This window comes from Mastigoproctus giganteus, chromosome 13 (assembly GCF_048544385.1).
Source record: "Mastigoproctus giganteus isolate SK-2022 chromosome 13, ASM4854438v1, whole genome shotgun sequence".
NCBI lineage: Eukaryota > Metazoa > Arthropoda > Arachnida > Uropygi > Thelyphonidae > Mastigoproctus > Mastigoproctus giganteus.
Window position 1 is genome coordinate 27,737,120 of NC_143587.1, and position 72,089 is coordinate 27,809,208.

Below are 72,089 nucleotides of genomic sequence, written 5' to 3' on the forward strand. Positions count from 1 at the left end.
AATTTCATCTTTTTATTAACTCTATAGTATTTAGTTTGACTAGTGCGCCTGCGCAAACAATGTTATTACGCCTGAGTTGATATTGTTATTTTCGTAAGACGGCTCCAAAAAATAGTACTGTATTCTTGATTGCAGCCTATCGTGAAATAGTTTTTTTAACATCGTGTATTTTATACAAAGAGCTGCCTCTCGTGAAATATAAAGAAAACTAAAACCGTATTTTTCAGACGTAGCACATCCTAGCTGTATGCATAGCCATTAGCTGAATGAAGCAGTGTATGCAGTGCCATCTACCGTTCAGCTACTGATTCTCGATTATAATGCAAATCAAATCCAAACTCCAGTTGTTATTAATGCAATGTTAAGAGAAATTATTTCTATAAAAATTAATAATAGCATTTATATTAATGCTATATTAAGAGAAATTATTTCTCTTAAATCGCGATATAAGAAACGAATGTGTTTAGACTAAGGCAGTAGTAGTGCAACATCATGGCAACTCGTTGTGAAGTAGTGCAACATCATGGCAACTCGTTGTGAAGGTATTCACAATATGAGATATAACCTAAAACGATGCCACCTTAAAAATTTTCTGTTTATTCAGAAATGGCTGTGTATGGATGCTAAGCACTTTATATACATAGTCGAAACGAATGTGTTTATATTCTGATTAAGGAAAAAACCACTCAGAACGAGCTTCCTCCCTACATCCCTTTTCATAAAGAGATGGAACGGTCTTCCATCTCTTTATGAAACGGTCTTCCATCTCTTCCATGACAAGTTTCACCACCAAAGAGTGGCAAACTAAGTCATTGTCACGCTCAGGATGAAACTCCACCACTCTTCGTCGTGGTTGAGTTCGCTACGAGTATACAAAACAGAAGTACAAACTTTACCTTCACAACAAGTTGCCCTGGTATTGCACTTCTTTCAAACAAATGGATCGCCAAAAGAATAAATTATTATTATTATTATTATTATTATTATTATTATTATTATTATTATTAGACATGTCGTGCAAGGAAGCCTGAGGCTTATGCTGCACCAGCCAAAAAAAAAAATTCCTCGATTACCCTGAGAGAGAGAGAGAGAGAGAGAGAGAGAGAGAGAGAGAGAGAGAGAGAGAGAGAGAAAGTAGAAAGGAACCACCAAGAAAGAGAAGAATGATGATATCCAGCTCAGGACCCTGGGTTTGCCAAGCCCATACTCGCCAGCTGTGAGCCCCTGGGGAAAGAATTAATCTTTATCTTTTGGAATAAGTTTGTTTAAAAAAAGGAAATTTAAAATGTTAAAAATTATAAATTAACCGACACAATAAAATTTGTCTTCACAGCGAGCTGCCTTGGTATTGCACTACTTTAAAACAAATCAATATTTATCTTTTGGATTAGTTTGTTTTAAAAAAGGGAATTTAAAATTCAAATTTATAAATTAACTGATGCTATTTGATTTTTTTGAAATTATATAAAGCTAGAAGAATCATCTTGTTCCTTCGTATGTTTTTGTGGGTAGCAGAATTGAAACTAATGCAATGGTCTTATTCCTCCCAGAAGAACAAACTTTGCCTTCACAAATTCCATTGGTAACTATTATCAGACAAAATGGATTTACAAAAGATTAATCTTAAATTTATTTTAAAGATGAGACTATTATGATAGCCTGTTTCAGGACTTTCTGGTATTATGATAGCCTGTTTCAGGACTTTCTCGTCCTTCATTAGCTATCAGGTGAACATTAGGGATAATAATTAGACAAAATACAAGGAACGTTTGCAATAACACTTAAAAATGCTTGTGTTAACATCCGCAATAAAGCTGTCCGAAGTCTCTCAGTAACAAAAATTTTTGGAGTGTGCTTTTCTGTATGTTATATATTTTTATTTTTATATTTCACGGAATTTTTAGAAATAACTATTTTCGACACATTTTTCCAAAATTTATAAATACATGTAATTAAAGGTTATGTAATCTGCACTGAGGTTTTCACAGGTGGCGTTTCAGCATTCTTACAGAATCCTATCTTCAAACTAAATGTAGTTCAGGCTCAGGGGCTCACATCTGGGAGTATAGGCTTGGCAAACCCAGGGTCCTTTGCTGGATATCATCATTCTTCTCTTTCTTGGTGATTCCCTTCTACTTGTGACTCTCTCTCTCTCAAGATAACTCGAGAATTTTTTTTGGCTGGTGCAGCATAAGCCTCAGGTTTCCTTGCACCATATGAATAAAGTGTAGAGTGCAGAGTGTGTTTAGTGTCGAACGGCACCAGAGGATTCCCCCATCTCCGCGTAGTATACATTGTGGGTGTGAAACAGAACACTGTCAAAGCCAGAGGTTTAAAGTGCATGGAATTTGTATATGTGTAGTGTCGTGTACCGTTGTTCCTCTGGTCATTTAGCCGCTGGCCCCTAAAGGGTTCCAACGTTGTCCACACTCTGCCCCGTGGAGGCAGACCAGGTACACTAGTATTGTAGTTATTTACTCTGGCAGGTATTGCCACCTAATTTCCTGAGATTTCAGTGGCTAGGACCTAAAAAAAAAAACGCTACAGATAGGGGTGAGCCAAAAAGGATTACTGATTATGCAACTGATGTTGTTATTAAGTTTTTGGGTGTAGGGCTCAGGCAATTTAGAGATGGTTTGTTTGTTGTTTGGTTTTTAGGAGCATTAGCAACTAAGGCTATATTGCTCCGGGAATATGCGGTGGTCATTCCCTAACCTTTCCGCATCCTCCGTATTTGGTGGTGACGGGCTCGAACCCCGGTATAATCAAGAAGCATTTGCTACGCACTGTTGCTCCTTCCCACCTGGCTACGGAGGCGCCTTTTTCAAACGGTTCAGACGCTGGTTATAAGTTAGAGAAGGGGGAGGAAGACTGAAGGCTGGGGGAAAGACAGAGATAAGGAGTCCATAGAGAAGATGAGACCCCCAAATCAGGGAGCAGGCCCATGCCCCACCATAGGGAAAAGAGGGATGGCAAGGGGGGTAGGCGACCAGGGGTAACCTGCCTGGGTGGTAGAGGAAGAGAACCACGCAAGGGAGCGTGGTAAGGAAAGCTTAATGGCAGCAGCTTCAGGGCTTCTGTCCATTTGGTCACTGCATAATATAATAGTTTGTGAAGAGTCTAAATCAAGAAGATCCAAAGCAGTGTTGTCATCCTTGGGACAGAGGTCTCATCTCTTTAGTGATGGTAGTCGTTGACAGTCCAGCTTGAATTTGGGCAAGACGAGTTGATCAGGTGTATATTCATTCCAGCTGTAGGGATCTTCTTCTTGTGAAGAGCTCCTGGCAATATTGCGAGAAGGCCTTGTACTCTCTGTCGCTGTCCAACAAGTAATGCTCCTGGAATTTTGGATTGAAGTTAATTCTAGTAATCAGAATGTAGCGAAGGTCCTCATACAAAGGGCAGTCATACATTAGGTGAATCCAACTCTCCAGCTCTCCACAGTGGCAGAGGGGATCATCAATAATTCCAAGACTTGAGAGTTTGGCTCTGATGGATCCGTGACCTGTTAGCAAGAAAGTTGCGTATAGGCCGGGGGAGCATCATGAAGGAGAATTGGGATATACCTTGTTGATATGTGGAATAAATTTCCTTGTGATATCTCCTTTTGTAGAATTAGCCCATCTCTCTTGCCATGTCTGTTGTAAATGGAGGTTAAGGCGCTTCTTTTCAACATTCAAGTTGTTAGTGGGATCAATGGTGTAGTCCATGAACGTCACCGTTGTGCCTTTTGATAGTTGGTAGAGAAGCCCGCAACGTATCACCTCCAGGTCCAAAGGAAGGGCGCCTGCCTGCACCTGAAAGGCATGGGTGCTGACAGTACAGCAGGCCCTGGTAATGGTAAGGAGGATAAATCTTTGAATAGTTTCAAGCGTCCTTCTGTTTATTATTTTTGCTCTCGGATACCATATCCCTGCAGCGTATGTAATCGCCGTTAGAAATATTGCTTTGTAGAACAGCGAGAGAGTGCGGCGGTTGAGGCCCCAATCCCGTCGCGAAACTCTGGCGACCATGGCAGTGTAGTTCCCTAATTTTGTCTGAAAGTGTTTCAAATGTGGGAGGATTGTAAGTCCTGAGTCCAGGATTATTCCTAGATATTTCAATTCCTTAGTGAAACGTATTGTGGTCTCGTTTATCTTAATTTGTGGACGTCTTCTGAGGGACCCTTTCAGTAAGATGGAATTAGTCTTCATTAAAGAGATTTTAAGATTATGATCCCTTGGCCAGTTTTGTAATATCAAGACAGCCTGGTTCGCAGAATTTTCTAGCTGCGCTCTGCTGTCTGCAGACACGGCCAGGACCAGATCATCTGCATAGGCCTGAGAGATAACTTCATTAAGGTTAGTGTTGAGGAAGTCAAGTACAACATTCTAAAGGAGCGGCCCCAGTACCGAGCCTTGGGGACACCCCCCTGTAAACTTGGCGTTTGATTCTGCAATATGGTGCATTGACATTTATTTCTCTGGCTGTGAGGTAGCTTCTTATGGTGTTATAAAGGTTTCCGGGAAGACAGGCACGTCTTAGTCGGCTGAGGACGCTCGGCCACCAGAGTGAGTCGAACGCTCCAGCAAAGTCTATGACAATAATCAGGAAATATTTTCTATTGGAGTTTGTGGCAGTTGCAAGGATATTCTGGAGTGCATCAACTGTTGAGCATCCTTGTTTCAAACAATACTGGCTTGTAGAGGATAAATTTGCTGCATTATAATGTACTGTGATACTACTGTGTAATAGGTAGTCAAAAAGCTTGCTTAGCACACATAACAGGGAAATCGGTCTATAAGAGGATGGGATTTCTGGAGGCTTCGTTGGGGTTTTCAGAATCAGGCGCATGTTAGCTATCTTCCAATCAGAATGGAAGATTTCTGGAGGCTTCGTTGGGGTTTTCAGAATCAGGCGCATGTTAGCTATCTTCCAATCAGAATGGAAGATTCCTGTATGCAGGCAGTGATTGAACAGGTCGAGGATGAGGTATGGAGAAAGCTCCACAGTCTTCCTTATAATCTCTGGTTCGAGTAGGTCTGGTCCTGGACATTTATTATTGCGGAGTCTATGAGTTGCAGTGTGCAGCTCCTCAGTAGTGAAGGGCGGCACTTGAAGTTCTGGACTGTATATACTGTTGTCCTGGCAGAGTTGTTGATTTGTAGCAGGATCCATTGCTGGTTGGATAATTGTATCTAATATGTTATCGATGGATCTGTCCCATGAGGTAGTTATGTTACCTTGAGGGGTTATTGTTGCTGTCATTACCTCCCTTCTTGAGAGTTTGTTGGTTGTGATTTTATAGACTATACCCCAGGGATCGGTGTTTCCAGTTGTGGAAAAAAATTGTTCCCATGATGTTTGCTTTCGTTTCCTGATAGTAGCCGTGTATATATCTCTCTGTATTGCTGGCGGAGAGCCTCTACTTCTGCAGCTGGCCAGGACCGTCGCGTTCGTTGGAAGGCTCTTCTTCTGAAGTTAACCTGCCGCCGGAGTTCTGGGCACCACCCAGGAATGGGTTTCTTCCTAGGAATGGCGCAGTTGCTAGCTTCTTTAATTATATTTGTGACTTTTCTCTGGTAGGCATCAGGATCAGTGGGATGGTAATTATTAACTTGCAGCTGCTGGGCTAAGGAGCGTAGTTTCTCCGCGAAAATGTTCTATTTTGCTCTGGAGATGGCATACCTTTGAAGGGTACATCATGAGTTGGGATTCATTTGAAGAATCTCGTTATCTTGGTTGTTATGGCCCTGGGGTCTGAGGCGGTCCAGGAATCCTGGACAGGCCAACCCACGATGACGTTTGATATATTTCTCGTAGCCAGAGTGATATCAAGGTTGTTCGGCCTGTTTAGAACAGTAAGCTGTGAATTTGCCAGAAGATCTTCAAGTTTTTGGCTGTTCCTACAGTAATGCCTATCAGCAGTAGTGCTGAAGCAGACAGGCGACCTGCAGTTGACGTCAGCACCGATAATAATCTTCTCATTTGGGAGAGTTGTGAGGACGATCTCCAGATACCTCGTGAATGGAAGAATATCAACCCCCCGGCCTGCAATATAATGAGACTATAAAAAAATTTCCCAGGGAGCTAATGATGTGGGCACATGCCGCCCAGGCTGTGCATAAATGGTGGATTTTGGTGACAGTTATGTCAGGATTCCTAGTTGCTATTGCAGCCCAGAAATTTTATAGGTGAGGGGGGTACCCCTGACCTTATTTACATAGGAGTATGGTTCCTGTAAGATCAGAATATCGAAGTTGTCTTCATATGCTTTTATTCTTAGTTGTTCAGCTACTGCTCTGCCCGTTGTGCATTTATTTGGAGTATCTTCAGGACGCTGGTGTTGTATGGGTTAAGACGTTGGACCATAATCAGTCTTTGATTGGTGTAACTCTTCGCCTTTAAATATATCGGACATTAGTTGTCACGGATAGAGTGTTCGTGAGGCATCTTCTGTCCCTTGCAATTTGCAGAGACGGGCAGTTTTTCTTTATTAGGGCACGTATTATTCTCGTGGCCCTTTTGAGCACAATGGCCACAGGTAGCAGCAGCCTGGGTGCAGGTGTGATTGGTGTGCCCAAATCTGCAGCATTTAAACCATTTGGGTACAGCCACCCGCTCCCTGAAGCGCGTGGCTGCCCCACTTTATGAAAACTCTGTCTTGATGAATGATTGTTTACCAAGCAATAGGGGCAATTTCAAAAATCTAGTTTACACTGTTTACATTTCTAGAATTTGTTTGATACTTTGGGGTAATAATTTCCTCCTGGTTGACGTCTGGGAGTGTTCTCCGAATATTTCTTCCGGATAGCTCGTCCCGCACCTGGGTAGGGGTGAGATCTTTGTCAACATCAAAGACAATAATGGAGGATTCTCTTTTCTTTGGTGGCGCAGCTATGAGTCCAAGCATTGGTATCTTCGTGTTGTTCATAATATCAGCAGCTTCTTGGCCAGATTCAGTTTCTCTGATTACCCCCACATTTCGAGTCTTTCTAATTGACTTGATCCTAGTGTTTTGGAAGACTGTGGTCAATTCTGTAATTACTGTCTGTTTTAGTTCCTCACTAGTTTTTTGTAGATTCTGGGTTTGGGCCTGAGAACAACCAAGTGTGGTTCCTTTATGAGAATCTTCTTTCTTGTCATTGGTGCCTTATTTAAGTTATTTGAACTGGGTTTTAAATTCTTCAGCGCATCAGCATAAGAGCAGGAGCGCTGCTGGTTTTTAGATTTCCGCTGTACTTGGTAAGCCTCTAATTTGGCCTGAGCCTTCTCGTTTTCAATGTGGGAATTTAGTAAAATGATTTCCAGATTTGAATTATTTCTCCTCTGAGAGAAGTGGTAATTTGATTATCCGATTTGGCCTTGAAGTTCTGGACTGTATATACTGTTGTCCTGGCAGAGTTGTTGATTTGTAGCAGGATCCATTGCTGGTTGGATAATTGTATCTAATATGTTATCGATGGATCTGTCCCATGAGGTAGTTATGTTACCTTGAGGGGTTATTGTTGCTGTCATTACCTCCCTTCTTGAGAGTTTGTTGGTTGTGATTTTATAGACTATACCCCAGGGATCGGTGTTTCCAGTTGTGGAAAAAAATTGTTCCCATGATGTTTGCTTTCGTTTCCTGATAGTAGCCGTGTATATATCTCTCTGTATTGCTGGCGGAGAGCCTCTATTTCTGCAGCTGGCCAGGACCGTCGCGTTCGTTGGAAGGCTCTTCTTCTGAAGTTAACCTGCCGCCGGAGTTCTGGGCACCACCCAGGAATGGGTTTCTTCCTAGGAATGGCGCAGTTGCTAGCTTCTTTAATTATATTTGTGACTTTTCTCTGGTAGGCATCAGGATCAGTGGGATGGTAATTATTAACTTGCAGCTGCTGGGCTAAGGAGCGTAGTTTCTCCGCGAAAATGTTCTATTTTGCTCTGGAGATGGCATACCTTTGAAGGGTACATCATGAGTTGGGATTCATTTGAAGAATCTCGTTATCTTGGTTGTTATGGCCCTGGGGTCTGAGGCGGTCCAGGAATCCTGGACAGGCCAACCCACGATGACGTTTGATATATTTCTCGTAGCCAGAGTGATATCAAGGTTGTTCGGCCTGTTTAGAACAGTAAGCTGTGAATTTGCCAGAAGATCTTCAAGTTTTTGGCTGTTCCTACAGTAATGCCTATCAGCAGTAGTGCTGAAGCAGACAGGCGACCTGCAGTTGACGTCAGCACCGATAATAATCTTCTCATTTGGGAGAGTTGTGAGGACGATCTCCAGATACCTCGTGAATGGAAGAATATCAACCCCCCGGCCTGCAATATAATGAGACTATAAAAAAATTTCCCAGGGAGCTAATGATGTGGGCACATGCCGCCCAGGCTGTGCATAAATGGGGGATTTTGGTGACAGTTATGTCAGGATTCCTAGTTGCTATTGCAGCCCAGAAATTTTATAGGTGAGGGGGGTACCCCTGACCTTATTTACATAGGAGTATGGTTCCTGTAAGATCAGAATATCGAAGTTGTCTTCATATGCTTTTATTCTTAGTTGTTCAGCTACTGCTTTTGCCCGTTGTGCATTTATTTGGAGTATCTTCAGGACGCTGGTGTTGTATGGGTTAAGACGTTGGACCATAATCAGTCTTTGATTGGTGTAACTCTTCGCCTTTAAATATATCGGACATTAGTTGTCACGGATAGAGTGTTCGTGAGGCATCTTCTGTCCCTTGCAATTTGCAGAGACGGGCAGTTTTTCTTTATTAGGGCACGTATTATTCTCGTGGCCCTTTTGAGCACAATGGCCACAGGTAGCAGCAGCCTGGGTGCAGGTGTGATTGGTGTGCCCAAATCTGCAGCATTTAAACCATTTGGGTACAGCCACCCGCTCCCTGAAGCGCGTGGCTGCCCCACTTTATGAAAACTCTGTCTTGATGAATGATTGTTTACCAAGCAATAGGGGCAATTTCAAAAATCTAGTTTACACTGTTTACATTTCTAGAATTTGTTTGATACTTTGGGGTAATAATTTCCTCCTGGTTGACGTCTGGGAGTGTTCTCCGAATATTTCTTCCGGATAGCTCGTCCCGCACCTGGGTAGGGGTGAGATCTTTGTCAACATCAAAGACAATAATGGAGGATTCTCTTTTCTTTGGTGGCGCAGCTATGAGTCCAAGCATTGGTATCTTCGTGTTGTTCATAATATCAGCAGCTTCTTGGCCAGATTCAGTTTCTCTGATTACCCCCACATTTCGAGTCTTTCTAATTGACTTGATCCTAGTGTTTTGGAAGACTGTGGTCAATTCTGTAATTACTGTCTGTTTTAGTTCCTCACTAGTTTTTTGTAGATTCTGGGTTTGGGCCTGAGAACAACCAAGTGTGGTTCCTTTATGAGAATCTTCTTTCTTGTCATTGGTGCCTTATTTAAGTTATTTGAACTGGGTTTTAAATTCTTCAGCGCATCAGCATAAGAGCAGGAGCGCTGCTGGTTTTTAGATTTCCGCTGTACTTGGTAAGCCTCTAATTTGGCCTGAGCCTTCTCGTTTTCAATGTGGGAATTTAGTAAAATGATTTCCAGATTTGAATTATTTCTCCTCTGAGAGAAGTGGTAATTTGATTATCCGATTTGGCCATTAGTGTTTCTATCTCTGACCTGAGGGCCAAAATTTGATCCATAATGGATCAATCGGGGAGGGTGGACATATCAGGTAAATTGGCCTCTATTGATTGGGTTGTCTCTGGTTGTGGTGGTTCATTATAGCCCTTAGTATCATTCTTAAGGACATTAGAATATGTAGCGTCTGTATCAATGCGCGCTCGAAAGGTAGGTTTGCAGGGCTGATTAGTCTCTTCTACTTGTTGGATAGAGTCATTCTCGTGCTGTTCGAGTATTTTTTCCTTGGATATTTGAAGAACAGGTCTGTTCTGTTTTTTCCTTGCCATAGTATATTTAATGTGTGTTTGGGGGAAAAGCAGTGATTCCCTTTTTTTAAGTTCTTCATCCGAAGGTCCCAGTTCAGCGGCCTTCAACAGCACGACTACGGGGTTCCACAGTTTGTTCTTCTCCTCAGACATATTGCCTATCTGTTTCAATATGTCCAACGAAAAAAAAAAAAAATTTAAGCAGCAAAGTCCGCTGTGTATCCTCCAATCAATCTGATTTGCTCTAGCAGCAGCACTCAATTTATTTCCGAACACGAGTCACCGCAGTAATAACACTAACCGATGCAATATGGCGGCCATAAGTGTCTTTGTTCTTTCATATTTCCATTACTCGAGTTCATTCGCGGAAGTAAGCAAAGTATCTTATAGTACAGGTACAATGCAAATCACACAAGGAGGATCCCCTCCCCATAAGGTATGTTCGTGTCAGACGGCACCTGGGATTTCTCCCATCTCCGCGTGTTTCACTGTATCGAGGACAGTTCACTGTCAAGCCAGAGATTGGAAAGTGTGTGGGCCGTGTCTGTGCAGTGTGATTTGTTGTGCCCATTGTTTATCCGGCTTACTGGCCGCCAGGCCCCTACGTTGCCCATACCCTGCCACGTGGAGGCTAGCCGGGTGTATCCAGTATCACAACAAATTGCTCTGGCAGGTCCAGCCACCTAGTTTCCTGGGATTTCAGTGGCTAGGTCCTATTTAAAAAAAAAAAAAAAAAAAAATTGCGTTTGGCTTTAATGCTTAATGGGGTTGCTATTAGGTAATCGCTTAATGGGGTTGCTGTTAGGTAATCGCTGGTTGGGGTTGACCCCATCACAGGGGAGTAAACATAACAAATAATAAACATAAGTTGCAGCACATTTAAAATCCGACAATCGAAGGACGCACCATATGAATAATAATAATAATAATATGGAGTCGCAGACTACATGAATTCTCAGAATCATCTTAAAAAAAAAAAGAATAGGGCCGTATGCTACCCCTCTTTGAAGACTGGCGCCATCTTGTGGATAATTTAAAAATTAATAATTAATTACGAAATATAGTACTGTATCTATATTATTAATTAACAATTATTAATTTTAAATATATATATATTAATAAATATTTGTATAATAATTCACTCCCCCCCCCCTAAAAGTTTCATAAAAAGACTGTCACACATGAACTGTTCTGATAGCAAACACAATTGATAAGTTAAATAAATTTAAGGAGGAACTGGACAGGCGGGAATTGTGTGATTTTTTTTTTTTTTTTTGGCTGATGCTGCATAAGATCATAGACTTGCGTCACATGTTACTACTACACTGACACACTCTTCTCTCCATCTCCTCCTTTTTTATATCACTTGTTTCAAATCGGACCGGGTGGGTAAAGTGCCTACCTAGCAACCCAAAGTTCGCAGGTTCGAATCCCTCCTCGGTTTGAAGTACTACAAAAACTTTGGGAGGTGCATTATGGCCACAGAATCCCTTCGGCAAATAACTACAGCGGAAAAAAATTTTTTTAGAAATTTTCCATTTAGTAGGACCTGGATAGATTAATTGAATTTTTAAACCATTAATATTAGCAATTTTTACTGGATAGTTTAATGTATTAAACTTATTCCGATCAAATAATAGTGTATTTTATGCCGCTAGATTATTTTATAAGCCTTAGACGATTTGAAGATTCTCTAATACACTTAAATTATTATTAAGTTTTCCATAAATGCTATATAAGATTTGAGCGATTTCATCATATCTTCTAAGTTATTAAGGTTATTATAATCATATATAGTTTTTACCAAACTACAAGACAAGTTACCGGTGTGTTTTCTCGATATTATTCGGGTTATTTCGAGCACGAAATTATGCAGCTTGAGATAATATAGGATGTTATGAAATTTCGACGTTATATTCCAAAAATATTTCCTACGTTAAAATTCAAATTTCATATTTTTATTAACCTACTTAGTTGAGTAGCGTGCCTGCCCAAACAATGTGATTACCCCTGAGTTGATATTGTTATTTGCGTGGGACGGCTCCAAAAAATAGTACTGTATTCTTAATTGTACGCTATCATGAAATAGTTTTTTTTAACATCGTGTATTTTATGCAAAGAGCTTCCTCTCGTGACCTGTAAAGAAAAGTAAAACAGTATTTTTCAGTCGCAGGACGTCTTAGCTGTATGTATAGCCATTACCTGATATGAAGCAGTGTAGGCAGTCCCATAATGAGGATTTCCAAACTCCAGTTCTTATTAATGCATTGTTAGGAGAAATTATTTCTCTAAAAATTAATAACAGTATTGATATTAATGCTATATTAAGAGAAATTATTTCTCTTAAATCGCGATATAAGAAACGAATGTGCTTATATTCTGAATAAGTAAAAACCCACTCAAAACGAGCTTCCTCCCTACATAATAAATAAATAAATTTTCTGTTTATACTCCGGGACGACCAAACGGTCAGAGCAGTTCAAAAGATAGACAGATTATAAGAAACAGCACCGTATTCAGCAGTCACGGGCTTGAACCTCGGTCAGTCAAGGCACGTGTACTTATGCACCCGCGCGCCTGACCACTAGGCTACATCCCTTTTCATAAAGAGATGGAACGGTCTTCCATCTCTTCCATGACAAGTTTCACCACCAAAAAGTGGCAAACTAAGTCATTGTCACACTCAGGATGAAACTCCACCACTCTTCGTCGTGGTTGAGTTCGCTGCGAGTTTACAAAACAGAAATAAAAACTTTACCTTCACAACGAGTTGCCCTGGTATTGCACTACATGTAAACAAATCAATGGCCAAAAGAATAAATTATTATTATTATTATTATTATTATTATTATTATTGTGCAAGGAAGCCTGAGGCTTATGCTTCACCAGCCAAAAAAAAAAAAAAAAAAAAAAAAAATCTTCTATTACCCTGAGCGAGAGAGAAAGACAGAAAGTAAAAAGGAATCACCAAGAAATCACCTTTTAAGGGCACAAAAGGTGATACACGTTGGCACTAATGATATCAAGAGTAGGAGACCGGCAGAATTGCTTAACAAGTACAGGTCACTGTTGAAAAAAAGCCGAGAATTAGGGTTGAATTTGAAAGTGTCTGCAATTCTGCCCAGACACAATAGGAGGGAGTATATGATGAGAGCCTTGTCGATCAATTCGGCCCTGGAAAGATTGTGCAAGGCTCAAGGGGTAGAATTTTTTTCAGCTTGGACTGTACTTGTTAACAGGAGAGACTGCTTCTACAGGATGGGATACACTTAAATAGAAAGGGTGCAAGAATATTTGCTGATGCTATCGAGGCAGTGTTAGGTGGGTCGGAAAACTGCTAGATTGGGGGGGATACAAGGACTAATAGATTAACATTAGCCACTGGCAGAGGTGAAAGTGATTCTTCCACTGCTTCTATTGGAATGAACAGAAGCCTGAAAAACAAGATGCAGGATATTTCAGAGACTGCTGGGAGTCATTGCGGTACAAGTAAACACATGGGTTGTGTTAGGGTAGCTAAGAATAGAAACAGGTGCAGGTATACTTGCGTGTACACCAAAGCTAGGAGTTTGGTAAATAAATTTGATGAATTTGAGGTATTGCTCAAAACATCAAAGGTAGATATTGTTGGAATATCAGAGACGTGGTGTCACACAGATATAAGGGATGCAGAACTGGAATTTGGGGAGTACGACGTCTACAGAAAGGATAGATTGGATAAGAAGGGAGGAGGGGTTATGCTATTAGTTAAGAAATACATAAAATCTAAGGAAGTGAATCCAGTCGACACATCGCTGGACAGTGCAGTGTCGAGTCAGTTTGGTGTGACATAAGCATTGGGAGATCAAAATTGAGAGTAGGAGTGTGCTATAGGCCTAATGACTCTGATGAGTATAATAAGAAACTGTACAGGGAAATAGAGTGGGCCAGTAAATCAGAGAGTCTTATAATGGGAGATTTTAATTTCCCAGATATTGACTGAAATTTGGGGGCTGGTCACTCATACACTAGGAAGGCTTTTGTGGATTTATTGGATAATTGTTTTCTACATCAGCATGTTCGGGAGGCAACTGGAGGGAGGAATACTCTTAATTTGATTATCAGCAGTGATTCTTCATGCATTAAGAATCTGCAGATAAATGAACCACTAGGTGGCAGTGATCACAGTGTGCTGAAGTGGGATTTACTCAAAGAGGTAACTACCATTAGGGGTAAAGGGAAGGGTTATTGCTTCCGTAAAGGCGACTACGATGGACTGAGACAGTATTTAAATTCTATACAGTGGGACCAACTGATGATGTTACCAACAGCAAATTCAAAATGGGAAGCATTCAAAGAACTTATCTTGGAAGCTACTAGGCTTTATATACCAACTAAGAAATATTGTTCAAGGTTTAGGCCACAATGGATGTCAGATGAACTAATGAGGCATATGGCAGAGAAGAAAAATGCATGGGATACTTACAAATTAACACGTGACACAGAAGCCTATGATAGATACAAGTTGATATGCAACCAAGTTACAAAGGAGGTTAGGCAGGCGAAGGCAGATTACGGGAAATCTTTGGCAAGGGATGCAAAGAAAAACAGCAAAGAGTTCTTTACTTATGTAAACTCTAGAAGGAAGGGGATGAATCAGATTGGTCCACTTGAGATCGATGGGTCAACTGTTGATGATCCTGCTCAGGTAGCTAACAAACTAAATGAATATTTTGCATCGACATTCACACATGAGGAGTTATTCAGCGAGGGGAATGCCAGAGGTGTATTCAACTCTAGCAGTAAGCTACAGAATCTTGAAATGACTGGGAGTAAAGTGGAGGAGAAACTGTTGAAGATAAACACAAAAAGGCACCCGGGGTGGATGGGATCTATCCAGTTATATTAAAGGAGGCAGCAGAGGAATTAAGCAAACCTTTAGCCATAATTATGAGAGCTTCCTTGGACTCAGGGGAAGTACCCACAGACTGGAGATGTGCAAATGTGACCCCAATTCACAAAGGAGGATCAAAGGCTGACACAAGTAATTATAGACCTGTGAGCTTAACTTCTGTTCCAGGAAAATTAATGGAGTCACTGGTTAAAGAAGCACTGCAGGATCATTTATACAAGACATCAGTTATAGCTCGGAGACAGCATGGTTTTGTTAAGGGGAAGTCTTGCCTGACCAATTTGATTGGATACTATGATGCAGTCACAAAAGAACTGGATGCAGGGAATAACTTTGATATTATATACTTGGATCTTAGAAAGGCTTTTGATACTGTTGCACATGGAAGACTGCTGCACAAATTAGAGCAGTGTGACATTGGAGGCAAATTGCTGCCTTTGGATAAAGGGGTGGCTGAGGGGGAGAAGACAGAGAGTGGTAATCAATGGACGCTGCTCGTCGTGGACTAATGTTATTAGTGGAGTCCCTCAGGGCTCAGTGTTGGGTCTATTATTGTTTTCTGTATTTATAAATGATATTGATGATGGTATATCAAGCTTAATGTCGAAGTTTGCAGACGATACAAAGGTAGGCAGTGTTGTCAAGGACACTACTGACACTATGCTGCTGCAACAGGATCTGGAAAGGTTGAGCAGATGGGCTGAGAGGTTGCAAATGAAATTTAACATTGACAAATGTGAAGTACTACACATGGGAAACAGTAACCCCAGAGCAACGTATCAACTCTGTATTACTACACTGACAGTGGTAGAGAATGAAAGGGACCTGGGGGTGGTTGTGCAGGCAGATATGAAGTTCTCTGAGCAGTGCAGACGGGCTGCAAGAGTAGCTCATGGTGTATTGTCAAATATATATAGGAATTTTTCTAGGAGGGATAATCAGGTGATTATTCCCTTGTATAAGGCAATGGTCAGGGCACACGTAGAGTACTGTATACAGGTCTGGAGGCATCATTTCAAGAAGGATGTAGAGCTGCTGGAACGAGTACAGAGAAGGGCAACAAGATTAGTGAATTGAACAAAGTGGTGCTCTTACGAAGAAAGGCTTAAGTTTTGCAAATTACAGTGTCTGGAGACTAGGCACCAGCGGGTGATCTGATAGAGGTGATCTGATAAAGCCTTGAATGGTTTGAGCATGCTCAATGCTGATGGGATTCTTCCTCTAGCTCAGAATAATCACCTGAGAGGGCATAAATTCAAATTGAGGAAAGACAGATGTAGGATATACGTGAGGAAATTTACCTTTAGCCAGCGGGTGGTTGGTTGGTGGAACAGACTTCCATCCCTTGTTGTGGAAGTTGATAGCCTAAATAAGTTTCAGGCTCAGCTGGACAGGTATTTCGAACGAACAGAGGGGTGAAGTGGAAGTGTTTTTTTTTTTTTTTTTGGCTGATGGTGCATAAGCTTGCTTTCTTGCATCAAATGCCTCTACTAATGCTAATGCTAATGCCAAAGAGAAGAATGATATTCCTGTGTTTGCCAAGCCCATACTCACCAGCTGTGAGCCCCTGGGGGAAGAATTAATCTTTATCTTTTGGAATAAGTTTGTTTAAAAAAAGGAAATTTAAAATGTTAAAAATTATAAATTAACCGACACAATAAAATTTGTCTTCACAGCGAGCTGCCTTGGTATTGCACTACTTAAAAACAAATCAATATTTATCTTTTGGATTAGCTTGTTTTAAAAAAGGGATTTTAAAATTCAAATTAATGAATTAACTGATGCTATTTGATTTTCTTGAAATTATATAAAGCTAGAAGAGTCATCTTGCTCCTTCGTATTTTTTGTGGGTAGCAGAATTGAAACTAATGCAATGGGCTTAGTCCTCCCAGAAGAACAAACTTTGCCTTCACAAATTCCATTGGTAACTATTATCAGACAAAATGGATTTACAAAAGATTAATCCTAAATTTATTTTAAAGATGAGACTATTATGATAGACTGTTTCAGGATTTTCTGGTATTATTATAGCCTGTTTCAGGACTTTCTGGTCCTTCATTAGATATCAGGTGAACATTAGGCATAATAATTAGACAAAATACAAGGAATGTTTGCAATAACACTTAAAAAATGCTTGTGTTAACATCGGCAATAAAGCTGTCCGAAGTCTCTCAGTAACAAAAATTTTTGGAGTGTGCTTTTCTGTGTTATATATTTTTATTTTTATATTTCACGTAATTTTCGGCACCTTTTTCCAAAATTTATAAATACATGTAATTAAAGGTTATGTAATCTGTACTAAGGTTTATCACAGGTGACGTTTCAGCATTCTTACAAAATCCTATCTTCAAACTAAATGTAGTTCAGGCTCAGGGGCTCATATCTGGGAGTATGGGCATGGCAAAACCACGATCCTTTGCTGGATATCATCATTCTTCTCTTTCTTGGTGATTCCCTTCTACTTGTGACTCTCTCTCTCAAGATAACTCGAGAATTTTTTTTTTTTTTTTTTTTTGGCTGGTGCAGCATAAGCCTCAGGCTTCCTTGCACCATATGAATAAAGTGTGGAGTGTGTTTAGTGTCAAACGGCACCAGGGGTTTCCCCCATCTCCGCGTAGTATACATTGTGGGTGTGAAACAGAACACTGTCAAAGCCAGAGGTTTAAAGTGCATGGATTTTGTATATGTGTAGTGTCGTGTACCGTTGTTCCTCTGGTCATTTAGCCGCTGGGCCCCTAAAGGGCTCCAACGTTGTCCACACTCTGCCCCGTGGAGGCAGAGCAGGTACACTAGTATTGTAGTTATTTACTCTGGCAGGTCCTGCCACCTAATTTCCTGAGATTTCAGTGGCTAGGACCTAAAAAAAAAAAAAAAAAAAAAGAAAAAACGCTATAGACAGGGGTCAGTCAAAAAGGATTACTGATTATGCAACTGATGTTATTATTAAGTTTTTGGGTGTAGGGCTCAGGCAATTTAGAGATGGTTCAGACGCTGGTTATAAGTTAGAGAAGGGGGAGGGAGACTGAAGGCTGGGGGAAAAGACAGAGATAAGGGGTCCATAGAGAAAATGACCCACAAATCAGTGAGCAGGCCCATGCCCAACCAGAGGGAAAAGAGGGATGGCAAGGGGGCAGGCGACCAGGGGTTACCTCCCCCCTGCCTGGGTGGTGGAGGAAAAGAACCACACAAGGGAGCGTGGCAACGAAAGCTTAATGGCAGCAGCTTGAGCGCTTCTGTCCATTTGGACACTGCATAATACAGTATCATAGTAACAGTTTGTGAAGAGTCCAAATCAAGAAGATCCAAAGCTGATTGACTTCTGTGGCCATATTGCACCTCCCAAGGTTTTTGCAGTACTCTGATCCAAGCCCGAGGCGGGAATCGAACCCGCGACCTTTGGGTTGCCGGGCAGGTACCTTAGCTACTCGGCTAGCCCGGTCGGCAGATCCAAAGCAGTGTTGTCATCCATGGGACAGAGGTCACATGCCATTAGTGATGGTAGTCGTTGACAGTCCAGCTTGAATTTGGGCAAGACGAGTTGATCAGGTATATATTCCAGCTGTAGGGATCTTCTTGTGAAGAACTCCTGGCAATATTGCGAGAAGGCATTGTACTCTCTATCGCTGTCCAACAAGTCACGCTCCTGGAATTTTGGATGGAAGTTAATTCTAGTAATCAGAATGCAGCGAAGGTCCTCATACAAAGGGCAGTCATGCATTAGGTGAGACCAACTCTCCAGCTCTCCGCAGTGGCAGAGGGGATCATCACTAATTCCAAGACTTGAGAGTTTGGCTGTGATGGATCCGTGACCAGTTAGCAAGAAAGTTGCGTATAGGTCGGGGGAGAAACATGAAGTAGACTTGGGATATACCTTGTTGATATGTGGAATAAATGTCCTAGTGATATCTCGTTTAGTAGAATTAGCCCATCTATCTTGCCATGTCTGTTGTAAGTGGAGGCTAAGGCGCTTCTTTTTAGCATTCAAGTTGTTAGTGGATCAATGGTGTAGTCCAAGAACGTCACCGTGGTACCTTTTGATAGTTGGTAGAGAAGCCCGCAACGTATCACCTCAGGTCCAAAGGAAGGGCGCCTGCCAACACATGAAGGGCATGGGTACTGACGGTACGGCAGGCCCTGCTAATGGTAAGGAGGATAAATCTTTGAATAGTTTCAAGCTTCCTTCTGTTTATTACGATTTTTGCTCTCGGATACAAGATCACTGCAGCGTATGTAATCGCCGGTAGAAATATTGCTTTGTAGAACAGCGAGAGAGTGCGGCGGTTGACGCTCCAATCCCGTCGCGAAACTCTGGCGACCATGGCAGTGTAGTTCCTTAATTTTGTCTGCAAGTGTTTCAAATGTGGGAGGAATGTAAGTCCTGAGTACAGGATTATTCCTAGATATTTCAATTCCTTAGTGAAACGTATTGTGGTCTCGTTTATCTTAATTTGTGGACGTCTTTTGAGGGTCCCTTTCAGTAAGATGGAATTAATCTTCATTAAAGAGATTTGAAGATTATGATCCCTTGCCCAGTTTTGTAATATCAAGAGAGACTGGTTCGCAGAATTTTCTAGCTGCGTTCTGCTGTCTGCAGACACGGCCAGGACCAGATCATCTGCATAGGCCTGAGGGATAAGTTCATTAAGGTTAGTGTTGAGGAAGTCATCAAATACAACATTCCAAAGGAGAGGCCCCGGTACCGAGCCTTGGGGACACGCCCCTCCCCCTGTAAACCAGGCGTTTGACTCTGCAATATGGTGCATTGACATTTATTTCTCTGGCTGTGAGGTAGCTTCTTATGGTGTTATAAAGGTTTCCGGGAAGACAGGCACGTCTTAGTCGGCTGAGGACGCTCGGCCACCAGAGTGAGTCGAACGCTCCAGCAAAGTCTATGACAATAATCAGGAAATATTTTCTATTGGAGTTTGTGGCAGTTGTAAGGATATTCTGGAGTGCATCAACTGTTGAGCATCCTTGTTTGAAACCATACTGGCTTGTAGAGGATAAATTTGCTGCATTATAATGTACTCTTATTCTACTGTGTAGTAGGTAGTCAAAAAGCTTGCTTAGCACACATAACAGGGCAATCGGTCTATAAGGGGATGGGATTTCTGGAGGATTGGTTGGGTTTTTCAGAATCAGGCGCATGTTAGCTATCTTCCAATCAGATGGGAAGATTCCTGTATGCAGGCAGTGATTGAACAGATCGAGGATGACGTATGGAGAAAGCTCCACAGTCTTCCTTATAATCTCTGGTTCGAGTAGGTCTAGTCCTGGACATATATTATTGCGGACTCTATGAGTTGCAGTGTGCAGCTCCTCAATAGTGAAGGGCGGCTCTTGAAGTTCTGGAATGTATATACTGTTGTCCTGGCAGAGTTGTTGACTTGTACAAGGATCCATTGCTGGTTGGATAATTGTATCTAATATGTTATCGATGGATCTGTCCCATGAGGTTGTTATGTTACCTTGAGGGGTTAATGTTGCTGTCATTACCTTTCCTCTCGGGAGTTTATTGTTTGTGATTTTATAGACTACACCCCAGGGATCGGTGTTTCCAGTTCTGGAAACAAGTTGTTCCCATGATGTTTGCTTTCGTTTCCTGATAGTAGCCGTGTATATATATTTCTGATCTCTCTGTATTTCTGGCGGAGAGCCTCTACTTCTGCAGCTGGCCAGGACCGTCGCGCTCGTTGGATGGCGTCTTCTTCTGAAGTTACCTCCCGGCGGAGGCGCTGGCGTTCTGGGCACCACCACAGGACAGCTCCAGGAATGGGTTTCTTCCAAGGAATGGCGCAGTTGCTAGCTTGTTTAATTATATTTGTGACTTTTCTTTGGTAGGCATCAGGATCAGTGGGATGGTAATTATTAGCTTGCAGCTGCTGTGCTAAAGAGCGTAGCTACTTCGCGAAAATGTCCCATTTTGCTCTGGAGTTGGCATACCTTTGAAGGGTACAAAATGGAGTTGGGATTCATTTCAAGGATCTCGTTAACTGGTATGTTATGGCCCTGGGGTCTGAGGTGGTCCACGAGTTCTGGACAGGCCAACCCACGATGAAGTTTGATATATTTCTCGTAGCCAGTGTGACATCAATTGTGGATTCCCACAGGGTATTACAAAAGATGGGACGGTTGTTTGGCCTGTTTAGAACAGTAAGCTGTGAATTTGCCAGAAGATCTTCAAGTTTTTGGCTGTTCCTACAGTAATGCCTATCAGCAGTAGTGCTGAACCAGACAGGCGACCTGCAGTTGACGTCAGCACCGATAATAATCTTCTCATTTGGGAGAGTTGTGAGGACGATCTCCAGATACCTCGTGAAGGGAAGTATATCAACCCGCGGCCTGCAATATAATGAGACCATATAAAAATTTCCCAGGGAGCTAATGATGTGGGCACATGCCACCCAGGCTGTGGATAAATGTGGGATTTTAGTGACAGTTAAGTCAGGATTCCTAGTTGCTATTGCAGCCCAGGGAGCCTCTTCATCAAATTGAGTAATTTTATAGGTGTGGGGGGTACCCCCGACCTTATTTGCATAGGAGTATGGTTCCTGTAAGATCAGAATATCAAAGTTGTCTTCATCTGCTTTTATTCTTAGTTGTTCAGCTACTGCTTTTGCCCGTTGTGCAATTATTTGGAGTAACTTCAGGACGCTGGTGTTGTATGGTTTAAGACTTTGGACCCTAATCAGTCTTTGATTGGTGTAAACTCTTCGCCTTTAAATATATCGGACATTTGTTGTAACGGATAGAGTGTTCGTGAGGCATCTTCTGTAACTTGCAATTTGCACAGACGGGCAGTTGTTCTTTATTACGGCACGTATTATACTCGTGGCCCTTTTCAGCACGATGGTCAAAAGTAGGAGCAGCCTGGGTGCAGGTGTGAATGGTGTGGCCAAATCTGCAGCATTTAAAGCATTTTAGTACAACCACGCACTTCCTGAAGCGCGTGGCTGCCCCAGTTTATGAAAATTCTGTCTTGGTGAATGATTGTTTGCCAAGCAATAGGAGCAATTTCAAAAATCCAGTTTACACTGTTTACATTTCTAGACTTTGTTTGATACTTTGGGGTAATAATTTCCTCCGGGTTGACGTCTGGGAGTGTTCTCCGAATATTTCTTCCGTATAGCTCGTCCCGCACCTGGGTAGGGGTGAGATCTTTGTCAACATCAAAGACACAAATGGAGGGTCCTCTTTTCTTTGGTGGCGCAGCTATGAGTCCAAGCATTGCTATCTTCGGCTTGTCAATAATATCCGCAGCTTCTTGGCCAGATTCAGTTTCTATGATTACCCCCACATTTCGAGTTTTTCTAATCGACTTGATCCTGGTGTTTTGGAAGTCTGTGGTCAATTCTGTAATTACTGTCTGTTTTAGTTCCTCACTAGTTTTTGTAGATTCTGGGTGTGTGGGCCTGAGAACAACCAAGTGTGGTTCCTTTATGAGAATCTTCTTTCTTGTCATTGGTGCCTTATTTAAGTTATTTGAACTGGGTTTTCAATTCTTCAGCGCATCAGCATAACAGCAGGAGCGCTGCTGGTTTTTAGATTTCCGCTGTACTTGGTAAGCCTCTAATTTGGCCTGAGCCTTCTCGTTTTCAATGTGGGAATTTAGTAAAATGATTTCCAGATTTGAATTATTTCTCCTCTGAGAGAAGTGGTAATTTGATTATCCGACTTGGCCATTAGTGTTTCTATCACTGACCTGAGGGCGAAAACTTGATCCATAATGGATCCCTCGGGGAGGGTGGACATATCAAAGATGATGCCAGGTAAATTGGCGTCTATTGATTGGGTTGTCTCTGGTTGTGGTGGTTCATTATAGCCCTTAGTATCATTCTTAAGGACATTAGAATATGTAGCGTCTGTATCAATGCGCGCTCGAAAGGTAGGTTTGCAGGGCTGGTTAGTGTCTTCTACTTGTTGGATAGAGTCATTCTCGTGCTGTTCCAGTATTTTTTCTTGCATATTTGAAGAACAGGTCTGTTCTGTTTTTTCCTTTCCATAGTATTTGTAATGTGCGTTTTGGGGGAAAGCAGTCATTCCCTTTTTGTAAGTTCTTCATCCGAAGGTCCCAGTTCAGCGGCCTTCAACAGCACGACTACGGGGTTGCACAATTTGTTCTTCTCCTCAGACATATTGCCTATCTGTTTCAATATGTCCAACGAAAAAAAAAAAAAAAATTAAGCAACAAAGTCCGCTGTGTATCCTCCAATCAATCTGATTTGCTCTAGTAGCAGCACTCAGCTCGTAATGGCACTCAGTTTATTTCCGAACACGAGTCACTGCAGTAATAACACTAACCGATGCAATATGGCGGCTATAAGTGTCTTTGTACTTTCATATTTCCATTACTCGAGTTCATTCGCGGAAGTAAGCAAAGTATGTTATGGTACAGTTACAATGCAAATTACACAGGGAGGATCCCCTCCCCATAAGGTATGTTCGTGTCAGACGGCACCTGGGATTTCTCCCATCTCCGCGTGTTTCACTGTATCGAGGACAGTACACTGTCAAGCCAGAGATTGGAAAGTGTGTGGGCCGTGTCTGTGCAGTGTGATTTGTTGTGCCCATTGTTTATCCGGCTTACTGGCCGCCAGGCCCCTACGTTGCCCATACCCTGCCACGTGGAGGCTAGCTGGGTGTATCCAGTATCACAACAAATTGCTCTGGCAAATCCAGCCACCTAGTTTCCTGAGATTTTAGTGGCTAGGACCTATTTAAAAAAAAAAAAAAAAAATTGCGTTTGACTTTAATGCTTAATGGGATTGCTGTTAGGCAATCGCTGGTTGGGGTTGACCCATTCCCAGGGTTAAAAACATAACAAATAATAAACATAAGTTGCAGCACATTTAAAATCCGACAATCTAAAGACGCACCATATGAATAATAATAATAATAATATAATAATATGGAGTCGCAGACTACATGAATTCTCAGAATCATCTTTAAAAAAAAAAACAATAGGGCCGTATGCTACTCCTCTTTGAAGACTGGCGCAATCTTGTGGATAATTTAAAAATTAACAATTAATTACGAAATACAGTATTTATATTATTAATTAACATTTATTAATTTTAAATATATATATATATATTCATAAATATTTGTATAATAATTCACCCCCCCCCCTAAAAGTTTCATAAAAAGACTGTCACACATTAACTGTTCTGATAGCAAACACAATTGATAAGTTAAATAAATTTAAGAAGGAACTGGACACGCATTTGGAGGGAATGGTTTGATTTTTTTTTTTTTTGGCTGGTGCATTATGGCCACAGAATCCGTTTGGCCAATAACTAGATGGCACATCTTGGATGGCTTCGAACAAAGACAGGAATTGTCAGAGGAATTGTCCGTTACATAGGACCGGGTTATATTAATGGAATTTTTAAACCATCTAACATAAATAATTTTTGCTGGATACTTTAATGTATTAACCTTATTCAGATGAAATAAAGGTGTATTTTAATCAACTAGTTTATTTTATACAACTTAGACCGTTTGAAAATTCTCTAATAAATTTGAATTATTATTAGGTTTTCCAATAAATGCTATATAAGATTTGAGCCATTTCCTCATATTTTATAAGTTATTAAGGTTATTATAATCATATATAGTTTTTACCAAACCACAAGCCAAGTTTCCTGTGTGTTTTCTCGATATTATTCGGGTTACTTCGAGCACGAAATTATGCAGCTCGAGATAATATAAGATGTTATGAAATTTCGACGCTATATTCCAAAAATATTTCCTACGTTAAAATTCAAATTTCATATTTTTATTAACCCTACTTAGTTGAGTAGCGTGCCTGCGCAAACAATGTGATTACCCCTGAGTTGATATTGTTATTTGCGTGGGACGGCTCCAAAAAATAGTACTGTATTCTTAATTGTAGGCTATCATGAAATAGTTTTTTTAACATCGTGTATTTTATGCAAAGAGCTTCCTCTCGTGACCTGTAAAGAAAACTAAAACAGTATTTTTCAGTCTCAGGACGTCTTAGCTGTATGTATAGCCATTAGCTGATATGAAGCAGTGTAGGCAGTGCCATCTACCGGTCAGATACTGATTCTCGATTATAATGAGGATTTCCAAACTCCAGTTCTTATTAATGCATTGTTAAGAGAAATTATTTCTCTAAAAATTAATAACAGTATTGATATTAATGCTATATTAAGAGAAATTATTTCTCTTAAATCGCGATATAAGAAACAAATGTGCGTATATTCTGAATAAGTAAAAACACACTCAGAACGAGCTTCCTCCCTACATAATAAATTTTCTATAAATTTTCTGTTTATACTCCGGGACGACCAAACGGTCAGAGGAGTTCACAAGACAGACAGATTATAAGAAACAGCACCGTATTCAGCAGTCACGGGCTTGAACCCCAGTCATTCAAGGCACGTGTACTTATGCACCCGCGCGCCTGACCACTAGGCTACATCCCTTTTCATAAAGAGATGGAACGGTCTTCCATCTCTTCCATGACAAGTTTCACCACCAAAAATTGGCAAACTAAGTCATTGTCACGCTCAGGATGAAACTCCACCACTCTTCGTCGTGGTTGAGTTCGCTGCGAGTTTACAAAACAGAAGTAAAAACTTTACTTTCACAACGAGTTGCCCTGGTATTGCACTACATGTAAACAAATCAATGGCCAAAAGAATAAATTATTATTATTATTATTATTATTATTATTATTATTGTGCAAGGAAGCCTGAGGGTTATGTTGCACCAGCCAAAAAAAAAAAAAAAATTCTTCGATTACCCTGAGCGAGAGAAAGAGAGACAGAAAGTAAAAAGGAATCACCAAGAAATCACCTTTTAAGGGCACAAAAGGTGATACACGTTGGCACTAATGATATCAAGAGTAGGAGACCGGCAGAATTGCTTAACAAGTACAGGTCACTGTTGAAAAAAAGCCGAGAAATAGGGTCGAATTTGAAAGTGTCTGCAATTCTGCCCAGACACAATAGGAGGGAGTATATGATGAGAGCCTTGTCGATCAATTCGGCCCTGGAAAGATTGTGCAAGGCTCAAGGGGTAGAATTTTTTTCAGCCTGGACTGTACTTGTTAATAGGAGAGATTGCTTCTACAGGGATGGGATACACTTAAATAGAAGGGGTGCAAGAATATTTGCTGATGCTATCGAGGCAGTGTTAGGTGGGTCGGAAAACTGCTAGCTTGGGGGGAGACAAAGAAGAATAGATTAACAGTAGCTACTGGCAGAGGTGAAAGAGATTCTTGCACTGCTTCTATTGGAATGAGCAGACGCCTGAAAAACAAGATGCAGGATATTTCAGACACTGCTGGGAGTCATTGCGGTACAAGTAAACACATGGGTTGTGTTAGGGTAGCTAAGAATAGAAACAGGTGCATGTATACTTGCGTGTACACCAATGCTAGGAATTTGGCAAATAAATTTGATGAATTTGAGGTATTGCTCAAAACATCAAAGGTAGATATTGTTGGAATATCAGAGACGTGGTGTCACACAGATATAAGGGGTGCAGAACTGCAATTTGGGGAGTACGACGTCTACAGAAAGGATAGACAGGATAGGAAGGGGGGAGGGGTTATGCTATTAGTTAAGAAATACATAAAATCCAAGGAAGCGAAGCCAGTCGACACATCGCTGGACAGTGCAGTGTCGAGTCAGTTTGGTGTGACATAAGCATTGAGAGATCAAAATTGAGAATAGGAGTGTGCTATAGGCCTAATGACTGTGATGAGTATAATAAGAAACTGTACGGGGAAATAGAGTGGGCCAGTAAATCACACACTAGCAGGGCTTTTGTGGATTTATTGGATGATTATTTTCTACATCAGCATGTTCGGGAGGCAACTAGAGGGAGGAATACTCTTGATTTCATTATCAGCAGTGATTCTTCATGCATTAAGAATCTGCAGATAAATGAAATGTAGAACAGCGAGAGAGTGCGGCGGTTGACGCTCCAATCCCGTCGCGAAACTCTGGCGACCATGGCAGTGTAGTTCCTTAATTTTGTCTGCATGTGTTTCAAATGTGGGAGGAATGTAAGTCCTGAGTACAGGATTATTCCTAGATATTTCAATTCCTTAGTGAAACGTATTGTGGTCTCGTTTATCTTAATTTGTGGACGTCTTCTGAGGGACCCTTTCAGTAAGATGGAATTAGTCTTCATTAAAGAGATTTGAAGATTATGATCCCTTGCCCAGTTTTGTTATATCAAGAGAGCCTGGTTTGCAGAATTTTCTAGCTGCGCTCTGCTGTCTGGCCTGAGAGATAACTTCATTAAGGTTAGTGTTGAGGAAGTCATCAAGTACAACATTCCAAAGCAGAGGCCCCAGTACCGAGCCTTGGGGGACACCCACTGTAAACCTGGCGTTTGACTCTGCAATATAGTGCATTGACATTTATTTCTCTGGCTGTGAGGTAGCTTCATATGGTGTTATAAAGGTTTCCGGGAAGACAGGCACGTCTTAGTCGGCTGAGGATGCTCGGCCACCAGAGTGAGCCGAACGCTCCAGCAAAGTCAATGACAATAATCAGGAAATATTTTCTATTGGAGTGTGTGGCAGTTGCAAGGATATTCTGGAGTGCATCAACTGTTGAGCATCCTTGTTTGAAACCATACTGGCTTGTAGAGGATAAATTTGCTGCATTATAATGTACTCTGATTCTACTGTGTAGTAGGTAATCAAAAAGCTTGCTTAGCACAGATAACAGGGCAATCGGTCTATAAAAGGATGGGATTTCTGGAGGCTTGGTTGGGTTTTTCAGAATCAGGCGCATGTTAGCTATCTTCCAATCAGATGGGAAGATTCCTGTATGCAGGCAGTGATTGAACAGGTCGAGGATGAGGTATGGAGAAAGCTCGACAGTCTTCCTTATAATCTCTGATTCGAGTAGGTCTGGTCCTGGACATTTATTATTGCGGACTCTATGAGTTTCAGTGTGCAGCTCCTCAGTAGTGTGCAGCTCCTCAGTAATATTGTTGTCCTGGCAGAGTTGTTGACTTGTACAAGGATCCATCACTGGTTGGATAATTGTATCTAATATGTTATCGATGGATCTGTCCCATGAGGTTGTTATGTTACCTTGAGTGGTTATTGTTGCTGTCATTACCTCCCCTCTTGGGGGTTTTTTGGTTGTGATTTTATAGACTACACTCCAGGGATCGGTGTTTCCAGTTGCGGAAACAAGTTGTTCCCATGATGTTTGCTTTCGTTTCCTGATAGTAGCCGTGTATATATTTCTGATCTCTCTGTATTGCTGGCGGAGAGCCTCTACTTCTGCAGCTGGCCAGGACCGTCGCGCTCGTTGGAAGGCTCTTCTTCTGAAGTTAACCTCCCGCCGGAGTTGTGGGCACCACAACGGGACAGCACCAGGAATGGGTTTCTTTTTAGGAATGGCGCAGTTGCTAGCTTCTTTAATTATATTTGTGACTTTTCTCTGGTAGGCATCAGGATCAGTGAGATGGTAATTATTAACTTGCAGCTGCTGGGCTAAGGATCGTAGCTACTGCGCAAAAATGTCCCATTTTGCTCTGGAGGCGGCATACCTTTGAAGGGTACATCATGGAGTTGGGATTCTTTCCAAGGATCTCGTTATCTTGTGTGTTATGGCCCTGTGGTCTGAGGTGGTCCAGGAGTCCTGGACAGCCCAACCCACGATGAAGTTTGATATATTTCTCGTAGCCGATCAATTGTGGATTCCCACAGGGTATTACAAAAGGTGGAAAGGTAGTTCGGCCTGTTTAGAACAGTAAGCTGTGAATTTGCCAGAAGATCTTCAGGTTTTTGGCTGTTTCTACAGTAATGCCTATCAGCAGTAGTGCCGAAGCATACAGGCGACCTGCAGTTGATGTCAGCACCGATAATAATCTTTTGGGAGAGTTGTGAGAACGATCTACAGATACCTCGTGAATGGAAGTATATCAACCCCCGGCCTGCAATGTAATGAGACTATATAAAAATTTCCCAGGGAGCTAAGGATGTGGGCACATGCCACCCAGGCTGTGCATAAATGGCGGATTTTGGTGACAGTTATGTCAGGATTACTAGTTGCTATTGCAGCCCAGGGAGCCTCTTCATCAAATTGAGTAATTTTATAGGTGAGGGGGTACCCCTTGACCTTATTTGCATAGGAGTATGGTTCCTGTAAGGTCAGAATCTCAAAGTTGTCTTCATCTGCTTTTATTCTTAGTTGTTCAGCTACTGCTTTTGCCCGTTGTGCATTTATTTGGAGTATCTTCAGGACGCTGGTGTTGTATGGTTTAAGACGTTGGACCATAATCAGTCTTTGATTGGTGTAAACTCTTCGCCTTTAAATATATCGGACATTTGTTGTAACGGATAGAGTGTTCGTGAGGCATCTTCTGTCCCTTGCAATTTGCACGACGGGCAGTTTTTCTTTATTAGGGCACGTATTATACTCGTGGCCGTTTTCAGCACAATGGCCACAAGTAGCAGCAGCCTGGGTGCAGGTGTGAGTTGTGTGCCCAAATCTGCAGCATTTAAAGCATTTGGGTACAGCCACGCGCTCCCTGAAGCGCGTGGCTGCCCCAGTTTATGAAAACTCTGTCTTGGTGAATGATTGTTTGCCAAGCAATAGGGGAAATTTCGAAAATCCAGTTTACACTGTTTACATTTCTAGACTTTGTTTGATACTTTGGGGTAATAATTTCCTCCGGGTTCACGTCTGGGAGTGTTCTCCGAGTATTTCTTCCGTATAGTTCGTCCCGCACCTTTGTAGGGGTGAGATCTTTGTCAAAATCAAAGACAATAATGGAGGGCCCTCTTTTCTTTGGTGGCGCAGCTATGAGTCCAAGCATTGGTATCTTCGGGTTGTTCATAATATCAGCAGTTTCTTGGCCAGATTCAGTTTCTATGATTACCAGCACATTTCGAATCTTTCTAATCGAATTGATCCTAGTGTTTTGGAAGTCTGTGGTCAATTCTGTAATTACTATCTGTTTTAGTTCCTCACTAGTTTTTGTAGATTCTGGGTGTGTGGGCTTGAGAACAACAAAGTGTGGTTCCTTTATGAGAATCTTCTTTCTTGTCATTGGTGCCTTATTTAAGTTATTTGAACTGGGTTTTAAATTCTTCAGCGCATCAGCATAAGAGCAGGAGCGCTGCTGGTTTTTAGATTTCCGCTGTACTTGGTAAGCCTCTAATTTGGCCTGAGCCTTCTCGTTTTAAATGTGGGAATTTAGTAAAATGATTTCCAGATTTGAATTATTTCTCCTCTGAGAGAAGTGGTAATTTAACTATCCGATTTGGCCATTAGTGTTTCTATCTCTGACCTGAGGGCGAAAACGTGATCCATAATGGATCTCTCGGGGAGGGTGGACATATTAAAGATGATGCCAGGTAAATTGGCCTCTATTGATTGGGTTGTCTCTGGTTGTGGTGGTTCATTATAGCCCTTAGTATCATTCTTAAGGACATTAGAATATGTAGCGTCTGTATCAATGCGCGCTCGAAAGGTAGGTTTGCAGGGCTGATTAGTCTCTTCTACTTGTTGGATAGAGTCATTCTCGTGCTGTTCGAGTATTTTTTCCTTGGATATTTGAAGAACAGGTCTGTTCTGTTTTTTCCTTGCCATAGTATATTTAATGTGTGTTTGGGGGAAAAGCAGTGATTCCCTTTTTTTAAGTTCTTCATCCGAAGGTCCCAGTTCAGCGGCCTTCAACAGCACGACAACGGGGTTCCACAGTTTGTTCTTCTCCTCAGACGTATTGCCTATCTGTTTCAATATGTCCAACGAAAAAAAAAAAAAATTTAAGCAGCAAAGTCCGCTGTGTATCCTCCAATCAATCTGATTTCCTCTCGTAGCAGCACTCAGCTCGTAATGGCACTCAGTTTATTTCCGAACACGAGTCACTGCAGTAATAACACTAACCGATGCAATATGGCGGCCATAAGTGTCTTTGTTCTTTCATATTTCCATTACTCGAGTTCATTCGCGGAAGTAAGCAAAGTATCTTATAGTACAGGTACAATGCAAATTACACAGGGAGGATTCCCTCCCCAGTAAAAACTCAGCTGTAGCTGTGGCAAGTTAATTAAAAGACAGCCGCCTCCCCTAAATTATCGCTACGGCGACCGCATGGTCAGAGTCGTAGCCGACAACGTAGAGTACAAGAACGGACACAATTAAGTTAACCCCATAAGAAAATTAAAATTAATTTACTCCATTTGTAGCATATTTATGGCTGATTCTATTGATTATCAGGTATTATGAGATTATATCCAGAAAACATACCAAATAATAAACATAAGCTGCAGCACATTTAAAATCCGACAATCTAAGGACGCACCATATGAATAATAATAATAATAATAATAATAATAATAATAATAATAATATGGAGTCGCAGACTACATGAATTCTCAGAATCATCTTTAAAAAAAAAACAATAGGGCCATATGCCCTATTGTTTTTTGTCTCTTTGAAGTCCTCAAGTCCTCTTTGAAGACTGGTGCCATCTTGTGGATAATTTAAAAATTAATAATCATATATTAATAATTAATTACGAAGTACACTATTTATATTATTAATTTTAAATATATATATTAATATAATAATTCACCCTCCTAAAAGTTTCATAAAAAGACTGTCACACATTAACTGTTCTGATAGCAAACACAATTGATAAGTTAAATAAATTTAAGCAGGAACTGGACAGGTATTTGGAGGGAATGGTGTGATTTTTTTTTTTTTTTTTTTTTGGCTGATGCTGCATAAGATCATACACTTGCGCCACATGTTAGTACTACTAACACAGACACACTCTTCCCTCCATCTCCTCTTTTTTTAAATATCCTCCTCACTTGTTTCACGTCGGACCGTGTGGGTAAAGTGCCTACCTAGCAACCCAAAGTCCGCGGGTTCGAATCCCACCTCGGATCAAAGTACTGCAAAAACTTTGGGATGCGCATTATGACCACAGAATCCAATGCGCCAACAACTACTAGAATGGAGAGAGAAAAAAAAATTGTTAGATTTCGACCAAAGCCATAACGTTTCCACGTCGTGATCCCAGCTAATCGGATTAAACTAGCCAACTGAAAGCAGTTTTGCTGTTTGGTTTAATCTATTACACTTATTGCGATTAAATAATGGTCTATTTTAAGCCACTAGATTATTTAATAAGTCTTTTAGATAATTTTGTAATATATTTAAATAATTATTAAGTTTTCCACAAAATGCTATATATAATTTGAACTCTTTCATCATATTTTATACGTTATTAAGATTATTATCATACATAGTTTTTATCAAACCACAAACCAAGTTACCTGTGTGTTTTCTCGATATTATTCGGGTTACTTCGAGCACGAAATTATGCAGCTCGAGATAATATAAGATGTTATGAAATTTCGACGCTATATTCCAAAAATATTTCCTACGTTAAAATTCAAATTTCATCTTTTTATTAACCCTACTTTGTTGACTAGCGTGCCTGCGCAAACAATGTGATAACCCCTAAGTTGATATTGCTATTTGCGTGGGACGGTTCCAAAAAATAGTACTGTATTCTTAATTTTTGGCTATCATGAAATAGTTTTTTTTAACATCGTGTATTTTATGCAAAGAGCTTCCTCTCGTGACCTGTAAAGAAAACTATAACAGTATTTTTCGGTCGCAGGACATCTTAGCTGTATGTATAGCCATTAGCTGATATGAAGCAGTGTATGCAGTGCCATCTACCGGTCAGATACTGATTCTCGATTATAATGAGCATTTCCAAACTCCAGTTGTTATTAATGCTATATTAAGAGAAATTATTTCTCTTAAATCGTGGTATAAGAAACGAATGTGCTTATATTTTGATTAAATAAAAAACCGCTCACAACGAGCTTCCTCCCTATACCCCTTTTCATAAAGAGATGGAACGGTCATCCATGACAAGTTTCACCACCAAAAAGTGGCAAACTAAGTCACTGTCACGCTCAGGATGAAACTCCACCACTCTTCGTCGTGGTTGAGTTTGCAAAACAGAAGTAGAAACTTTACCTTCACAACGAGTTGCCGTGGTATTGCACTACTTGTAAACAAATCGATCGCCAAAAGAATAAATTATTATTATTATTATTATTATTATTATGAGCCATATGGTGCAAGGAAGCCTGAGGCTTATGCTGCACCAGCCAAAAAAAAAAAAAATTCTTCGATTACCTTGAGTGAGAGAGAGAGACAGAAAGTAGAAAGGAATCACCAAGAAAGAGAAGAATGATGATATCCAGCTCAGGACCCTGGCTTAGCCAAGCCCATACACCCCCTAAAAACCGCTAATCTTTATCTTTTGGAATAAGTTTGTTTAAAAAAAGGGATTTTAAAATTCCAATTTATAAATTAACTAATGCTATTTGATTTTCTTCTTATGTTTTTGTGGGTAGCAGAATTGAAACTAATGCAATGGTCTTAGTCCTCCTTTGCCTTCACAAGTTGCATTGGTAAACATTATCAGACAAAAAGGATTTACAAAAGATTAAACTTAAATTTATTTTAAAGATGAGACTATTATGATAGTCTGTTTCAGGACTTTCTGGTCCTTCCTTAGATATCAGGTGAACATTAGGGATAATAATTAGACAAAATAAAAGGAACGTTTGCAATAACACTTAAAAAGCAAACACTTGTGTTAACATCCGTAATAAATCTGTCCGAAGTCTCTCAGTAATAATAATAATGATATGCAGTCGCAGACTGCATGAATTCTCAGAATCACCTTTTAAAAAAAAACAAAAAACATTAGGGTATTATGCTACTCCTCTTTGAAGACTGTCGCCATCTTGTGGATAATTTAAAAACTAATTATCATATATTAATAATTAATATATATTATTAATATAGTATAAATTAATATTATTAATTTTAAATATATATATTAATATAATAATTCACCCCCCCTAAAAGCTTCATAAAAAGACTGTTGTATTGTTTCCATAGTCTCGGCCCATGTCAGAGTTTCGGAGTTATCAGGTCTAAGTACAGAGGAGAATATTTCCCCCGGATGAATTTTGTCTAGAGTCTCCATACACTTTAAACCTCTGTCAAAGCCAGAGGTTTAAAGTGCATGGATTTTGTATATGTGTAGTGTCGTGTACCGTTGTTCCACTGGACATTTAGCCGCTGGGCCCCTAAAGGGTTCCAACGTTGTCCACACTCTGCCCCGTGGAGGCAGAGCAGGTACACTAGTATTGTAGTTATTTACTCTGGCAGGTCCTGCCACCTAATTTCCTGAGATTTCAGTGCCTAGGACCTAAAAAAAAAAAAAACAAAACGCTATAATTAGGGGTCAGTCAAAAAGGATTACTGATTATGCAACTGATGTTATTATTAAGTTTTTGGGTGTAGGGCTCAGGCAATTTAGAAATGGTTCAGACGCTGGTTATATGTTAGAGAAGGGGGAGGGAGACTGAAGGCTAGGGGGAAAGACAGGGATAAGGGGTCCATAGAGAAGATGACCCCCAAATCAGTGAGCAAGCTCATGCCCCACCAGAGGGAAAAGAGGGATGGCAAGGGGGCAGGCGACCAGGGGTAACCTCCCCCCTGCCTGGGTGCTGGAGGAAAAGAACCACGGCAGGGAGCGTGGCAAGGAAAGCTTAATGGCAGCAGCTTCAGCTCTTCTGTCCATTTGGTCACTGCCTAATACAGTATCATAGTTCGTGAAGGGTCTAAATCAAGAAGATCCAAAGCAGTGTTGTCATCCATGGGACAGAGTTCACATGCCATTAGTGATGGTAGTCGTTGACAGTCCAGCTTGAATTTGGGCAAGACGAGTTGATCAGCTGTATATTCATTCCAGCTGTAGGGATCGTCTTGCGAAGAGCTCCTGGCAATATTGCTAGAAGGCCTTGTACTCTCTGTCGCTGTCCAACAAGTAATGCTCCTGGAATTTTGGATTAAAGTTAATTCGGGTAATCAGAATGCAGCGAAGGTCCTCATCAAAAGGGCATTCATACATTAGTTGAGTCCAACTCTCCAGCTCTCCACAGTGGCAGAGGGGGATCATCAATAATTCGAAGACTTGAGAGTTTGGCTCTGATGGATCCTTGACCGGTTAGCAAGCAAGTTGCGTATAGCCCGGGGGAGAATCATGAAGGAGACTTGGGATATACCTTGTTGATATGTGGAATAAATGTCCTAATGATATCTCCTTTAGTAGAATTAGCCCATCTATCTTGACATGTCTGTTGTAAATGGAGGCTAAGGCGCTTCTTTTCAGCATTCAAGTTGTTAGTGGGATCAATGGTGTAGTCCAAGAACGTCACCGTTGTGCCTTTTGATAGTTGGTAGAGAAGCCGGCAACGTATCACTGCAGGTCCAAAGGAAGGGCGCTGCCAACACATGAAGGGCATGGGTACTGACAGTACGGCAGGCCCTGGTAATGGTAAGGAGGATAAATCTTTGAATAGTTTCAAGCTTCCTTCTGTTTATTACTAGTTTTGCTCTCGGATACCATATCCCTGCAGCGTATGTAATCGCCGGTAGAAATAATGCTTTGTAGAACAGCGAGAGAGTGCGGCGGTTGAGGCCTCAATCCCGTCGCGAAACTCTGGCGACCATGGCAGTGTAGTTCCTTAATTTTGTCTGCAAATGTTTCTAATGTGGGAGGAATGTAAGTCCTGAGTACAGGATTATTCCTAGATATTTCAATTCCTTAGTGAAACGTATTGTGGTCTCGTTTATCTTAATTTGTGGACGTCTTCTGAGGGACCCTTTCAGTAAGATGGAATTAGTCTTCATTAAAGAGATTTGAAGATTATGATCCCTTGGCCAGTTTTGTAATATCAAGACAGCCTGGTTCGCAGAATTTTCTAGCTGCGCTCTGCTGTCTGCAGACACGGCCAGGACCAGATCATCTGCATAGGCCTGAGAGATAACTTCATTAAGGTTAGTGTTGAGGAAGTCAAGTACAACATTCTAAAGGAGTGGCCCCAGTACCGAGCCTTGGGGACACCCCCCCCCTGTAAACCTGGCGTTTGACTCTGCAATATGGTGCATTGACATTTATTTATCTGGCTGTGAGGTAGCTTCTTATGGTGTTATAAAGGTTTCCGGGAAGACAGGCACGTCTTAGTCGGCTGAGGACGCTCGGCCACCAGAGTGAGTCGAACGCTCCAGCAAAGTCTATGACAATAATCAGGAAATATTTTCTATTGGAGTGTGTGGCAGTTGTAAGGATATTCTGGAGTGCATCAACTGTTGAGCATCCTTGTTTGAAACCATACTGGCTTGTAGAGGATAAATTTGCTGCATTATAATGTACTGTGATTCTAATGTGTAGTAGGTATTCAAAAAGCTTGCTTTGCAGAGATAACAGGGCAATCGGTCTATAAGAGGATGGGATTTCTGGAGGCTTGATTGGGTTTTTCAGAATCAGGCGCATGTTAGCTATCTTCCAATCAGATGGGAAGATTCCTGTATGCAGGCAGTGATTGAACAGGTCGAGGATGAGGTATCGAGAAAGCTCCACAGTCTTCCTTATAATCTCTGGTTCGAGTAGGTCTGGTCCTGGACATTTATTATTGCGGAGTCTATGAGTTGCAGTGTGCAGCTCCTCAGTAGTGAAGGGTGGCTCTTGATGTTCTGGACTGTATATACTGTTGTCCTGGCAGAGTTGTTGACTTGTACAATGATCCATTGCTGGTTGGATAATTGTATCTAATATGTTATTGATGGATCTGTCCCATGAGGTTGTTATGTTACCTTGAGGGGTTATTGTTGCTGTCATTACCTCCCCTCTTGGGAGTTTATTGTTTGTAATTTTATAGACTACACCCCAGGGATCGGTGTTTCCAGTTGTGGAAACAAGTTGTTCCCATGATGTTTGCTTTCGTTTCCTGATAGTAGTCGTGTATATCACAATATACACATATAGTTATAACCCAGTTTATATAAATATAAAAATAAAATCAGTAGCTTTCGGGACGCGTGTCCCTTTGTCAACTGACAAATTAATACAAATTTGTACAACGAGCTAAGTGTTGCACGTTAATCATGCGTCATTGTTGTTGCACGGACGTGCGCTGCTTTCTACGCCACTGATCATCCAGCAATAAAATGGTTGTTTCCAGGATGGGATGTAGACGCATGCCTTTCTGGCGATTTAATGCCTTAGGATTGTTTACTATGTTCAGGGACTCTAGCCATAGGCGGTGGCGAAAGTGTCGTGAGTGGTCCACTATCTCAAAGTCGCGTTTGGAATAAAGATCGTGGTTGGTCGCCCAAAAATGTTCTGCGACCGCGGACTGGTCAGTTTCGGCAAGCCGGATTGCTCTGTCGTGTTCCGTGAGGCGATCCTGGAGCCGTCTTGATGTCTCACCTACGTAGCAACTGTTACAGGCTCTACAGGTGATACGATACACCACATTGCTGCGTAAGACAGGTGTGACAGGGGTCTTCACGTTGGAGACAAGTGAACGTAGGTTCCTGCAGAGTAATTGCACACATTTGATGTTGTAACTTCTAAGGACCTTCGAGATACGTCCTGACACTCCTGGATAATACGGAATGTAGGCGGACGATATACCGACTTGCTTCGGTGGTCTTGGGTTGGATGTGAGTTCTTCTGCCTGTAATAGGCATCTGCTTAGTACATGGGATGGATAACCGCATTTTGTTAGGTCACACGGGAGATCTCGTTACGCCTAATTGTGTCGGTGCTGGAGCCATTCCAGCACCGACACAATTTGTTCTTCTCCTCAGACATATTAGCTATCTGTTTCAATATGTCCAACGAAAAAAAAAAAAAATTTTTTTTTTCGTTGTCCGCTGTGTATCCGCTCTGTATCGTCCAATCAATCTGATTTGCTCTCGTAGCAGCACTCAGCTCGTAAAGGCACTCAGTTTATTTCCGAACACGAGGCACTGCAGTAATAACACTAACCGATGCAATATGGCGGCCATAAGTGTCTTTGTTCTCTCATATTTCCATTACTCGAGTTCATTCGCGGAAGTAAGCAAAGTATCTTATAGTACAGGTACAATGCAAATCACACAAGGAGGATCCCCTCCCCAGTAAAAACTCAGCTGTAGCTGTGGCAAGCTAATCCCCTGGGCATCTGCCCACTTACTCATCCCCTTCTGGTCAGTCTTACATAGATGTCACTCTGTCGAATGCAACATTCGGGAGATGCTTAGAAAACAGGACTGTTCACTCCTCTTGGTCGGTAAGCGACCACAATGTAATAACCTTTGACTTAATATCAAATGAAAACGCAGCAGCTTTGAGAGGCACTCGTGACTTCCCCACATACAAAACTCGACAAATCAATTGGAATCCTTTTGAAAAACTACTTAAGGAAAAATTTACGGAGGAAAAACTGACAAATCTGACAGACCTTACTTTGGACCAGCATCTAAAAGGATTGATGGCAATTATCACCGAAATATGCGACGAGACGATTAAGAAGAAACAGAGAAGGCAAAATTCGGTTCCTTGGTGGTCCCAGAACCTTTCTACTCTAAGGAATCATACAAAGAGCGCAAGACGAGATGTTCAGAGAGCTAGGAGAGATGGTAGACCTGAAGACGAGATAAACCGCTTGAATGAAATATACAAAAACGCGAGAAGGACATATTTCAACAATATTTACAAAGAAAAACGCTCCGCTTGGGAACGCTTAGTTAAACAAACTATGGACCAGGAGCCCTGGGGCTTCATCTACAAACTGACTCTAGACAAAATTCATCCTGGGGAAATATTCTCCTCTGTACTTAGACCTGATAACTCCGAAACTCTGACATGGGCCGAGACTATGGAAACAATTTTGGATGAATTGATTATGCAGGATGAAACTGTACCAGAAAGTCCGGTACAAACAGGCATTCGTTTAGAACATCTTTCCTACGTAGGCGAAACCACGAAGATGATTTTGACAGACACGAGGTAGGTCTTGCTGTTGCGACTTTGTGTGATGGCAAATGCCCTGGACTGGACCTATTAAAAGTTACCATAGTTAAAGGAATCTGGAGCACCTGTCCCTAAATCATGATGAACCTCTTTAATGCCTGCCTACAATATGGATCCTTCCCTTCTCCTTGGAAAAAAGAAAATCTTAAATTACTCATTAAGAATCCCAACAAAACAGCAAATCAGCCAAATTCATACCGCCCAATCGCTCTACTTCCGGTCTTCGGAAAAATACTAGAGAAGCTGATTGTAGCGAGATTCCAAAAGCACTATAAAGAAAGAAACCTAAACTACAAATATCAGTTTGGCTTCACTGCTGGGATGTCTACAGTGAATGCCATTAACCTAGTTATTAATAACGTCTCAGCCTCCAATGAAAAGTATGTCCTCGGCCTTCTTGTGGACTTCAAAGGGGCCTTTGACACTGTTTGGTGGCAAAGTGTCCTGGAGAGGTTTCGGGAGGCCGAGGTCTCCGTGCCTATTTATCGTCTCATCACGGATTATTTCCAGAATCGCTCACTTGTGGTCTCCAGTGGATCCTGCTCTGTTGCGAGACCTAGATGAGTGGTGTAGTACACATAAATTAACTATTTCTGTTCCCAAAACAAAACAAATTCTTCTCAAAGGAAAATTAGACCTAAATAGACCTCCATGTATTAAGATTAAAGAACAATCAATAAAATTAGTTAACTCGTACAAATACCTAGGAATTATGTTAGATAACAAACTTGAATTCCTTACCCATGGTAAATACGTACTAAGCAAAATCAAGCCTTTGACAGGCAAAATAAAAAATGTATTACCAAAGGTTCTTGGGGTCTGAAACCCTCCACTCTCAAGCTGTACTACAAATGTATATTTATTCCTATTGTCTGTTATGCTGCGGGCGCTTGGGGCCCCAGTATACGCAGAGTCATGGTGGAAAAAATCTTGACTCAAGCCCAGCGCTTCTTCCTGATTGCAACTTCAAGAGCTTGTCGCACAATTTCAACTTCGGCATTACAGGTAATCAACGGCAAACTACCAATTAAATACGAAGTGCTGTATAATTACTTTCAGTATTGTAGAAGGGAGGGTATTGCGGCATAGTTCAACCAGTTTTCTGTTAACCTGGACGTGCCAGTGAAAGAAGACAACACTAGATTAAGAAACCAGTTCCTCCAGGAATGGCAAAACGAATGGACTAATGCCAACACTGGAAGAATTACTGCCCTTTTTATACCTCAAGTTTCCGAATTTGACAAAAAACATTGGCCCTGGTTTAACCCGGGTCTTCACCTAACTTTCCTTCTATCCGGGCATGGCAGCCTAAACTCAAAGTTATTTACTTTGGGTTTGGCTGCGTTCCTCTTTGTAAATGTGGCTCAGAGGAGACAGTCCAACATATAATCTTAGAATCTCGATATTAGGTAGACATTCGATTTGAACTTCAGGCATTGACCGAAGTTTACGATGTAAATAACTTCACCAAGTGCTGTTTCTTGTATTCTGTGTATTTGTGAACTCCTCTGATCGTTTGGTCGTCCCGGAGTATAAACAGAAAATTTATTATTATAAAATTATCAGACACTGGCTAACTTTGCAGACAAGGTTTTCCGCAGAAGGAAAGGACTTGCCGACTGAGAATAATTATGTAATAAGTGTACTAGCACTGTATATAGTTGCCTCCTTGGTATTAATCGAACTGATACAAGACCTCTGATGAGGAAATGTGTTTGTATTTATTGCCGGAAGGCAATATTAGCGTTCAGAATATATCAGTCGATGGGCCAGGATCACTGTTGGGTGGACGGTGTCCTGAGACTTCGGCTTGTAAAAAAAGGTACATAAATTGTAAATCTTATATTGTATAAATTGTAAATCATAAATTGTATAAATTGTAAGATATATATCGGACCTCATTGTAACCGAAGTGGTAGGTCCTAACTATCTCTTTAGTTCTATAAGTTGTGAAGGTTAATATAGAAATTAGTGTTATGGATATACAGTATGTTTCTAATCATTTCTGTGAAGATGCTGGATCAAGATGTTTTGTAAAACCACAAATTGTAAATAATGTACAGTTACTCTTCAGCGGCGGATAGGGGAAACCTGGAGCCCGCAGAAAATAATAAAATACTTTGTGGCAAGCTAATTAAAACACAGCCGCCTCCCCTAAATTATCGCTTCGGCGACCGCGTGGTCAGAGTCGTAGCCGACAACGTAGAGTACAAGAACGAACACAACTAAGAAATTTAAAATGAACTTACTCCATTTGCAGCATATTTATGGCTGATTCTATTGATTATCAAGTATTATGAGATTATATCCAGAAAACATAAGAAATAATAAACATAAGTTGCAGCACATTTAAAATCCGACAATCTAAGGACGCACCATATGAATAATAATAATAATAATAATAATAATAATAATAATATGGAGTCGCAGACTACATGAATTCTCAGAATCATCTTTAAAAAAAAAACAATAGGGCCGTATGTTCTCCTCTTTGAAGACTGGCGCCATCTTGTGGATAATTTAAAAATTAATAATTAATTACGAAATACAGTATTTATATTATTAATTAACATTTATTAATTTTAAATAAATATATATATATTAATAAATATATTTATAATAATTCACCCCCCCTAAAAGTTTCATAAAAAGACTGTCACAAATTAACTGTTCTGATAGCAAACACAATTGTTAAGTTAAATAAATTTAAGGAGGAACTGGACAGGCATTTGGAGGGAATGCTGTGATTTGCTTTGGCTGACACTGCATAAGTTCGTACACCTGCGTTACATGTTACTACTACTACACTGACACTCTCTTTCCTCCATCTCCTCTTTTTTTATATCACTTTTTTCAAATCGGACCGGGTGGGTAAAGTGCCTACCTAGCAACCCAAAGTTCGCGGGTTCGAATCCCGCCTCGGATTAAAGCACTACAAAAACTGTAGGAGGTGCATTATGGCCACAGAATCCGTTTGGCCAATAACTAGATGGCACATCTTTGATGCCTTCGAACAATTTATGAGAACCCCAAACACGAGAGGTATTATAACCAATAGTACTTAGTACCGTGCTTGGGTTGGAGGTTGAGAAGACGAAAGAAGATATTTGTTGACATTGGACTTGAACTTCTGTAGACTGTAATTTTCAGGAAATACGTATGAAGGAAGGTTGTTCCAGAAAACGGCAGTTCAATGAATAAATGAGGAAGATGAAAAGTTGGTTCTGTGGGTTTGAAGTTGGACAGTAAATGGATGTTGGCTGGTGGCGGCACGTGTTCGGACTGTTTTGAAAGAGAGAGCGGGAATTATAGAAGCCAATTCAGAAGAACAGTGCCCATGGAAGTATCTGTAGAAGAGGCATGCAGCAGAAACAGTCCGTCTATGAGTAAGCGAGTGGAGAGACTCTGTTACAGATGAATCATTAATTAACCTAACTGCCCTCTTCTGAATGGAATCGAGAAGCTTGAGAGAGGTTTTTGGGGGCACCACCCCAGATGTGGGAACAATATTCCATGGCAGGGCGGATTTGCGATTTATACAGAGTGAGCAGCTCTTTAGGAGAAAAGTAACGCCGAGAGCGAAAGAGAAAACCAAGTGTTTTAGATGCACAGGAAGCAATATTTGTAATGTGCTTGTGCCAAGAGAGATTAGAAGTCAGGGTAATCCCCAAAAGAGATATATCATTTTGCCTAGAAATCGGAGTATCACTAAAGATAAGCATAGGAGCAGAAGAATCCTTTTTGCGAGATATAAGACAAGATTGAGTTTTAGAAGGGTTGAAATCAACTAAGTTGTCTTTGCCCCACTGGAGAATTACCTGAAGATCGGCATTTAAGGAATTGGCAGCAAATTTTCGAGAACTTGAAGCTGATTGAGCTGGACAAGGTTTCTCAAAATGGAAAGTTGAAGGCAATGTGCTATCATCGGCAGAACTATGGATAGGATTTCCAGTCAATGGAAGAAGGTCATTGTTATACAAGAGGAAAAGAGTGAGGGAAGGAACTGAACCTTGGGGGACACCGGCATTAGTGGAGAAGTTAGAAGACAGAGAGCCATCTACCATCACCCTCAGTGAGCGATCAGAGAGAAAACTGGATAACCAATTACTAAAAACAGTTGGCAAACCATAAGATGGAAGCTTGTTTAGAAGACCTTTATGCCAAACACGATCAAAAGCCTTTGAGATGTCAAGAGCAACTACTTCTGTGAACAAAGACAGGAATTGTGAGTTATATATCTTGAATTCCATTCCGCATTTGATGCCATCTATATACCTAATCTCCTACGTCTCTTAGAAAACTACTTCAATTTTCGCGGCGATGTTCTGTGGTTCCTAGAATCTCTCCTATCGAAGAGACCCTTGTTCTAAAAATCGGAACAAAGACCTTCACGCGTCACATAACTGCCAGTGTACCTCAAGGGCGGGGGCGGGGTCCTGTCTGGCATTCTCTTCTCAGCAATCATGGTGCCATTTGTGACCAATAAGTGCAATTGGATCACATATGCTGACGATGTCAAGCTCCTTACTAAAATTTCACCATCCAACTCGGCAGCCGAAATCTCTCGCAAACTCCAGGACATAGCTGACTACCTCAATACCTTCAACCTCCAAATCAACCCCTAAAATCAGCACAAATAACTTATTCTCAAAAGGGCAGCCCAACAACGTTGGAGCCTGTGCTTAATGGCTCCTCAGTTCCAAGTGTTCAAACACACAAAGATCTGGGGGTCGTTTTCGACTCCAAACTATCTTTAAATGATCACATAAACCTCATACAGTCGAGGCTGAATTCACTACGCTGGGTTGCCAAACAACAGCTGCTCCACACCACCGACCCACAACTGGTAAAAAGATACATCGTATCAATTCTTTGCCCGACAATACTGTATGCTTCAGAGATATGGGCCTCGGCCGCCGAATCCAACATTAAAAGAATATTCCCTGCCGAATTGTGGCTTCTAAAATGGGCCAACAGCAAACTCCACCTTCCCCAGCTCAACGCAGTTAGCAGAAGCTCTTCAACTACGCAGGCTCCGGTCCTCATCGGAGAAAGAATGCTGCTGTTCACCATCAAGATGGCCACCGGTAAAATTACAGAGCCGAACATCTGGGATCACTGCTCTTGGCGCATTCCTCCCCCTTATCCCCGGTGTTCAGCACAGCTGCTAGGAGACCGTAACCGGCTAGTACTAAGCGACAGATTCCTGCCAAAGCAAATGCTGCCCTCACTGCAAGCCATCGACGGGGACCTCCAAGAAGTGGTCAATAATAAAAAATACAGGAAAGGAATCCTCGTGGAACTGAAAATGTAAACCTGTGCTTTGTTGCTTTTCAATAATCTGATGTACCTTCTGTCTTTCTCACAAATATGTTTTGTAAAACCCTGGCACCACCGTGCCGTGACTAATGTATGTCTTTCATACTACAGAATACAGAAACTTCTGGAAACAGAAGTCCAAAATAGAATATTCTATTTTATTGGAATTAAACCATTTAATTAATAGCAATTTTGCTGGATGGTTAATCTATTACATTTATTGCGATGAAATAATGGTGTATTTTTAGCTATAGATTATTTAATGAGACCTTTAGAAAATATGAAGATTCTGTACTATATTTAAATGATTATTATTTTGTCCAGAAAATGCTATATACAATATGGACTATTTCATCATATTGTATAAGTTATTAAGGTTATTATCATACATAGTTTTTACCAAACCACAAGCCAAGTTACCTGTATGTTTTCTCGATATTATTCGGGTTACTTCGAGCACGAAATTATGCAGCTCGAAAAAATATAAGATGTTATGAAATTTCGACGCTATATTCCAAAAATATTTCCTACGTTAAAATTCAAATTTCATCTTTTTATTAATACTACTTAGATGACTAGCGTTCCTGCGCAAACAATGTGATAACCCCTGAGTTGATATTGTTATTTGCGTGGGACGGCTCCAAAAAATAGTACTGTATTCTTAATTGTAGGCTATCATGAAATAGTTTTTTTAACATCGTGTATTTTATGCAAAGAGCTTCCTCTCGTGACCTGTAAAGAAAACTAAAACAGTATTTTTCAGTCGCAGGACATCTTAGCTGTAGCTGATATGAAGCAGTGTAGGCAGTGCCATCTACCGGTCAGAAACTGATTCTCGATTATAATGAGAATTTCCAAACTCCAGTTTTATTAATGCAATGTTAAGAGAAATTATTTCTCTAAAACTTAATAACAGTATTTATATTAATGCTATATTAAGAGAAATTATTTCTCTTAAATCGCGATATAAGAAACGAATATATTCTGATTAAGTAAAAAACCACTCAGAACGAGCTTACTCCCTACATCTCTTTCCATAAAGAGATGGAACGGTCTTCCATCTCTTCCATGACAGGTTTCACCACTAAAAAGTGGCAAACTCAGTCATTGTCACGCTCAGGATGAAACTCCACCACTCTTCTTCTTGGTGGAGTTCCCTGCGAGTTTACAAAACAGAAATAAAATCTTTACCTTCACAACGAGTTGCCCTGGCATTGCACTACTTGTAAACAAATCGGCCGCCAAAAGAATAAATTATTATTATTATTATTATTATTATTTTTAGCCATATGGTGCAAGGAAGCCTGAGGCTTATGCTTCACCAGCCAAAATAAAAAATAAAAAAAATTCTTCGATTACCCTGAGCGAGAGAGAGACAGAAAGTAGAAAGGAATCACGAAGAAAGAGAAGAATGATGATATCCCTTGGTTTGCCAAGCCCATACTCACCAGTTGTGAGCCCCTGGGGGAAGAATTAATCTTTATCTTTTGAAATAAGTTTGTTTAAAAAAAGGAAATTTAAAATGTTAAAAATTATAAATTAACCGACACAATAAAATTTGTCTTCACAGCGAGATGCCTTGGTATTGCACTGCTTTAAAACAAATTAATCAGCAAAAGGTTAATATTTATCTTTTGAATTAGTTTGTTTTAAAAAAGGGATTTTAAAATTCAAATTTATAAATTAACTGATGCCATTTGATTTTCTTGAAATTATATAAAGCTAGAAGAGTCATCTTGCTTCTTGTATGTTTTTGTGGGTAGCAGAATTGAAACTTATGCAATGGTAAATATTATCAGACAAAATGGATTTACAAAAGATTAATCTTAAATTTATTTTAAAGATGAGACTATTATGATAGCCTGATTCAGGACTTTCTGGTCCTTCATTAGATATCAGGTGAACATTAGGCATAATAATTAGACAAAATTTTTTTTTTTTTTTTTCTTTTATGTGAACCCCAAACACGAGAGGTATTAGAACCTATAGTACTTAGTACCGCGCTTGGGTTGGAGATTGAGAAGACGAAAGAATATATTTGTTGCCATTGGACTTGAACTTCTGTAGATTGTAATTTTCAGGAAATACGTATGAAGGAAGGTTGTTCCAGAAAACGGCAGTTGAATGAATAAACGAAGAAGATGAAAAGTTGGTTCTGTGGGTTTCAAGTTGGACAGTAAATGGATGTATGCTGGTGGCGGCACGTGTTCGAACTGTTTTGAAAGAGAGAGCGGGAATTATAGAAGCTAATTCAGAAGAACAGTGCCCATGGAAGTATCTGTAGAAGAGGCAGGCAGCAGAAACAGTACGTCTATGAGACAGCGAGTGGAGAGACTCTGTTAGAGATGAATCATTAATTAACCTAACTGCCCTCTTCTGAATGGAATCAAGAAGCCTGAGAGAGGTTTTCGGGGGCACTATCCCAGATGTGGGAACAATATTCCATGGCAGGGCGGATTTGCGATTTATACAGAGTGAGCAGCTGTTTGGAAGAAAAGTAACGCCCAGAGCGAAAGAGAAAACCAAGTTTTTTAGATGCAGAGGAAGCAATATTTGTAATGTGTTTGTGCCAAGAGAGATTAGAAGTCAGGTTAATCCCCAAAAGAAATATATCATTTTGCCTATAAATCGGAGTGTCACTAAAAATAAGCATAGGAGCAGAAGAATCCTTTTTGTGAGATATAAGACAAGACTGAGTTTTAGAAGGGTTGAAATCAACTAAGTTGTCTTTGCCCCACTGGAGAATTACCTGAAGATCGGCATTTAAGGAATTGGCAGCAGATTTTCGAGAACTTGAAGCTGATTGAGCAGGGCAAGGTTTCTCAAAATGGAAAGTTGAATGCAATGTGCTATCATCGGCAAAACTATGGATAGAATTTCCAGTCAATGGAAGAAGGTCATTGATATACAAAAGGAAAAGAGTGGGGGGGAAAGAACTGAACCTTGGGGGACACCGGCATTAGTGGAGAAGTTAGAAGACAGAGAGCCATCTACCATCACCCTCAGTGAGCGATCAGAGAGAAAACTGGATAACTAATTACTAAAAACAGTTGGAAAACCATAAGATGGAAGCTTGTTTAGAAGACATTTATGCCAAACACGATCAAAAGCCTTTGAGATGTCAAGAGCAACTACTTGTGTTTCACCGAACCTTTCCATTGAATTAGTTCATAAATGGCTAACATAAGCCAGAATATCACCAGTGGATCGACACTGACGGAATCCATACTGGCGATCGTTGATCAGACGGAAGGATTCTACGTAGTTTAAGAGTTGGCGGTTAATTGATTTCTCCATTACTTTAGAAAGAGTAGAAGTAATTGCAATGGGACGATAATTGGATGGGAGGGATTTGTCACCCTTTTTAGGAACTGGCTGGATATGAGCAAATTTCCAAGCAGAAGGAAAAACACCTTCGGAATAAGAAAGTGAAAAAAGGCGACAAAGAATAGAAGTAAGTTCAGGAGCACAGGTTTTGAGAACAAGTGGAGAAATACCATCAGGACCTGGAGCTTTCTTAGCATCAAGATTCATCAGAATCCTTCTGATATCCTTTTGACAGAAGACCACAGGAGGCATTGAATGGAGCGTGTTGGGAATGGTGGGAGGTGTTTTACCAAGATCATTAATACATGAGCTGGATGAAAAATCGGATGCTAGCAGGTCAGCTTTATCCTTAGCTGAAGTGACAACAGAACCATCTGGTTTGGACAGATGTGGGAGCAGAGATGGGCAAAAGTTGCGGCCAATAGCTTTGGCAAGAGACTAGAATACTCGCCTACCATTAGGGCAAGAAGCAAGTTTTCTACTGTTAGCCTGTTCAAACTCTAGTTTGGACTGATTAATAACTGCTTTACAATTGTTGCGAGCTTTGATGTAGGGAGAAAATGAAACTGAAGAATTATAAACAAGCCAATTACGATATGCAACATTCTTCTCTTGAACAGCCTTAGAACATTTATTGGAAAACCAAGGTTTAGATAAGGGACGAAATTTTAAAGTGGAGGAGTGCGGGATGAAGGATTCCATTCCTGCAAGAATAATTTCACTGACATGATCTGAGCAAACGCTGACATCAGAACTTTTGAAACAGTAATCCGACCAGGGAAAAGAAGAAAAGAAGTTTCGCAGGTCATCCCATTTTGAATTCTTGTAATGGCAAACAACACGAGGTTGGGAATAGCCATGAGATAAAGGTTCCATTGGAGAAGAGACAATCACCAAGTTGTGATCTGAAGTGCCTAAAGGACCTCTCACTTCGAACTTGTACTTAGAAGGGTTGTTTGTGAGAAAAAGATCAAGCGTATTGGCTGTATGATTAGGATTGTCCGGTATTCTTGTAGGTAAATGAACAATCTCTGCTAGGTCATTAGTAATTGCAAAAGCCTCAGCATCTCGACCAGCTGGGTCGGTGTAACTAGAAAACGGAAGCCAGCTGGAGTTGTGAACATTAAAATCACCAAGGAAAATTACCTCACTGTTAGGAAAGTTGGACCGGAGAAAGTCAAGTTTCAAAGAGAGGAAGTCAAAGAGCTCCAAGTGATTAGTGGAGTTGGGAGAACGGTAGAGACAACAGATGAATTTGACACAATGAGGTAGAGAGATTTTAAGCCAGAGAAGATCAAAGAGAGGAGATTCCAAATTGCCAAGTCTCTGACAGGGAATATCAGAACGGACATATGCACAAGTACCACCTTTGAGGCGAAAGGAATCATACAGCGAATAATTTGGGCATCTGAGATGAGCAGTAGTTGAATCAACCGATAACTGAGATTCTGTCAGAAAAAAGTACATGGGGTTTGGCAGACTGCAAGTGGAAAAGGACATCGTTGAGATTAGAATTGAGACCACGTATATTTGTGAAATGAATTAGGAAGTCCTTGGGAGGTTTAGATCTTTTCGCAGATAAGCTTGCTCTATTAGTTTGACAATTCATGGTGTATTCAATAATAAGAAAAAGTGGGTGGGACATGCAGTATGAAGTAATGAAATTTTTGGATATGGCGTACATGTGGTAAGAATGTACCCGGATCTTTGACATAACGTGGCCTCGACAATGCTCCCCGCATACACACTACTCGGACTCCCTCCAGTCACAAACTGGCAGAGTAGAGGTAGCAAGATTATAGACTAGCTGATCCGGAAGCTTCCTAGAGAGTTACCAATAGGTCCGGTCCGGTGTACTAACTAGCGGCCGGCCTGCGAACACCGTTTTAGAGCTGTACCCTCGAAATGTAAGGAATATTGGATCTCGCCACGACGTTCATCATAACCTCAAAAGTCATTAGCCATACTGCATGATGGAAGAGATAGGGAAGGGTTGACCCGAACTTAGCTCTATAGACTAAACATGAGTTCCACCACTTGAAGCCTCCAATAAGCAAAGTGGTGGTATTTCACCGGTTGATGAGAGTCATCTACCACCTAGTACTGCCTGGTAACATAGAGGGGCGGCGTTCCTCCATGTACTGTGGCCGCCACACCTCGACCCCTGCTTACGTTGGTTCACACCTGGGTGGTCACCCACCATGTACTTGTGCATGGAGGTTATACCCAGGATTACTAAAAGTCCCACCATCGTGAAGGTGCAAGCAGAGGATTTCGCTGACACAGACCGTCCGGACTTCGCCGAAATTGGGTCCTCTTGGCTTGAGTGTCACCCGAATATCAGTTCCATCAGCGTTTTAGACTCCCAGGTAGCAAGTACAGCTTGTCTGGCATATCTGAGAGAATGTCTGTGACATCCTCAAGGACCTCAAGGAAAATACAAGGAACGTTTGCAATAACACTTAAAAATGCTTGTGTTGACATCCGCAATAAAGCTGTCCGAAGTCTCTCAGTAACAAAAATTTTTGGAGTGTGCTTTTCTGTATGATATATATTTTTATTTTTATATTTCACGTAATTTTTAGAAATAACTATTTTCGACACCTTTTTCCAAAATTTATAAATACATGTAATTAAAGGTTATGTAATTTGTACGAAGGTTTTTCACAGGTGACGTTTCAGCATTCTTACAAAATCCTATCTTCAAACTAAATGTAGTTCAGGCTCAGGGGCTCATATCTTGGAGTATGGGCATGGCAAACCCACGATCCATTCCTGGATATCATCATTCTTCTCTTTCTTGGTGATTTCAGAAGTAGAAACTTCTGACTCTCTCTCTCTCAAGATAACTCGAGAATTTTTTTTTTTTTTTTTGGCTGGTGTAGCATAAGCCTCAGGCTTTCTTGCACCATATGAATAGAGTGTGGAGTGTGTTTAGTGTCAAACGGAACCAGGGGTTTCCCCCATTTCCGCGTAGTATACATTGTGGGTGTGAAACAGAACACTGTCAAAGCCAGAGGTTTAAAGTGCATGGATTTTGTATATGTGTAGTGTCGTGTACCGTTGTTCCTCTGGCCATTTAGCCGCTGGGCCCCTAAAGGGTTCCGACGTTGTCGACACACTGCCCCGTGGAGGCAGAGCAGGTACACTAGTATTGTAGTTATTTACTCTGGCAGGTCTGGCCACGTAATTTCCTGAGATTTCAGTGTCTAGGAGCTAAAAAAAAAAAAAAAACGCTATAGATAGGGGTCAGTCAAAAAGGATTACTGATTATGCAACTGATGTTATAGTTAAGTTTTTGGGTGTAGGGCTCAGGCAATTTAGAGATGGTTCAGACGCTGGTTATAAGTTAGAGAAGGGGAAGGGAGACTGTGGGAAAGACAGAGATATGGGGTCCATAGAGAAGATGACCCCCAAATCAGTGAGCAGGCCCATGCCCCACCAGAGGGAAAAGACTGATGGGAAAGGGGCAGGCGACCAGGGGTGACCACCCCAATGCCTGGGTGGCGGAGGAAAAGAACCACGCAAGGGAGCGTGGCAAGGAAAGCTTAATGGCAGCAGCTTCAGAGCTTCTGTCCATTTGGTCACTGCATCGCTGAAGTTGAACTGATAGTTAAGGGACAGACGGATTACCCAATCCGCTCAAGGAATGAGGCCCCGGCAACTGGGGAAGATATGAATAAACCTACAAAGACCAAGGCCAAGAAGAAAGAGAAGGGTAGAAGAAGGTCTGCTACAGACGTCCCAACAACGAAGGAAGTCTCTGAAGAGGCTGCCACTGAATCATTCAGCGAATCTGACCATGAAGAACAAAAGAGTCAGGAAACTGAGCATGAAGGAAAAAAGAGTCAGGAACCCCCGTTGACTGGGACTCCAGTGGAACAGATTATTGCCGTTAGAGGAACCCTAGAAAAATACATGGCTAGGCAATCAAGTAGAATTACTGCTGCCATTAGAACTGACGTGATAGAGATCTTCAGTAAAATGGAGACAGTGGTCCAAAAATTGCACGTCGACCACGAGAGGCTGAAAGCAAAAATCGAAGTTCTCACACAGGAGGGGGAAAAACAAATGCAACAACGCCCCCACTCCTTTTCAGAGGCGTTGAGGAATGCAGCTCAATATGTGCCTAACCAACCAGGAAAAGTACAAAACCGAAAGGCGGTAAGAAAGCCTGAATCACATGTTATTTTGGTTAAACCAGTGGAAGACGCACATTTAGATACCAGTGAAGCGGTCAAGGAAGCACTCACAAAAAACTTCAAGGAGCAGATGAAAACTGTAAAAATAAAGAGTATTAGAAAGACCAGGCATCCAGGAGTCTTAATAGAAACAGACACCAGGGAGGAGGCACAAACCATCCTGAATAATGCCGACATGACAAATTTCGGGCTTAGGGCAGAAACCCCAAAGAAAAAAGGGCCTTCAGTTGTGATCTTTGATGTGGACGAGAGCTTAACACCAGAGGAGCTCAAAGCCGAGATCTTTAATAAAAATCTAAGTATATACCTGCAAGATGAGGCTAGCGTGGATGATATTATTCCGAAATACAAAACGAAGACCAAGTCACCTACAAACGTAAACTGGGTAATCGAACTATCAACCAGAGCATGGCAAATTCTGGGAGCTCAAAACAGAATATTCATTGGATGGGGCAGCCATAGATTCAAAGAATATATTCCTGTCCGCAGATGTTACAGGTGTCTCCGCTTTGGCCATACCTCACATACTTGCAATCAGCGTGAATCCACATGTGGCCACTGTGCCCAAAAGGGACACGGCTATAAGGATTGTCCTGTCAGAGATCAGCCGCCAAGCTGCGCAAATTGCAAGGCTGCAAAGGCTCCACACCAACATTCCATCCGAGATACCAACTGCCCTGTCTATCTAAAAGTAGAGTCTTTACCAAATGCGAATAAATTATGGATAGAATTCTTTCTCCCAATTACCAACTAGAGATAAGAATTGTACAATTAAATGCACAGAGAGCAAGAGTTGTTGCAGACCAGCTGAAGATAAAGGCTGAAGAAAAACAAATAGATCTAATCCTGCTCCAGGAGCCCTATGTTCGCTCTGGGGTGGTTATGGGCTACCCCTCATCATATAAAATTATCCACTGTACAAATGACCAACCATGGGCTGCGATTGTCATCAGAAACCCTGATATCACAGCAACCAAGATCACACCACTATGCACTTCTATCAGTGCCTGTGCCCAAATCATGACATCTCTTGGATCACTGTTCATCCTCTCTCTCTACAGCCATCCAGGTGAAGACATCACTGCTGCTATCTCTCTGATTGAAATGGCACTCCAGCTCCTCCCGGGTGGGCATCTACTGATAGGCATGGACTCAAACTGTCGCTCGCCACTCTGGCACAGTCAGGCACCAGATAGGAATGCCCTAGGAAATGGCTCAAGACTGGAGGACCTTATCCTCACATCAGGCTTACAAATCTTAAACCGCCCAGGACATCTACCCACTTACAGTGGCCCACTCTGGGAGAGCGAAATTGATATCACAATGGCTACGCCTGACTTAGCCAACAAACTTTCCGGCTGGACGGTCCAGGAGTCCTGGACCACTTCAGACCACAGAGCGATCACATTCTCCCTTGTTCGCTCGGTGGAACGCGTCGCATCGATTCCAAAGGACATTGTGCGTTATAACACCAAAAAAGCGGATTGGCAACGCTTCTTTGTGGAACTGTCCAGAAGGCTACCGGATGATGTTCCTCTACCGGCTTCACTCTCCCCAGATCACTGTGTACGCAATATTACTGCCATCATCAAAAGTGCCTGTGATCTGTCCATTCCGCGTAGGAGGCCATACCGCTATGCTGTCCCCTGGTGGAATACAGACCTTCGGGACTTAAGAAAGAGGGCACAACAAGCCAGGAAAACTTACCAACGTGCACGTGCCCATCTTCCCCCACATGAGGTTGAAGCTGCCCGGGAGGCATATCGGGTAGTTAGAAACATGTACACCAAGGAAATTCGTAAGTGTAAGAAGGAATCATGGCACACTCTGGTCTCTACTATTGGCAATGAAGACCCATGGGGCATCGTGTTCCGTATCGTCACCAATAGGCTGCCTAGAGGTGAGGTTCTTAGTACAACTCTCAAACCGGATGGCTCTTCAACCTTTACCTGGTCTGACTCAATAAACAATATTCTTGATTCCATTTACCCTACTGAATTTACAGCGATGTCACTGGAGCAACAGCAGTTCATCGACAGTAATCAAGCTTATCAGCCAGTGGCTACTGAACCGCCCTTCACTATGTTAGAGATGAATATGGCTCTGGCTAAAATGAAAGATGGCAAAACGCCAGGTGCTGACTTACTCGAAGTCGACGTAGTTAAGAAATTCGCTGAAGTCTATCCCACCACACTCTTGAGCCTCCTCAACAGGTGCCTTGCTGAAGGAACTTTCCCTGTACCCTGGAAGACTGCTACTCTCAAGCTGATCCTGAAAAATCCAGATAAACCGCCCCAACTTCCTGCTTCCTACCGACCAATTGCACTGCTCTCCGTTTTGGCCAAGCTTCTAGAACGACTTCTGCTGTATCGCCTTTCCATCTGCTATACCGATAAGCAACTCACCTCACCATGTCAGTTTGGATTCAAGACAGGCTCCAGCACTGAAGACGCTATACACAACTTGATTACCCAGGCCACACATACAACTTCAAAGTATACTCTAGCCATCATGGTGGACTTTGCTGGTGCCTTCGATCGACTGTGGTGGCCCAGTGTCCTTCGGAGGCTTCGGCAGGCAAACACGTCCAAAAACCTATACAATAGTCTAAAATCCTATCTCAGCAATAGAAAATTACAAGTTGTAAACAAATACCAGACTATGACAAGATGCGTTCACCGGGGTTGCCCCCAGGGCTCTGTGCCTGGGCCATTCCTCTGGTCCATTGTTCTGGACGAGTTCCTGGGGTTTGACCTGGGTGGAGCCAGACCCTTAGCCTTCGCTGATGATCTTGTTCTGGTGGTGCAAGGTGACACAAGAGCGGCACTGGAAGCAAAAGCAAATACAGCTCTAGAAAAGCTCCAAAACTGGGCAGCACTCCACAACCTCTCAATTTCTGGTGAGAAAACAAAATCGATTCTCCTCAAAGGAAAGCTACAAATACGCAGGCCTCCAACAATGAAGTTAAATAACATCCCTATACGTCTCTACACAGAAGTCAAATACCTGGGAATCTACATTGACACCGGTCTTACCTTTCACTCTCATCTGAAGTACTTATCCACAAAAATCCGAAAGTATACGGCTATGATAAGAAGAGTCAGCAGAGCGGACTGGGGTTTGAAGCATAAAGCTTTGTCTCTCATCTATAAAGCGGCGTTTCTCCCAATTGTGTGTTATGGAGCCTCAGTTTGGTGTACAAAGGCTATCCTGGAAAAGAACAAGCGTAAACTTGACTCAATACAAAGATTCATGATGTTATCTATCTGCAGGGCATGTCGCACTGTCAGCACCCCTGCCCTACAGGTTATTACTGGATGCTTGCCACTCTATCTTGAGGTGATTAAAAGGGGACTTTACCATCGATTAAAGAAGGGAATTCCGACACAGTTGTTAAATCTTCAACTGCAGCTTACCAATGACCTGAAACAAGAAAGAAAACGTATCTTCACACACCTTCAAGGAATTTGGCAGCATTCATGGGAAACCACGCCCAAAGGAGAAATTACCAGAAGATTCCTCCCATCCATTGACATGACTTTCCCGAAGTCTCCTTCCTGGTTTTCACCTGGTCTGCAAGTTACATTCCTGATCACAGGACATGGGCCCTTTCAACAAAAATTGACAGCAATGGGAATTGAAAGCAATCCATTCTGCCACTGTGGCGAAGAGGAGTCATGGGGGCATCTCATGTATGAGTGCCCTGCTTACGATGATTGTAGGCTCAAATTTTTTACTGAAATCCAGGAGAACCCTCGTAACCATGAAACATACCTGCTTCAGAATGAAACAACATACAAAGCCTTAACGAGTTACGCACAAGCTGTCTTTACCATCAGACGGGCAAAGTTTGCTGAACTTAGAGCTGCTCAGAACAACGACCTTCAAGTGCAAACACAAACTGGGGTCGGATAGCATTTTCCCAACTGATAAAAGAGTAAGACTGAAGATTAAAATACTATGCTGGCATCATCATGGTTGGCACTACTTGAAAAGCTGACTCCCAGAGAGTGCTTGGCCTTTGGCACTCGCACAGTGGCGCCTGCCCCTGTGACTTTTGATCCCTCTACCCATCCCCTATTTCTCCTTACTCGGGTGGACTGCCTTCTCTATCTGTCCACTTTAGCTTGTTCCTCACATTCAGACCCCCCTTCCTCTTGTTCCCCAGGCCTTCTCTTCTCTTCTCTTCTCTTTCTTTTTTTTTTTTTTTTTTAACTTGGTCTTCGTCCAGGACGCTCAGGCGACCCTGGCGGAGACTAGCCAGAGAATAATGGGCAGCCTGGCTACCTCCTAGCGGTGTGTGCGGGCAACGTGAGGTCCCACCAGGGGCCCTGCGGCCAAATGCCAGGACACCCAACAGAACCTAACGCAATATGTCATATACAACAGACAACACTTTTCTGGCATTTACAGTAGTTCTGTATTCTTCACAGTGTACATATGGCGCAGATGTGAGAAATTACAGGTGTCGCCTGACCCTAACACTATGCACACTATGCACACTAATACAGTATCATAACTGGTTCTCCCCAGGTCTACAAGCAACGTACCTCTTAACTGGACACGGAGCTATTAATGCCAAACTGTCTCTACTTGGGATTCAGGTTGATCCAACTTGCACTTGCGGGGGGCTGGAGAGCTGGCAGCACCTAATGTATGACTGCAGGCTCTATGAAGACCTACGTGGTGTTTTACTCACCAGAATCCACTACTTACCCCAGGGACAAGAACATCACCTCCGAGACACAAAGGAGGAGTATCAAGCCTTCTCGGATTATGCACAGGCACTGTTCACGAGGAGGAGGACGAGGAGGAACCAAATGGCCGCAGCCCACAACCCACTACCATTATAACCAAAGAACATCTGTTCTTCAGCTCACCGGGCTGTCTTGCCTGGTGCCTTTCCACCCCCTCCCCTGCGCCGGTGGTGGAACAGTCCCCCCGGCGCCCCCTACTTTCTCCTGACTTCTGGGGTTGCCTACTCTATCATCCCCATATTTCTGCCTTAACCCCCCAGCCTTCAGTCTCCCACCCACTCTATCTTTATGCTAGCGAATGTCCCACACACAAAAACTTAATTATGTCAAAATTCCCGTTCGCCCATTCTTTCGGCCTTTATTATGCAAGCATTATCCCCCTCACCTAACGATCATCAAACCGACGATGATGGATATATGTCTCTGTCTGTACGTACGTGCATGCCCCGCGAGCAAGAAGACTGCCCGGGTGCACAGTGTATTAAAAGTGATTTCTATAGTGCTTATTTTGAGCTAGAGACAATACTAACTCAAGACTTCCTTTTTTTATTTTGTGGACTGCAGTGACTGCTCAGAGGCTCTCACATCCGCGTTGTGCGGGGTGGGCGCCCAGGCTTGGCCTGGACGGCTAAGAAGAGCCTGACTGTTGATTAACAGTTAAATTGTCAGTGTAGTGTGGGATATTGGAAACATTAATCCGAGTGTTCCGCGCCCTTTTGGGTTGCAATAACTGGTGTTTTGGCTAAAGAACTTGTTGCTTTATTGCGACGAGAATTGTTATTGCTCCTGTGGAGTAAGTATATTTGTTATTTTGTTTGGCAATCTGCGATTGCTGTATACTGTGTGTTATCTATTGCATTACTTTTGGTTGTATTGGCTTCTCATGGCTGCGCGTCCTGAAGGAAGGCCTGGCATTTCTGGACGTGATGAACAGTATGTAACAGAGCTGGACTTGACCTCGTCTCCGCCTAGGTTGAGACCATTGGCAGTTTGGCAGTTTGTCTCGAAAGAATGGAGGATCCAGAGACCTCCATGGATGATTCTAGTGATGCAGATGCACGTCTGGACACGGCACAACGTACAGGTTTAAAGAGGATAAGAGTTGACAGTGGTGAGAAGATAGAAGTTGAGGGGGCCTTGTCATTTGACGATATTAAGGACACAAGGAAACAGTTGCAAGAGTTCCTTTTTAAGGACAGTAATAAAGTGAGTCGTGCGGTAATTAATGCGATTCTTGATATGTGGGACGTCTTGGAGTCAAAGGCGCTTAAGGTGAATGAGTCCAATAAGTTACTTAGGGTTCGTTTGCAAGAACGTGATGTTGTGGGACAGGTCCAGGAATCATTTGCAGAGGTAGTAAAGAGAGGTGGTGGTGTAACACCTCAAAAGGAAAAGGACAGACATGTGGTTTTTATTAAGGCGGACCACGAAAAGTATAAAACAAGCGAGGACGTGAGAAGCGAAGTCCTTAAGTCAGTGAGACCTCAGTTAAAGGAAATGAAAGTTAAGAGTTTCCGAACGATTCGCGATAAAGGTGTTGTGCTGGAACTTGACTCAAGGGAGGACCTAGCCAAGGTCACGAACTGTGCTGAGATAAAGAATTGTGGGATGAAGTGTGAGATCCCAAGGAAACAAGGAAATAGAATAATTATTTACGATGTGGATGGAAGCTTAGAAAAAGATGAATTCCTGGAGCAAGTCTATATCAAGAATGTGCAAGAAGCTGGAATTTCGAAAGACAAATTTTTGAGTGAGACTGTAGTAAGATCTGTTGCCAGGGTCTATGATTCAGAGGCGAAAAATTGGATCCTAGAGGTTGCAGAGCCAGTGAGAAAATTTTTGGTGGAGAGGGGTCGTCTTTACGTCCATTGGAGCTCACATAGAGTGCGAGATATCGCATTCTTAACGAAGTGTTTTCGGTGTCTAGCATTTGGGCACGTTTCCAGAAATTGCAAAGCCAAGCTAACCTGTGGGCATTGTGCGGGAGAGGGTCACCTCTTCAAGGACTGTTCTCGGAAAAAAGATTCACCGAGCTGTGCGAACTGTAAGCGAAAGGGATTGGGGGCTGACCATAGTATTCGGAGCAAAGATTGCCCAGAATACAAGAAATATGTTGAATCTATCAAAAGGAAACCGTTAAATGGATAGTACAACTAAAAATAAAGCAGTTGCAAAATTAAAAGTTATTCAAATTAATGGTCAGCGTTCCTCCCAAGTAGCGTCGCAGTTGGCGCAGAAGACACGAGAAGAGGATTGTGATCTCCTCCTTGTACAGGAGCCTTATAGGGTAAAAGATGGAATAAAAGGATATCCGGTAAGTTATAGGATTGCGCAGCATGAGAATTGCCGGGCTGCTGTTGTTATATGCAACCCCGACCTTGCAGTTACTAAGATACAAAGTCTTTCATTCTCACATGGAATTTGTGTAGAAGTTATTGGCCCGATTGGGCGGATATACTTAGTGAGTTTGTACTGCCAGTTCCAAGAGACCCCTGAGTTGTACCTGAGGTACATAGATGCAGTGTGTAGAGCGCTTTCAGGGAAGCGGATAATACTTGGCGTGGACTCCAATGCAGACTCTGTACTGTGGTACAGTAATGAGACCGATGCTAGGGGCACCCTCTTTGAGGATTGCCTGGTTAGTAATGGCCTGGAGGTTGCGAATCGGCCCCACAACCTGAGCACCTTTTCGACTGCTAATGGCGAATCGAATATTGATGTAACACTATGTAGTGTATCAGCCATAGATGTGGTGCAGAATTGGTGTGTACGGGAGGGGTGGTCGACAAGCGACCACCGGGCTATAACGTTTGATATAATAAGCAGAACACAGAGTCTGGGGGAGGAAGTGCCAAGTAGGCTTGTTAGGAAGTCTGTGAACTGGCAGGTATTCTGGACTTGTATCCACAAGCGAATGCAGGAAGGGAAAGCTGATTTTATTGCTAATAATGCGGATTTTAAAGCGAACTTTTTGACTAGAGCTCTGAGAGGATCTTCATGCAGATCAATGGTTAGGGGACCAAGACGAGCTAGATCGGTGCCCTGGTGGAGTGTGGGCCTCAGATGCTTGCGAAAGCAAGTTAACTGTGCCAGACGAAGGTGGAAGAGGGTGCGAGATGGTAGGCCGGAATTGGTGGCTGTTTATCACAGACTGTACAAAGACCTTAGAAATAGATATGTAACTGAAATAAGGAGAGCAAAGCAAAAATCCTGGGAGGACTTTGTACACATAGAAGGAAATCGGGACCCTTGGGGTTTCCCGTATAAATTAGTTATGGAACGGCTAAAGATGGAGACAGTTACCTTCTCGATTCGTACTGCGGGTTCTGAAACAAGAACATGGGAAGAGTCGATTGAGGCAGTGTTGGATGCTCTCTTTATTCCTGATAATGCACAAGAGGACACACCGAACCAGGCTTGCATCAGGAGAACAAATGCTGAATATCTTGGGCAAGGTATAGAAGGCCCCTTTAAAATGGAGGAGCTGCAGGCGGCACTGAAGGAAACGAAGAATAAAAAAGCCCCAGGTGAAGATGAAATCTTTGCTGAGACACTTAAAAAGTTTTTTGAGAAGTATGCTTCTTCTTTGTTGGAAGTTTACAATGGGTGTCTGGCGGAGGCAGTTTTTCCGGCTTGTTGGAAGTCTGCCTTGCTAAGAATCTTGCTAAAGAATGGTGATAAGGACACATCGAACCCCAGGTCATATAGACCGATAGCACTTCTTTCGGTGCTAGGAAAGGTTTTGGAGCGCCTAATGTTGACTAGAGTCTTAGTGAAATATGAAGCTAAAGGGCTAGGCTCGGCGAGGCAGTACGGTTTCAGACGAGGGAAGTCTATTGAGGATGCCCTATGAGAAGCCATGCGATGCGTGCGAGTCAGTGATAGCAGGTATGTGTTAGGCATATTTGTTGACTTCAGAGGTGCCTTTGATTCTCTCTGGTGGGAGAGTATATTGGCAAGATTGAGGGTTATGAACTGCCCGCATAACCTCTTTAAACTGATGCGAAGCTACTTTTCGGACAGAAAGATCATAGTCAGGAATAAGTTCACCTCCGTAGTTCGGAGGATTGAACGGGGAGCACCGCAGGGCTCGATTTTGGGCCCTGCGGTGTGGAACATTGTCCTTGACGAAGCTTTTAATGATGATTGGGGAAATGCTGAGATATTTGCCTATGCAGATGATGTGTTATTGCTAGTTCAAGGGAACTCACGGTTAGTGATTGAGCAGGAGGCTGAACAAGCAATACAGAGGCTGGATTTGTGGGCAGTTACAAACAAGTTAGCGATATCGGCGGAAAAGTCGATGATTATGTTGATTAAAGGAAAACTGAGTGCCAATAGAAATCCCACGGTGAGATTGAGGGGGTGTCCTCTGAGGTACCAGTGCCAGGTGAAATATCTTGGAATTATGTTGGGCGAAAGGCTTAGCTTCGTGCCCCATGCAAAATATGTGCGCGAAAAAGTGAAGAAGATCTCCGGCAGGATTCGGAGGATAGTTCGCCACGAGTGGGGTCTGAGAGGTAAAGCTCTCGGACTACTTTACCACTGTGTTTTTGAGCCAATTATTATTTATGGCTGTGGAGCATGGGGCGAGGCTGTTAACCACTGTTTCGTGCGAAGGCACTTAAGTGCTGCACAAAGATTAGCGGTGCTGTCTTTGACGAGGGCCTGTCGAACGGTGTCCAGTGAAGCGTTGCAGGTGTTATCTGGGAAGCTTCCCATAGATCTGGTTGTAGCTAAGCGGTTCCTGTTGTTTAATACCAGAAGGAACCAACGGGTAGAACTTTTTGGGCTAAGTTCTTGTCCTGAGCAGGGACGTATTTATGTCCTGAGCAGGGACGTCCTTGATGTAAGGAGAGAGGAGAAACGTTTGCTAAGTGAATTGACCCAGATCTGGCAAGCTCGCTGGACGAATTCAGAAGTAGGCAGAGTGACGTATAAATTTATTCCTTCGGTAGAGACTCGAAGGCTGCAAGAAAGGTGGCCACATCTGTGATTGCACCAGACAATGGTGGTGACTGGCCATGGGCTTGGGGTTCGTTTGAAACAGTTTGGACTGATTCAGCAAGATACGTGTGCCTGTGGGCTAGCAGAAGATAGTGAGCATATTATGTGTTATTGCCCAAGATATGATGGGCCCAGAAATAGATTCCGGCAAAGGATCGGAGGTGTAGTTGATCTGCATGAGATCTTCGAGGACCTAGGTTTTTATAAGGCTTTTTTGTGTTATATTGATGAAATTTTTAGAATAAGAGATGTTTAAGTAGCTACTGTTGTGTATATAGAGATGTGATGTTTTATAGTGATAAAACAATATGTGATTGCTTCAGACAAGCCTAATTTGTATTTAGGGAACGGTTTTAGTATGTTTTTAAGGAAGTATGTCTTTTAAGGTATGTTTTATGGTAAATGTACTATGGAAGTTTTATATTTTAACATAGATAGTAGAGGACCCACCTCCACGCGGTAGGGGCGGAAACCCCTATCACAAAAGCTAACTGCGTTAGCTGGTGGAGGGGGCCAAGTGGTCCGAGGGCATATATGTAAAGAATAATCTGTTCTTTTTTAGTTAAATGTGTTGATGAGCTTTTGCTCAAGGAACACAAATAGATTATATGATGATGATGTACGTACGTGCATATAAAAGAGCGCGCGCGTTTTTTTTTTTTTTTTAGGTCCTAGTCTCTGAAATCTCAGGAAATTAGGTGGCAGGACCTGCCAGAGTGAAACTAAAACTACTGGGTTCCTGGTCTGCCTCCACGGGGCGAAGGTGGGGCAACGTTGGGCCTCAGCAGGGGTCCAGCGGCTAAACGACCAGATGAACAACGGTACACGACATCACACAGATACAAAGCCCACACACTTTTAAATCTCTGGCATTTCCCAGTGAACTGGTACACCCACAATGAAAGCAACACGGAGATGGGGGAAACCCCTGGTGCCGTCTGACACTAAATACAACTTACACCTTACCTTACAATACAGTATCATCGGTTGGTCAGTGCGGTCGCATTTGACTGTGCTCTGTGTTCAACATAGTTTTCTTGTAGGATCTAAATCGCCAACGGTGTTGAAAGTTTGCCTATCCTGAGGACGCAATGTGCACTTCATACAGTGTTAATCTCCATCCTCTAGGACAGACACAACAGGTAAAATCTTTAATAATTACTTTCGGAAATTATGTTAATAAATGACTATATTCGCATAGTCAGACTGTTCAAGGTAAGTCGTCAAGGTCGCCAGCCTCGCAAGAAGGCATGGAAGTAACCCCTGCAGGTTAATCCTTGCCTGAAGCTTCTTCACTGCCTTCACGTAAATAAGGAATTTGAAAGAGTATGGGAAAGACAATTGTAGTACATTCCTACTGTAAAACGAACCATGTCCGGATTAACATGCCATTCTGCATGTGGGCCAAGTAGCCTTACTCCAACTGATCTTTCCTTGCTGGACTGATTGCAAGGACAAAGAATGTGACTGCTATACACCGCGGCCAGAAATCGCTTAACCCTAATTCTTCTTGTGGACTGCTCCTGGTGTGAACGAAATCTCAAGGTTTACTGAACTAAGTTAAAGTCAGGTGTTTCTTCCAGGTGTGGTTTAGTTTTAGTCACAGGAAAACCATTAACCAGTGTAATGATGTCTGAGGATTACTCTTTATCGGACATGCCTGGAGATCTAATATTAGCTCCAGACTTTTTAAATACTGGGTTGAAAGAACCTTTAGACGAATTTATAGAAATGCTAGGGAAGGAATTACCCCAACTGGGATCACTTGAAGGTGCAGCGGATTCTCAGTCGGTAAATAACCCGGGGCCAACTGTACGCTTAATTTAGATTACTTAAGTGTTCTGAAAAATAATTTTCTAGATATTTTTAAGTCAGGATCCACCGTTACCCCCCTCATGGTGGTGGAAGCTGGTAAAATCTGGAACAGTATGGAATGATTGGTGATTGATCTCACCATCGACAATGAGAGGTTAAAAACAAATTTAGACTTAAGAGTTTTGCCTACGTCCACCCCTGCGGCCACTTATGCCAAGGTGGCTGCAGCGAGCGCAGGCATAAAGACTGCTGCTGAACTGATTCCCTCGGGAACTCGGAAAAGCATGTAGTGTTGATTAAAGCCAGTGAAAAGTGTGAATTAAAAACGAGTGAAGAAGTTAAACAGGTGATTGCAACGAATTTTAAATCCGAACTTAAACAGATTAAAATAAAATCTATCAGAAAAGTTAGAGAAAAAGGCGTTGCAATAGAAACTGCCACTGACGAAGACATTACTAAATTAAAGAACTGCCCGAAGTTTGGGGAACACAAATTAATTGTAGACTCGCCCCGAAAACTAAACCCGACTGTGATATTCTATGACATACAAAAAGATATGTCAGACCAAGAGTTCTTGGAGGATCTGTATGTCAAAAACCTGTGCGAGCACAATGTTAGTGAGGAAGACTTCAAAAACGGGGTTAAGGTCAGATTTAAGATAAACGCTAAAAACAAAAACAACAAACACTGGGTAATTGAAGTTCCTGCCTATATCAGGCGAATAATATTAAAAAATGACGCTCGCGTCTACCTGGGCTGGTCGGTTCACAACGTGAAGGATTTTATTATCGCTTCACGTTGTTTTAAATGTTTGACTTATGGGCATTCGGCTAGATATTGCAGACAGCAGGACTACACGTGTGGGCACTGTGGAGTGCAAGGTCACCAGTCGCAATCGTGTCCCACTCCTGAATCACCCGTTACATGCCCAAACTGCAAAATAAAAAAGAGGAAATCAGATCACTCATATCGTGACTCGAAGTGTCCCGAGTTCTTGCGAGCTCAGGAGGTCACCAAATCTCGCACAAATTACATTCAGTAAGATAAAAAATGTACAGCGTGGTGAGAGATTAAAAATATTACAGTTAAACTGCCAGCGTTCTGCATCTGCAATGAGTGATATCTCCAAACTAATTACGGATCACAAAATTGACATTCTAGGACTTCAGGAATTATACTCCTACTGTGGGGGGCGGTGTGGTATTCTTTATTTCTCTTATTATTATTTTTTGTATATTTTATTATTATTATATATATATATATATATATATTTATATAGCCCCTTATTAACCCCTCTCACTTTAACACTTGACTTGATTGATTTCAGAAAATCCCAGACTCCAGGGGACCCCAAATATAATAGGTATTCTTCCACTGGACTGGCTGATGTTCGGAATGACAGACAAACTCGTGAGTGTTGAATATAACAATGTTTATTGGCATATCATACATATTAAAACTTTCTACAACTTCTAACTGAATACCATATTTAGTGGGAACTTGTTATCCTACTAACGTTTAAATGTGTATATATCGTGTAATCAAAATCAAAGTATATCATCAACAACTACCCAATTCTAATACATATACTGTATATATATCATTGTGTCTCTTCATGTTCTACATAGGTTTCAGTAGGTCATGGTATTCACCACGCACAATCCGTCCCTCTTTACTCCTAAACAGTCCGTATAAATGAATAATCAACTACCAGCTAATGAACAGGCTATAAAATTCACTAAGTGTTCGTTTCCCAAAATTGTTAGTAAAATACATATATTCAATCACCTTTCCTTGTAGCCAGGTCAACAATCAACAATAATCAACTAAATTAATTAGTTACCTTCCAGTTCAGCCAATCAACAATCCCTTAATGGTCTAATCGTTTAATCAATCTCCACTGTTTAATCAATCTCCACTCCAATAAGGTATACTCATTATAAATCAACATTCACAATAATTCAAATTTCAACTTCTAACTCCACACTAGTTAGTAATCCATTACCCAATTGTTAACAATTCTTAGTTACTTATTAGATCATTTCTTTCAATCAAATATTAATACAGAACTTCACTTCCAATTACAGACTAACTTGTACCTTAATTACATTACTCTTATTCCCTCCACTAGGTTGTTTATCTTTCTTTATGTATTACAATGGTACATTTATATATATATTTATTACTTAGACATTCTCTCCTAAATTTTATAGCGTTCTCCTATAGTCCTTTCCAATATTAAATTAGGTTCCTTTATTTTCAGTAATTTATCTAACACTTACGTAATTGACTGGGCATTTCTCCCTGCTCGGTCTCCTTTCCTATCTGCCCTAGGCGTGGACTGGAATGCAAAAGGTTGCCCATCCGGGGAACACAATAATCTATCACACGTTTCCCTACCGGGTACTGCGCTGCTGGATTTAAATCAGGATCCTATATTCTTTCTTAGTCTGCATTGCGTCCGTGGACTGAAGTACTTTCCGAGTCAGCCAGTCGCTCGACATCCCATTTAATTAAATTTGCCTCTAGGATTCTCTGTGTGTGTTTCTCCTTTCTTCCTCCATACTGCATTAGCTTTTACAAGTGAACTTTTCTTCCTACTCTAAACTTACACAAAGTTCTTATCAACAATTCTCCCACTACAGCTTCCATCTACCCCCGGACTGCAGCTACCACACAAACTAGACCATGACTCTCTTCGAAACTTCTCTCTACGCTCTCTCCAAAATTCCCTCCGCTTTCTTCCTGGCCAATCGTTGACATTCACATCCCTTCCTTCGCGATTCTTATTCGTCTCCTCTTCTCTTCCGTGGCGTGTCTTCCATCCTTTATGTCAGAACTTCCGTTTGTCTAGCAATTTCTGGAACTTTCACGAAAAGCAAACGGAAGTTCCGGTCATCTAAGAAAATTCCAGATCCTCTTGTGACCTCATACTCACATCCATTACTACGTCGCCCACACCTGCTAGTAGTCGCACCGTGAAATTTTTAAGAGGGTACTTCCGTACTCAGTGCCCTTTTCTCTTGAGTGTATGCCCCTATCTTAAGTGGGATTTGTTTCGGTCTATTACAATTAACGACTCACTAAAGAATCGTTTACAAACGAGGGATATAACTTAAGCTGGGAGTGTCTGGAATAACTTTCAAATTCCAGTGTTTCCTAACACATGATATTTGAGCTGAAAACTGACTGTTTACACTACAATTAACTCTCCCAATATTTAACAAGACTTTATTAATTATTATTGTAAGGATGGGTCCTTACACTACAAAGGCAAAGTTAAAGGATTCCCAAACGGCTGTAGGGTGGTTCAATCTAATGTATCTGTTACAGGACAGGATGCAAATGCTGTGGCAAGGGTGTGGGCAGCTCTCGTTACAGCGGACAAGGAGATCACGATCACGAGGGTAAATGGTCTCTGCTCCGAGCATGCGGCATGTGCATGCTTGGAAGGCAGTTTTGGACAAATATTCTTCATCTCAATCTACATGCAGTGCTCACAGCATTCTCAACAAATTCAGCCTTATCTAAACTTCCTTGAGACAGCTTTAATTAGGTTATCAGGCAAAAAGATAGTTATAATGACCGACACAAATGCTTCTTCCACCATGTGGAACAGCCCCATAACGAATATTAAAGGTCAATTACTGGAGGAACTCATAATAACTAACGGATTGATTGTCTGGAACACCCCCGGGCATTTGGCCATTTATTCTTCCCCTTCTGGTCAGTCTTACATAGATGTCACTCTGTCGAATGCAACATTCGGGAGATGCATAGAAAACTGGACTGTTCACTCCTCTTGGTCGGTAAGCGACCACAATGTAATAGCCTTTGACATAATATCAAATGAAAAGGCAGCAGCTTTGAGGGGCAATCATGACTTCCCCAGATACAAAACTCGACAAATCAATTGGAATCCTTTTGAAAAACTACTTAAGGAAAAATTTACGGAGGAAAAAGTGACAAATCTGACAGACCTTACTTTGGACCAGCATCTAAAAGAATTGATGGCAATCATCACCGGAATATGCGACGAGACGATTAAGAAGAAACAGAGAAGGCAAAATTCGGTTCCTTGGTGGTCCCAGAACCTTTCTACTCTAAGGAATCATACAAAGAGCGCAAGACGAGACGTTCAGAGAACTAGGAGAGATTGTAGACCTGAAGACGAGATAAACCGCTTGAATGAAATACACAAAAACGCGAGAAGGAGGAGCCACATTCCGGAGGAGCGAGTGCAGAAAAGCGAAAACGTCACCTTTGATCCGAAAGAAATTGTTTAGGAGATTCAGAAGGGCTGAGATGTTGAGGCTATCAAAAGCAGCTTCAATATCGGCATAAACAACCGCCATTTCTGATTTGGCCTCAAATGCATTTAAAATTTCCGTTTGGACTGCCAGAAGGTTGGAGACAGTTGATCTATTAGGGAGAACATAATGGAGTTGTTTTGATGATTGTGGAAGAAGATGGCGTGTTATATGCGGAAGAAGGACTTTTCTAGTATCTTTAGGAGCGTGAATGCAGTGGAAATCGATCTATAGTGCTTCGGCTGGCTTGGTAGTTGAACTTTAGGTAGTGGGGCAAGACTGTATTTGCTCCAGGATGCAGGAAACACTCTATGAGAGAGGATGGAGTTGAACAAGTAGAGCAGAGGATCAAGGATATATGGACTGAGGCACTTTACGATGAAATGCGGGACTTTATCGATGCCAGCGGTGCATGATGGACGCAGCGAGTTGATGGCTTGACGAAGCTGCTGTCGATCGATTTGAATGGAAAACAGCTCATCATCTGGACTAGAAATGGGGTCTGGTTGGTAATCATATGGTTGTGTGATGTTGTCTTGGAATCTGGCTACATAGTTGATCTGGATTGAAATTAGAATCTGGTTCAGAGTTACGGGTATATGGCACTTTGCCTTTGGATAAGGTCTTGTCAGTATATTCTTTAATGGCTTGCGATTTCAGTCTGTTAAACAGTGCTCTAGCTTTGGAGTACTGAGTTCGGTCATATGCTGTACCAGACTGTTTCCATTGTTTATGGAGGGACTGTTTGCACTTGAAACTGTAATTTAGCTCCGAAGACCACCAAGCATTAGTTCTAGCGGAGATACTGACCTGTTTAGCTGCTGAGAACATGGTAACAGTGTGCAACCATCTAGTTAATATGTCTAGAGCCAGTTCCGGATCTCCTGATTCGAGAACTTCCCAGGGAATTAATCTTGTTGCATAAAGGCATCTATTCGGTTGTAGGAAGGTGGGAGAGATGATGATCTTCCTTTTGACGTAGTGGGAGACATTAAAGTTGGGCGTTGGGAGCTGCAATAGGACTACGATGGGTTCATGATCGGATTCAAAGTGAGTTTCGTTTTAATGTCGACGCTACAGGAACCAGACGATAATATGAGATCCAGGCGATGAGGACCTCTAGTTGGGCCTTCGTTTATGATTCTGAGGCCACTAGGTGCAATCTTAGCCATAAGTGACTCATGACGATGTTGGAGATTTGGTGGTAAGTTAAAATCTCCACAGATGAGGTGGATAGCAGATGTGTGAAGCGTATTTATTAGCCAGGATGCAATATCATTGATTGTCTCAGCATCGGGGGTTGAGTGTGTATATATTGCACCGAGATCTAATAAGCAGGAGTTAATCTTGACCGTTACTATCAATGCTTCGAATAGATTGGATTTGCTGGAGACTATATGTACGAACTCAAGTTACTGGCATTTATGATAACAGCAACGCCCCCACCACAGGTATGAGAGCGGGAGGTGAAGAAAGATTTGTAACCAGCAGCTTGGGCGGAGGCAATTGATTCTTGTTGTGGTTCCAGCCAGGTTTCAGACATGCGGATGACATCAGCCATTTGGGACAGAAGCATCTGCTCGTGTCTCGAGCTTATTCCGAATACTACGAACATTTTGATAAAAAATCTTGAGTGTAAGGTGACACGAGACCTTCAGGAGTGCTGATTCGAGGACATTATTTACTTTCTTTGTTGGCTTTTTAGCACGGTTGGTTACAATAGTTGGTATAAGCTGAGGGTGGATTTCATTGTAGCTGTGGTATTGCAGAGATTGATCAGAGGTTTTGTCATCGGGGTATGTATAGGGCTCATCATCGTGTGGCCCTGATTCCTGGTTTTGGGGCTTCTGAGAATAGGAATGTCTATCAAACCGTCACGCTTGGGAGCAGTCTGGGTGGGATAGCGCATTAGCCATGGCTAGACGTGGGGTGATATTGGATTTAGGTTCATAGTATGGCCTGAGTAGTGATCCAGACGGCCAGAAAGCAGTCGCTGATATGGAGCTGAAATTCTGTGCATCGCACTCAACTTTGAACGATGTATGCAGGGGTGTTTTCTTAAGAAGTGTGACGGACACAGTAAAGTGCAGCTCATGCATTATGTATGACTCGATATCATCTGGAGTTGTATTTGGGGCCAGTCGGGAAACGAATAGACTTCGTCGAAGACGGACAGTTGGTGGATTCATCGCCTGCAGCCTGGAGGTGGCCGAGGTGCCCATTTTAAATGATCGCCTTCTCTTTAGTACATTTGGGGTTCCCATTTTACCCTCTTCAGGGTGGCGAGGCTTACTGCAGTAACTCTGGGCCACAAGTGTAGGAGGAGGTGCAGCTACAACCTCCGCCCAGGATGGTTGTAATGTTAGCAGTGGGGGGCCGCAATTGTGGATTTCAGGTTTCTTCGGCATTGTAGGTTGATACACTCGGCTTGAGTACGAGTAAGGCTTGACGATAGTTTCAGGATTGGGTTTCCATTGCAACGTAGTATATGGCTTCTGTTATTTGTGGAGTGGACACTAAGTGGTTTATCTGGATTAGCTGATTCTTCCGTAGGATTGGCAGGATTTCTGGTCTGGTTTTCCTGGCAAGGAAGTTCTTCGGCTATCTGGATCTCGGGGAAATTTAGTGTTTGGCCTGAATTCAGTACATTAGTGCTGTAGGATAAGTTATTGTGATCCTGATTAGTAGCGCAGGTCTGAGTCGTAGCGCATTTCATAGCTGGACCACCATCATTACATGTACACAAACTTGGATCTTGAGAAAAGTTATCAGTTATGGAGGATACGCAGTTATTATTACTGCAGAGCATACCATGTTTGATATCCTCAAGTATTGATGTTATAATAATTTCAAGTGATTTACGGTTCTTGAAGAGGCACGTGGAGTGGCTAGGAAACAAAGATTCAGCAAGCGAAAAATCAGTTTGTGAAGACACATTAGTAAACACGATAGAAGGTGGGGAGTTCCTTCTTTGGGGATCTGCATGCATTGTTGGCTGTGCATGCGGGATATTGGCGAAATCTTCTCTTTGAGTTGCTACAGTGGCGACACTGCGATGGTGTCTGGGTGTTATAAAGGTTTCCGGGAAGACAGGCACGTCTAAGTCGGCTGAGGTCGCTCGGCCACCATAGTGAGTCGAACGCTCCAGCAAAGTCTATGACAATAATCAGGAAATATTTTCTATTGGAGTTTGTGGCAGTTGCAAGGATATTCTGGAGTGCATCAACTGTTGAGCATCCTTGTTTGAAACCATACTGGCTTACTAGAATTTCGCCATCCAACTCGGCAGCCGAAATCACTAGCAAACTGCAGGACATGGCTGACTACCTCAATACCTTCAACCTCCAAATCAACCCCCTAAAATCGGCACAAATAACTTATTCTGTAAAGGGCAGCCCAACAACGTTGGAGCCTGTGCTTAACGGCTGCTCAGTTCCAAGTGTTCAAACACACAAAGATCTGGGGGTCGTTTTGGACTCCAAACTATCTTTCAATGATCACATAAACCTCATACAGTCGAGGCTGAATTCACTACGCTGGGTTGCCAAACAACAGCTGCTCCACTCCACCGACCCACAACTGGTAAAAAGATACATCGTATCAATCCTTTACCCGACAATACTGTATGCTTCAGAGATATGAGCCTCGGCCGCCGAATCCAACATTAAAAGAATATTTTCTGCCGAATTCTGGCTTCTAAAATGGGCCAACAGCAAACTCCACCTTCCCCCAGCTCAACACAGTTAGCAGAAGCTCTTCAACTACGCAGGCTCCGGTTCTCATCGGAGAAAGAAGGCTGCTGTTCACCATCAAGATGGCCACCGGTAAAATTACAGAGCCGAACATCTGGGATGACTGCTCTTGGCGCATTCCTCCCCCTTATCTCCGGTCTTCAGCACAGCTGCCAGCAAGCCGTAATCGGTTAGTACTAGCCGGTACTAACCGATTCCTGTCAAAGCAAATGCTGCCCTCACTGCAAGCCATCGACGGGGACCTTCAAGAAGTGGTCAATAATAAAAAATACACGAAAATGTAACTAAAAATGTAAACCTGTGCTTTGTTGCCTTCCAATAATCTGATGTCTTGCTCACAAACATGTTTCGTAAACCCCTGGCACCACCACCATGCCGTGATTAATTAAACATCCTAAACTAGATGAAAAAACCTTATTAGAAAGCCAAAGGTGTAAAGAGGAAGCAAATCCCAGTTTAACGGAAATAAATCACCCAATTAAAATCATTTGTGCTGGATAGTTTAATCTATTACATTTATTGCGAGTAAATAATGGTGTATTTTAAGCTAACTAGATTATTTAATAAACCGTTTAGATAATTTGAAGATTCTGTAATACATTTAAATTACTATTAGGTTTTCCAAAAAATGCTATATTCAATTTGAACCATTGAATATTGAATGAAAAATGCTATATTCAATTTGAACCATTTCATCATATTTCATAAGGTATTAAGGTTATTATCATACATAGTTTTTACCAAACCACAAGCGAAATTACCTGTGTCTTTTCACGATATTATTCGGATTACTTCGAGCACGAAATTATGCAGCTCGAGATAGTATAAGATGTTATGAAATTTCGACGCTATATTCCAAAATTATTTCCTACGTCAAAATTCAGATTCCATCTTTTTATTAATCCTAC

The 72,089-nt window shown here is 41.8% G+C and overlaps 1 non-coding gene and 4 pseudogenes across 1 annotated transcript; all 5 read right to left on the bottom strand.

The window, feature by feature from the left end:
- Nucleotides 1–681: 681 nt before the first annotated feature.
- Nucleotides 682–900, bottom strand: LOC150075882 (small nucleolar RNA U3). Its single transcript, XR_016547864.1, has one exon. It is a non-coding gene; the product is annotated as a small nucleolar RNA U3 (small nucleolar RNA).
- Nucleotides 901–12,465: 11,565 nt separating this feature from the next.
- LOC150075883 (small nucleolar RNA U3) lies at nucleotides 12,466–12,646 on the bottom strand (annotated as a pseudogene).
- Nucleotides 12,647–25,208: 12,562 nt separating this feature from the next.
- On the bottom strand, nucleotides 25,209–25,388 carry LOC150075884 (small nucleolar RNA U3; annotated as a pseudogene).
- A 7,227-nt stretch (nucleotides 25,389–32,615) lies between these two features.
- On the bottom strand, nucleotides 32,616–32,806 carry LOC150075885 (small nucleolar RNA U3; annotated as a pseudogene).
- Nucleotides 32,807–45,010: 12,204 nt separating this feature from the next.
- Nucleotides 45,011–45,199, bottom strand: LOC150075886 (small nucleolar RNA U3; annotated as a pseudogene).
- Nucleotides 45,200–72,089: the final 26,890 nt, after the last annotated feature.